At 33.8% G+C, this 72,089-nt stretch overlaps 1 pseudogene; it reads right to left on the minus strand.

The window, feature by feature from the left end:
• Positions 1-21,640: 21,640 nt before the first annotated feature.
• Positions 21,641-52,224, minus strand: LOC114086860 (dynein regulatory complex protein 8 pseudogene; annotated as a pseudogene).
• Between the last annotated feature and the right edge of the window lie 19,865 nt (positions 52,225-72,089).

The following is a 72,089-nucleotide window of genomic DNA, read 5'->3' on the forward strand; positions in this document are numbered from 1 at the left end:
AATAACCATAATGGCATCAATAATGGTAGTAAAATTCTCTACCATATGTCTTTTGTATGCTGTTTACTAAGAAAGCCCGAAGTATAGCAAAATGTGAAAATAATCAAAATAGTTTTTTTTTTTTTTTTTTCCCAACAGATACCAGAAACGTGGTGGACCCACTGGAGAAGGTCAGCGAGGACAGAAGGATCCTTATGAAATGTTCAATTTGTGATTACAAATATGTGTAAACATGATTATGGTTTGAATGTGAGGTGTCCCCAAAAACTCATGTGTGAAACAGTACAAGAATGTTCAGAGGAGAAATGATTGGATTGTGAGAATCTAAACCCAATCAGTGGATTATCTATGATGGGATTAATTGAAGTGGTAGGGTGTGGCTAGAGGAAGTGGGAATTGGGGTGGGGCTATGGGGTATATATTTGTATCTGGTGAGTGGAGTCACTCTCCCTGCTTCCTGATCACCTTTATGTGAGCTGCTTCCATGTGCCACACTCTACCACCATGATGTTCAGCTTCACCTCAAGCCCTGAGGATAGAGCTATCTATGAACTACGACTTCTGAAACTGTGAGCCCTCAAATAAACTTTTCCTCCTCTGTAATTGTTTTGGTCAGTTTTTTAGCCATATCAGAAAAAAGAAAAACTTACTAAACACATGACATGAATATTGTAGGCAAAAATGCAACTTCAATAATGATCTGTGCAAATATGTCCTGAAATCTTCCTGTTTTTCAACTTCTAAACAAAGATTCAGAAAAGATTTCATGTACTAAAGGTAATCAGGGAGGACAGTAATAGTAACTCAGAAAGTTAAATGGAGGTTTTTTGTTTGTTTGTTTGTTTTTGTTTTTTAACTTACCCCATATTCACTGATTCAGTGTCTCTACGGAAGGGTATCATAAGGAGCAAAATCATCACATTCATAATTTTTGTCACTCAAGAAAAATTAATGCTACAAAAACTAATGGAAAAAAGTTTAATGAAATTAAATGTTTATATAGTGTTCTTACAAACTATATATTTGATTACACACCAAGAAAAAAAGAAAGAAACAGTAACTGCACAGTGCAGAGTCATCAGAGGCCTCTTTAGTGAAGTGATCAATGTTAACATCACCAGTCATGGGGAGAATTAAATTGTGCATCACCTAATGTATGCAATGAGAAGAAATACATCATTACTCTATGATATTTTTGCCAAAAATACATTACCAGAGGTGAATCATGAAGAAACATTAAACAAATTTAAATGGAAGCCCATTCTTCAAAATAACTGCTGGTAATTTCAAATTTCAAGGTCATGAATATCAGTACAAAACTGTGGCATTGGTCCAGATTGAAGCAAATTAGACAAATAACTGAAAAGTAAAGATCATTTTGGAGATAGTCATCTTCCTAAGAAGGATATTATTGAAATAACTGATGGATCAAGAACTTTGACTATTCATTAAAAGCTCATGCTTTGTATTGATATTTTGATTACATAAAACAATATTTTTTTCTTTGTAGAATATATTCACTAAATATTGCAGAATGATGAGATTTCATATCAGCAATTTAATGTCAACTGTCTTAAACAGAATGGGCTCTATATTCTTGCTACTTTAATTTTGTAATACATTTGCTTTTGGCTTTGATTTCTACTTCAATCTCTTCAATTCCATATATTCTTTTTTAGAAATATTTTTCTTTTTAAAAATTTTTCTTATTAGTTATACATGACAGTAGAATGTGCATTGCTATAGGATACACATAAAAGTGTGACTTCCCATTCTTCTGGTTGTACCTGATGTGGAATTACATTGGTCATGTATTCATATATGCATATAGAAAAGTAAAGTCAAATTTATTCTGTCTTTGTTATTTTCATTTCGTGAATTGAGCTGCTATAAACATTGATGTGACTGTGTCACTGTTGTATGCTGATTTTAAGTCCTTTGTTTATAGATCTAGGAGTGGGAAGAATGGATGAAATGATGGTTCCAGTCCAAATTTTCTTAGGAATTTGCACAGTGCTTTTCCTAGTAGTTGCACCAATTTGCAGTCCCACCAACAATGTATAAGTGTACTTTTCCCCCCCACATCCCTGCCAACATTTATTGTTACTTGTATTTTTTTAAAAAGAGAGAAAGAGAGAGAGAGAGAGAGAGAGAGAGAGAGAGAGAGAGAGAGAGAATTTTTTAATATTTCCTTTTTAGTTTTTGGTGGGCACAACACCTTTATTTTATTTTTATGTGGTGCTAAGGATGGAACCCAGAGCCCCGCGCATGCCAGGTGAGTGTGCTATCGCTTGAGCATATCCCCAGCCCGTTACTTGTATTCTTGATAATTGCCATTCTTTCTGGAGTGAAATGGAATCTCACGGTAGTTTTAATCTTTATTTCTCTAACTGTTAGAGATGTTGAACACTGTATTATATATTTGTTGATTGATCATATTTCTTTTTCTGTGGAGTACCTGTTGAGTTCATCTGCCCATTTATTGATTAGGTTATTTGGGGGATTTTTTTTTTTTTGGTGTTAAATTTGTTTGAGTTCTTTATATATCCTGAAGATTAATGCTTTATCTAAGATACAGGTGGCAAAGGTTTTCTCCCATTCTGTAGGCTCTTTGTTCACATTCTTAATCGTTTCATTTGTGAAGAAGATTTTTAGTTTGAGTCCATCCTATTTGTTCATTCTTGTTTTCCTTCTTGTAGTTTAAGAGTCTTGTTAATGATGTTCCCAAGCCAAAGTCATGGAGAGCTGAACCTACTTTTTCTTCCAGTAGGTGCAGTGTGTCTGGTCTAATGCCATTTATGTATATGTGTGTATATATATATATATATATATATATATATATATATATATATATATATATATTTTTTTTTTTTTTTTCCCCATATCTATTTACAAATTGTCTCTTTTCTGTTTTCTAGAAGTGTTATGTAAAATTTATGCAATGACATCACATTAGTAAAAAACAAAGTTTTCTAGATTGCTCACACACACAAATTATAATTTTAATTTTAGTACAAATATCATGTTTCCTTATATTCATTATGGACTCTCTATTTTATTAATTAATGCTTATTTAGTAATTATTATTTTTATGAATTAACATGTTAACAATCTCAGATTTTGCTATACACAAATAATCACCGGTATGATTTAAAATATAGTTTCCACTGTGTTTCAGGTTATGTGTGGCTGCTGATCAATGAAATAAGATTTAAGAAATTAAATTATTGATAAGCCTGTGTAATTTTTTTAAAAAAATTAGAGTTAGAATAGTTCACCACAAAGTTGATTCCCCATTAGATTCACCTGGACAGATTTATAAATATTCACATACCCCCAATGCACTTAAGAGTGTAATTTAATTATCCTGGTGATACATGATTCTACCATTTTTCAAGCATTCAAGGAGATGAATACCATCAGAGTTGAGAAGTGTTAGGACAGATGATAATGACTGTCATGCAATTTATTACTTTCTGTTCTAGTATCTAATTGTAACCATACTCAATTAAGAAGTTAGCAATGGATCCCCTATTCTTGATGAATCAATAGCATATATTATATAAGGTAATTAACATTAATATAAAAAATAAATATAATATGTTATATGAAACATTGCAAAAGAAATTGTTGATATTTTGTATTTTAGGCATGCAAATCGTACCTACCAATTTCTGAATAAAATTTATAAAACATGGAAACAATCATTCTGTTATATATATAATTATTTATTTTCATCATAACCCACAAACCAAAAGGGTAGATAATATTCCACAGAATTTAGGAATTATTACTTACTGACATAGTTGTTCAATAAATTTCTCCTTGATTTATTTTTAAAAAAGTGATCATTTTTGTCTCATCACATTTAAGTTTCTGCTTTCACAAATATTATTTCACCTTCCCATATCTGTCTGTACCTCACTTTGTAGTCCCTTTGATTCACTGAAATATATCCTTAAGCCCAGAGCCTGGGTTACATTCCTATCTATACCTTCTATCTTACATCAAGTGCCTGTTAAGTCAAAGTGAATGAGTGAATGGAAAACTAAAATTATTGTCAGTGTTTTTGCCATGCTCATATAGTTATTTAAATTATAGTATGGAGTTTCCACACATGATATTATTTCAGCTGATCTATATAGCATTTTACATTTTTTTCAAAGTCTGTTAAAATAAACTTTCAGGATATTCATCTAGAAAGATAGAAAAACAAAGTTATTGAGACTATTACCAATAAATTGTAGTAGGATGTTGTCTTTATACTGAAAACTATCAACATATGACCTTTTTTGTAATAAGGGAATCTATATGCTTGCAATAATGCTTACATGATTTTTTTTACATCAAGTTGCACTATATTTATTAGGTGAAAAACATCATTCTACTAAATAGGTATCATTTGTATCTCTATAAATACAAATTGGCAAATATGAGTTATTTGTGCAATCTCTTTCTAACATACACTTTGCATCCTTATGTTATTTCTTTGGCTTCCTTCTGATGTTAGTGTCTTGCTCATCTTTCTTTTTCCTACAGGTGGCTGACTTGGTCAATTACCCTGCATTACGGGCTTTGGTTTTATGTCTTTCCTTGTCCTTGGCATTCTCTGTGCCTCTTAATGATAGTGAGGATAATCCTCTCTTCAGTGGGCTCCTATGGGACCTCAGCATCAAGACTCTCAATAAAAATCTGAACAGTTCAACAATTTTTATTGAGTCTTGATTGAACAGCCCTTAGGGAGGTAAGCACAGAAAACGAAGAGATGGAGAAAAGTTGAGAAGGGCTGAAATAACCCTTAAGGACATCCAGCACCAGTCCAACAGAACTGGCAATGCCTACAATTTAATGGCTTGGCATTGTGCTCATCCCCTAGTGCCAAATAGTGAGGCACAGAGAACAGAAATAAAAGTGGCATTGAAATTACATTTCTCTTTTCTTTTCATTTGGAAACTCCTGAAATTACAGCACCATTGTAAATGATGAATGGCAATATAATTTTTAAGTGGAATCTTAACATTTAAATTTTTTAAAGAAACATGGTACATAGTAGAGACTGAAAAATCTATTGACACTGTTAGAGTTCCTTCACCACCACTGGACCTTTCTTAGACTTTCTGGCTCTTTTCTTACAGCATTCGTAGTCCCTGTATCAAACTGAGTCAAAAAAAGAGAGTGGGAATCCCATAGAGGGGTTTCACTTGTAGGACATGAAAGTATAAATACATCTTCAAAAGAAAGATTATGTCAGTGACTAAGTTTCCTGCATTTTGAAATTGTAGCATGTAGAAAAAGAACTTTATAAATCTGTTTGTAGATCTGTGATCTACTCAGTCATTGTAGCTCAATTTGTGTATTTAACATATATAAACTGTTACAAAAGACAAGAAACCCCAGTCAAATTATGCCTTTTTATCATCATATTTGAGTCTGTGCTCACTCTTTTATATAAGGGAAATTAGAAGACACATATATAAACTAAATTGGGAAGTACAGGATGATCCAGTGGATGCCCTTCAGAAAACACCATTGCATTAGTAGTGTAACAGAAATAACCCTTTGATGTGTCAGATACAAGTTAACCATGTTGTTTTCAATCAATTTTGTATCCAGCAGAGGATAATGACTATTTATTTAAAGACACACTTGGGAGACTTGGTACTTTCTCCTGCCTCCCAGGAAGAAGCAGTTGCCAACTGATTTGAAGCAATAAAGCATAACTATTGTCTTGCTGTGATTCCCTGGTTTTGGGGTGTCAGAAGGTACTACAACAAATATCGAGCTGATTTTGACTGAATTGTGAGGTCACTCACACAGCTTTTGTGCAAAGAGTGCAACAGAATGCACGAGGTCCTAAATGTAGGGACCTAAGTCTTTCCAATGTGTGCAGAGGATGTATCAGTTGCCTGTCCTAGATGATGTGTGTATACATAGATAAGAAAACCAGTGCAATATTTTTGGATAATAAAAGGCAAATTGATAAATCAAAGGTCCAAAAGTTGGTTTCTTCGTTTACTTATATTTACATAGCATTTTAAAATTACCAATTGAAAGAAAAATTCACTTATCATCTGCTTATTTCTTAATATACACAATAAAAGATACAGGTTTACATATAAAGAAATTAATGAACAATAAGAAGATATTTTATTTCTTTCACTTTTTCAAATTTTTATTCATTTAGAGACAGAAAAAAGTTGAATTTTCTTGTCTAAGTTCTTAAACAACACTTAGATGTTTTTTCTCAAATCTTTACTGAATTAATCAAAGGGCATTCCAAGTCTGGGACAGATAACTGAGCAGAAAATTAAGAACCTAAAACACCAGATATGTATTGTGCTATAGGGTAACATCTTGGGCTCCTCATTATCCAGATTTTCAATGGTGTCAAATATCCATTTATCTTTATTTCTAACCCATGCCACAATGACACAAAGTCTGACATTTTCTCTATTTTTTTCCCTTCCTATATTACTTTTCTTGGATTTCTAAAGGATATAATCAAGATTATAAATTTAAAGTGCAGTTAACTATGCATGTGATTAAACAGAATAAGTTATTGCATTTCTACTTAAATTGGAAAATATTATTACAAAGAATTCATCTAATTCAAGTAGTTTTCCATGGGAAACATATTGGACTATATTGACTTAAGAAACTTTGTAACTAAATTCACATGGGTTCAAAATTATGGAGATTTATATGAGATCAAAATCCAATTCATTTTATGGATGGAAGGCCAAGCAAACTGAAATAAATGAAAATATGTTACAAGCAGTTCACACTTTACATACCTTTTTCCATTTCATCTTATTTTACAGATATCTAACTTTCATCTTCTCATCTTCTAACAAATTACAATCATGAATCTTATCTAAGATACAAATTATAGTTTCTATGTTAGTATCCCCCAAAGTTATATACAAAGATGTGACACTTTCGAAATAATATTCTATTTCTGAATTCAGTTTTCAAGAAAAATAAAATTATTATAGATAAGCATTAGTATCATTTTATATGTATATCATGCCTATAAGTTGATTAATTTTATCACACAGTAGTAGAATTCACATTATTATTAAAGTTTACTCTAATGATTTATGTTATTTGAAAGGAGATTTATTTTATTTCAAAAATGACACAATAACAGAAATTAAATTTTATCCATTTTTTATCATTTAATTTTTCAGCTAATTATTTTCAAGGGAGAGTTACACAGTCTTTTTGCTAAGATATAGAAATGTAAAACAGTAAAAAAGCAGTCAAATTTTTGTCATATGGAATTTTCCTTTTTTAAAAAAAAAAGAAAACATAAAAATGAAAAGATAAATTTTGATGTTACTGATGCAATATTAGAAATAATTACAAGAAAATGATAGATATGGAGAGCAACTGGAAAAACCTATGATTGAAAATGCACTTGATTTATTTAGGCTATTTGAGGACTATTGAAATATAAAAAAATAGAAACAAAGAGCCCAGTGAGAAAGGAGATGATGTAATTCAGAGATGGTTCTCAATGCAACTGCAGAAAGAAAGTGAGGCCTAATAAAACAACTCAAGTTTTTATTATGCACCATAAAATTCTTGGTACTAGTCATGTATCACTAAACACACACCAAAAATTCCATTTTATGATTATGATTAGTGGGAAAGAGCTTATGATTAGTGGGAAAGATGGAAAACAATAATTAAATATAAACATAAATAAATAAGCAAACTAAAATACATGTTTGGTTGATTCTATAGTTTGGATCTGGAGTGTCCACCAAAGGCCAGTGTATTAAAGACTTAGTCCTCAGCCTGTTGTTATTGGGAAGTGATAGAAATTCTAGTCAGGTGGTCCTGTGGGTCACAGAGGCTTGTTAAAAGAGATGAAGACCTCAGCTCTTATTATTTTTTTCTTTCTCTTTTGCTCCCTGACCATGAAGTGAAAAATCTTGTTGCACCATGACTTTCTGCCACAATGTGCTGCCTTGTGAAAGGTCCAGAGCAATGAGTCCAATTGGTCATTGAGTGAAACTTTCACATTAAGTGAGCAAAACTCAACCTTTTAACTTTATAAGTTCATTATCTCAGTTACTTTTTGTAGTAACAGAAATCTCACAAATGCAAATGATAAAAGTCAGAAAGACATTAGAAAAGGAGATTAAAATTAGAATACCATGGTCAAGAGAGGTGTTGTATTTGAGTACAGACAAAAATGTGAGGGAGTAAGTCATGCAGACTTGTAAAGGGAAAGCATTCTGGACTGATGAAATAAGAGTTTAAAGACATAGAGATAGTGTTATATACAATCGGTTTGAGGAAAAGTGGATATCGAGCAAGCAGGACAAGTCTGATTAAATCAAGAGGGATTAAATCAGAGATGTCACAAAGAGAGATTAGTTGAAGTGCTTAAGTTTTGTTCCTTATGATAGACTAAGTAGAGGGGTTTAAGTAAAGGATTCAGTTATGTGTGTTTTAAGAGGATCATTCTAGCTACTGAATTAAAAATAAGTTATAAAGGAAAAGAGTGAAAAATAGAAGCTATTATTATAATCTTGCCACAAAAATTGTTGTGTTTTGTACTACATTTATGTCTGTGGAGATAGTGGTAATTTTAGTGGAATTAAAATTAAATAAATAAATAAAGTTGACCTTACTTCCTGAATAATTACATATAGGCCTTAAGATGAAATTCCTTTTAACATATATAAAATGAAAAATAATGCATGGATGTATGTATAGACATACATTTTTAAAGTCTTTTTATATATTTAGTATAGAGTTATATTCAGTAAAATAAAAGGACAGTATAAATATCAAACTATGATATGCACATTATACATGATTAAAAGAAATGAACATGCCCCAGATTTCATACATTGTAGCAGTGAAGTGGGATAAAATGGGATTTTATTTGGATTGAGACTTAGCATTTCCCAGACAGGCTAATAATTGGGTGTTGACAAAAAACATTATTTAAAAAAAATTAATGATAATAATAACTTTTTATATATCTTGTTTTATTTTCTACTCGTTTATTTCTTCTGTTTTCTCAAATATCAGTATTTTAGGCTGCATATTAGTGTTTGTAGTTTATAGAAAACACTCATTCTTTTTAAACACTAGTTCATTAAATATTCATTATCAGAATTATGATTGACTCGGTAATCAAAGCGCTCAAGACTAGTGAAATTTTTCCAATTACACCAAGTAGTTTGTTGGGCTTTTGTTGCTGTTATTGTTTTTCTTTTGGTTTTGCTTTATTTTGTTTTTAATTGACACAATGTATGTGTACAATGTGTACATATCCATGGGGTGTAGAGTGTGATGTTTCCATATATGGATGCATTGTGTAATAACAAAATGAAAGTATTGAGTATGCAAATGACCTCAAACATTTATCATTTCTTTATTGTTACAACACTCAAGACACTCTGTTCTTGTTATTGTTTTTTAAATTTTTTAAATACATAATACAATATTTTTAACTATAGGCACCCTACTCCCTACTATGCAAAAGTACAATAGCACTTTTTCCTCCTATTGAAGTAAAATTTTGTACCCACTGACCATTCTCTATCCATTCTCCCCTTTCCACTATTCTTTTTCTTCTCCCAAGAATTATTTATTTATTTATATATGACAATGGAATGCATTACAATTCTTATTACACATATAGAGCACACTTTTTCATATCTCTGGTTATGTATACATAGTATATTCATACCAATTCTTCATACCTCTACTTTGGATAATAATGATCATCACATTACACCATCATTAATAACCCTATGCTCCTCTCTTCCCCTTCAACCCCTCTGCCCTATCTAGACCTCATCTATTCCTCTCATGCTCCCCCTCTTTAACCCACTATGAAGCAGCCTCCTTATATCAAAGAAAACATTGGGCATTTGGTTTTTGGGGAATGGCTAACTTCACTCAGCATTATCTTCCCCAACTCCATGCCATGATTTTATTCTCTTTTATTGCTGAGTAATATTTCATTGTGTATATATGCCACATTTTTTTTATCCATTCATCCACTGAACGGCATCTTGTTGGCTCCATAGTTTAGCTATTGTGAATTGTGCTGCTATAAACATTGATGTGGCTTTGTCCCTGTAGTATACTGTTTTTAAGTCCTTTGGGTATAGACTGAGGAGAGGGATAACGGGGTAAAATGGTGGTTCCATTTCCAATTTTCCAAGAAATCTCCATACTGCTTTTCATATTGTCTGCACCTATTTGCAGTCCCACCAGCAGTATATGAGTGTACCTTTTCCCTGACATCTTCACCAATACTTCTTGTTTGTCTTTAAAATAGCTGCCATTCTGACTAGAGTGAGATGAAGTCTTAGAGTGGTTTTGATTTTCATTTCTCTAATTACTAGTGATGATGAACATTTTTTTCACATGGAATTATTTACATCAGTGAAATCAGACTTGGTCCTGGTCAAATCAGGAGCTGCATACTGTAGCTCCAAAGTACTGTACACTTTTTTTCCCTTCCACCATTATTGATCATAGCCTGTCATCTCAACAACTCAAGTGTCAACATTACCTGGCTTATTCAAAATGAAATGAGTTAATAAACCAATTTAAGACAATAAATAGCAGACTGCAACAAGACTGATGCAATGCTGCCTAAAGAAATAGAGATGAATGTATGGAAATTAGATAAAATTGCTGGAGAAGAAACAGTGTAAGTTTTTTTTTTAGAGAAACAGAGAGAGAGAATTTTTTTTTAATATTTATTTTTTAGTTTTCAGCAGACACAATATCTTTGTTTGTATGTGGTGCTGAGGATGGAACCCAGGCCACACACGTGCCAGGAGAGCGCACTACTGCTTTAGCCACATCCCCAGCCCAAGGGTGTAAGTTTTTGACAGAGAGAGAGACAGAGATAGATTGAGAGAGGATATCAAAATAACATCTGACATATCTAGGTGTTCTGTGACTCTTTGATTTATTGTTATGTTTTGTATGTTAAAAGTTCTTTGAATGCCCATGTTTTAAAGTCTTAATCTTCAGCCTGTGGTGCTATTAGAAGGTGGTGGAACTTTTAGGGGTATGGCCAACAAGGAAGTTAGGTCATTAAGGAAGTGACTGAAAGGTATTAGAACATGGTCACTTCCTGTTTCTGTGTTTTGTTTCCTGGTTTAAAGTGAAAAAAACTTCCTCTGTCAGGTACTTCTATGATACCTTGGCACCAAAAGCCAAATTACCGTATATTAAAACCTTTAGACAACAAGAGTAAATGAATCTTTCATCCTTTTAAGTTGTTTATGTCAGTATTTTGTCAAAGTGGTGGAAAGTTTATTAACATATTTATATACTAGAATGTATCTCAGAAATAGAATATATATAGCAGGACTTGAGATTGTAAGACTTTCAAATATTTTAAAGGAAATTCAATATAGATAAATATTTATTTTTAAAAATTTGAATAATATATTTTATTATAAATAAAATCTTTTATTTATAAAATTTCAGGAAGTGAAAAATTAAGCATTCACATTCTGAGATAATCATTTGGTCTTTTGTGACTTTTTGCATATCTTTCAATATCTATCTTTCTATCTACTTATTTATTTCCACAAATTCAGATAAAGATATTTGAATTTTTTTCTTTTCTTTTTTCCTTTATATCAGGTGTGTGTGTGTGTGTGTGTGTTTTTTGCACTCTACTACTGAGTTACACAAACTCTCTCCCAGTTAGTTTCTCATTATGGAAATATAACTATTTCTATATCAGTAATTTTCTAGTATATTCAGTGTATTTTATTTTATAACACACTCTGATTTTTTCATTTTGATGGAAAGTTATTTTTCTCAGTGTTTATCTAGTACAAATAATTCTTTAATACATGTATGAAAATAGATTTTTATATTTTTGACTTCACTTAATTTTTAAAAGAATTAATGTTTTGAGTCCTTGTATATATATTCCAAGACTGAGGAGGAAAATGTCCTGCCCTCAATCACCACTCCCCTTTTTTAATGTTTCAAGAGTCAAATCTCTACCAGAGCAACATATTCAACAAATATTACCTTCCCCCATGAACAGGATATTCAGAAACAAAGTAGCCATCATCATTGTTTTTAATTAAAATAGGATTAAAAATATTTCTATGATATGTTGAAATATTTATTAGAAATTATCTAATTTTTCACTTATTACTCAATTGGCCTTTTTTAATAATATTATTTTTTATATTTAAGGAATATCTAATTATATCTTAATCAATTATTATTTATTTCAGATTACAAATATCTGATTAGAGTAAGTTAAATAATTTTGACATACACATTCTCTCATGCACTTAAAAGTACAGAATCATGCTTAATTCTTATGAGTTTGGGGATCAAGATAAAAAATAATGAAAACAAGAACAGATTTTTTCTAAGGTTGTATGTTTTGTTTCTCTTTGTTGTGCTACTGTTTCTTTATGAAAAGAGCTTTTACATTTTTTGAAGTGCAGAGAACTACCAAGAAATATTGATAATCATTCTGTTGTGATTTCAACAACAAACTCTGAGATTACCTTAGTTTGAGTCCACTGCTAGTTCTTCTGTGAGTATCTTGGGTTTCCCGGATAAATTGTCCTGATGATCCTTCAGTATAGATCAATGTTAATAAGACTTTATTTTGGAAAAAAAATGTTTTTATATGGTCTGTTTTGCAAATTGCAAGTATTTTTCTCAATTTTTATTTATTTCTTGGATTTTCATGTTGTGTTTTTACTTTCATTTTGAATTCACAATTGCTTCCTATTGCCAATTCAAATTCTACTCTCTAGTAGAATCTATTAACTTTTTTATTTTTTAGCTTCAGACCTATATTCTTTGCTTAAAAACTTATTTACACCAAAATATATTTCAAAATCATTTAATTTTTTCCCATAAATTTAAAAATATCCCATCGTCATCATCTTTTCTTTTAATCTAATGAAACTATTTAAACTATGAAGTAACAGAAACTTCATTGCCAATCCTGGGGTACAGATATATCCAAGATTGAGGGTAAAATTCAACAAAAATCTTGCCCAAAGAAAATATCAAGTTAATGACTTTTGGAAGAAGTGACTTTCATTTTCAAATTTTCAGTTTAGCTATTGTTAAAACTATTTGTAGAAATAGTGAAAAGAGAGGACATGGACTAACAACATTATGGATTATTTGCCCCCTAACTCTATTTTTGTCAAATATTTTTATCTTTTTCCTTTTGTTTTGACCTGTAGAATTTAAATTATAGAAGTTTCATATAAATAAGAAGGTTCTACTTTTGTTCCTCTCTCTTGAATTACAAGGATGAACCAATGGAGATTTTGTAAGCCTCTGGGAGAAAACTTATCCACTGAAAAGGAAGAAATGAAGACCAACAAATTTTCAGTAAGGTGAAAAAAAAGCAGAATCATCTGAAGGGAGAGCCAGTTGTGAATACAGCATTGATCCCTGTTTGTCCTATCACAGCATGCCCTTCCTCTTGGATTCCCTAACACTTACTGAGTATTATGTGTTATTATGCATGCAACTGTCACATGGGTCAAAGTTGTGCTTCAAGAAGGTGTACCTAAGGTCAGTATGTAAAATGAATTGAAGGAAATGATTGAGATAGAAACTGCATAATGCGGTCAATCCATTGTGGTAATTTCAATGTGAGGTAAAAATATGGATATAGAAAAATTATTCATAAATTCAGTTTGTAAAATATTAAAACAATTAAAATATTATTATCAATACAATCAGACCTTAGTCAAAAAGTATATTTTTTAGTCTAAGGCCCTATATCCAGAAGAGCATATCAGAAAAAATACCTTTAAATATGTTATATGGAATTGACCTATAGCAACAGTTCACCCAAAACCCCATCAATCTTAAAAAACTGAGAGAAATTTATTTGTAAATCCTAAGTATGTGGAGGTTAAACAATAGTTGTGTTGGCTGTGGTCTTCTCCAGAAAAAGGTATAACAAACCTCATTCTTCAATCTATGCACAGATAATTGAAAATAAGTGGATATGGTATCCTTGAAGAACCCTTGGCTATTTCTTAGAAGATAAATGGAGCAGGAGCACTGAAGTCACCTCATCTTTCATTGTATGTGTAGGCATCATTATTGTTTAATTCTGTATTGTGAGAGCTACTCCCAAGTAATATGCCACAAATCTCTTTCTCCTTCAGGAGGATTAATCTCCTTGAAATAAAACTTGCAGTGAACCATGGCAAAAGATGTTTTCTGTAGTAAATTAACACAAAGCCATTTTTCCTTTACACAGTTATAATTATTCAAGAAATGGTTAATGCTCTCTGCTCCTTCCATCAAAGGAAAAATAAAGACGTTGAAATTACTTGTGTCAAAAATATGTGCGTTTAATGTAGTGCTTGCGATATGTGGCTGGGCATTGTCTCAATGGTTCTATGCTAAAAGTGTTTTCCAAGTGTGAGGCTCTGAATAGGTTGTGCAGCAGGAAATCAGATGAAGTGCGGAAGGAACAGTCATCTTTGTTACTGTGTAGATTCCTTGTGCCAGGTAGTTTAAGTGGAAGAACTTGATCTGAGAGCCAAATAGTTTGTGACACTCTGCCATTTACTTGCTGTATCTACCTCCCTTCCAAGTTTCTCTTTAGTACAATCCCAGTTCTCTCCCTTTTTATTTCTTACTCCATACTTTCTATTTGACATCATTGTTGAGAAAATAGACTCTGGCTAGATGACCTAGGATAGAATCTTAGCTTCTACTTCAATAAGGGGTTTCCTAAGGTAATTAGATAAGTTCACTAACTGTCCTTTCTTCTTTAAATCGGTATTATTTCAGAGTATAAATTGGTATCATTTGGGAGTATTGATTGATATTATTTAAGAGCTTAGAGTTTTGGAAGTTCTACTAAAATATTGTCGTTTTTGTTAAGCTCCATTTCTCACTGGTAACAAATTTTTCTTTCCTTGTTATATTATAATAATATTACTGCAACAAAATTCAACCTCTGTATATTAAGCAAGTAGCATTAGGATTGTCTGGTGATAACTTGTGTTTATTTAGTTGCATTTTTGTGCACACTAAATAATATGTTCTACCACTGAGTCCCACCCCAGTCCCACTCAAGTCCTGTGCAGGTTGTGGGAATGGGGTTCCTCTCAGTGGGATGGGTTGGCTGAGAGAGAAAAGCTAAGAGAAATAAAATGGCAGAAAATAAAAACACAGAACACAGGATGGGCAAGCATATCAGATGGATTGAGTTTCCAGACTTTGGCCAAAATGGAGTTCATACCTGTTTTATTTATGTTGGGAAACATCAAAGGCCTTCCATAGAATGTTCCTCACCAAAAATGGTTGAAGGTGCGCTGTCAAGTTCCCAGTGGGTTATGCCTATCCCCTCAGCTACTATGAGGGATCTTCCTAGCAGAATAAAGATAAAGGTCAGGTGCATTGGGAAATCTATTGCCTTGGGAGTGCCATGGAGAGTTCCCAAGGCCAAACCTAAATCTCCCTGGCTTCCATGCCGAGAAAAGATCCTCATGTAAATCACGGATGGCTTCCTGAACCCCAGTTCCCTAGAATCAGGATTATGATTACTTATAGAGGAGTAAAATTGTCAAGGTAAAGATATCATCAATGATGATTTTAATGGAATGGTAGTTCTATTCTTAGATGATTTGAATTCTGGAAATGATTTTTAAAGTTCTTTTTATTCTATAGAATTTAGGAAAGTACTTTTCATTACTATAAAACTGCTTTAGAAGCTGTGTGGAAGCCAAGCCATTTTTTTCTCTACAAAATTTGATGTGAGAATTTCCAAATATTTATTTTGTTTCTGGGTAATCATCTTTATTCACATAGTACAAAAGTGAGAAAGTCTATAGAGGAGACACACTGAAAAGAAAGGGCAGATAAGCAAGGTTATGTTCTAAAATTCAGTCACAAGTGATTGTATATAATTACTTTCTTTTCATTCTCTAGTTCAGTGCTTTATATAAAACATCTGTGTTCTTCTTCTCTACTTACAATTGTTTTTTTCTTAAGCAATATTGTTTTCCTTATATGTTTTGCCTTTCATTCAACAATATAGTATGACTGATGTATTGTAAAAATTATTTTAATAAAAAGAAGTATGGTTGATAAAAAATAAGTTCATAAAAGTAGATTCACCATTATAAATCCTGTCATGTATATATGAGATAGAAACAAATTTGGGTCATTATCATCAAAAATTTCACTGCTGTTGTTACTCTTGTCAAATAATCCAATCAATAAATGAGAAAAGAACAAAACATACACTTCCAAAAGAAAGTACAGATGTCTAACAAATATATAAAAAATGTTGAACTTTTTTTTTTGATGTGTGTATATGTGTATGGTGCTGGGGATTGAACACAGGGCCTTGAACATTCTTAACAATCAGTGAAATGAAAATCAAAACTACACTAACACTGCAGTCCATTACAGTCAGCATGGTAATGTCAAAAGCACAAACGAAAATAAATGCTGGCTAGAATGTGGGGGGAAAGTGAAACCACTGTATAACCCACCTATCCCACACCTTGGTATTTATCCTAAAGAACTAATATCACTATATATATTTTATGTTCATGATATATATATATATATATATATATATATATATATATATGTATATACATTATGTATATATGTACATAATACATATTATGTACATATATTATATTATGTATATATCCATTTATATATTATGTATATATATTATATATCATATACAATATATATCCATTTATAAAATATATATATCCATATATATATATATATATATATATATATATCCATTTATAAAACTATTAAAAAAATAGAAGACTTGTGGATTAGAGAAAGGGGAACAGGGGAAAGAAGAAGAGGAGGGACAAAGGAAGTTCTAGGGCATAAGGTTAAGCAAATTATACTCCATACATATGTGATTACATCAAAATGAACCCCAACATTATGTATGACTATAATGTAGTAATTTATACATTATAAAAATTATAAAAACATATAATTATAAGTGTTATAAAATTATAAAAGTAATGAATTATCAAATGAATTTGGATATCTTTTATGAATAATATACAGAAACAAATTTTGAGGTCATCTGACATATATGGTTTCTTGCAAATAGAAACAGCATATTAATCACACACTAATATTTCATATGTGTTGTGTGTGCTTCATACACTGCACTTTCACAGTGAGGACTAGTATGAGCATTTCTGAGTTTACTTAGTACATAATTAGGGTAGGTGAAAGAAATTACAGGGACAGTATATGGAAGCACATAATGAGCTAACATCTTTATGTTCTTTCTTTAATGCTTCCTCAAAAATGTACCAGATTCTTCAGCTGAAAGCATTGAAGAATCTTGAAAATTAAAAAAAAAATAAACAAAATGAAGAAAAGTATAATCAAATAATGCAGTATTTATCAACATTCATTTCACAATATAAGCATTTTGCTTTGTATTTCAGAGACAGAATATATTTGACCAGAGATAAAATTGTGACAATGCCTACTGAAGCATTAACTAAAGGTGTTTTTTTTTTCTTGTTTTCATTTGAATGGTTTGTCCTTTCACTAAAAAAAAAAAGTGACATTTCCATCAAAGTACATAGTCTATTCAGAATACTGAAAATAGTTTCAGTTTCTTTACATTTTGTTTTGGTTTGTTTCTGTTGATAAAGGGAAACATTTTTATTTCATAGAAGTTCAGAATATTAACATTTTCCCAGGGGAAAATGACTATATCCATCTGAAACTGACATCATAGTGCTCTACCACTAAATTATATTCCTGTTCATTTTATTTTATTTGAGACAGGATATCATTAAGTGTCCCAGACTAGTCTTCAATTTGTGATCCTCCTACTATAGCCTCCTGAGTCATTAGGGTTACAAAAATATGCCATCATTCTGTGGGAGGTCATTATTTTCTTGTGTAATTTTATTATGTGGACTTCAAACATATATTGAGTTATCTCATTTATTAAAGCAAAGAAGAATAAAATATAGGCCTAGAATTCCAAGGAAACAAGAGTTGCCAAAAATTTCTAAATTGCTTTTATTAACCTGTCACCTATATTATGTGTTCTTAACTGCTTGTCATTATCCAAGAAGTTCCTACTAAATCAACTCATCCTTAATTTTCAAAAACTGTTTTTCCTAAGAATGAAAATATAATTACTACCAATGAAAAGATCCATAGTGTAACTTTGACATATGTGTTTAAGGTGGAGTGGAAGAAAAGATCTTCAATTTTTGATCATTATAAAGACATAAGATAAAGTATTGGGACTATGTTTTTGCAATTAGTATTTTCAAATTAAAGTAAATGAGAAAAATAAAAGTTGAAAGGATATATAATAGATCAACAAGTTTTAAAATATTAAAATGATTATATGTTGAAAACGTTTAATAAACAAGTAGAGAAGAAAATGGATTTCTGGGGCATGCAAATGAGTGGTATTTATAGAATAAGCAAAGTATTGGAGAAAGTGAGAATGAAAGATATCTACAGCCCCAGGGGAGAGATTCAAGTTCTCTAAGATCACCATAGGCATAGTGAAGGAAAGAGAAGATGATGAACAGACATGAGCACTCTGTAAGTTTGTTTTGAAGATGAGGAAAAGAGGAGGATCCTGCTGGATCAAATAATTATAAATGCTGTATTATCCTTTGAAAATAAAAAAGTGAAGCTATGAAGTATTGTGAAAGAATTGTTGAGCAATGTGGAGCTCTCATTTGTACATTGTAATCATTAATGTGTAGTAAAAACTCTCTTTTGTCTCATTACTTTACTGTCTGTTTGCTGTAGACACCTAGAAGGAAAAGGTTGAGATCCTTTCAGTGTTTAAGTAAGGGCAGATGAAAGGAAAAAAAGGCAATACAATGGGTTTGTGAATAAGAAACATTAAAAATTGTATTAAATTATAAGGTAGATTAAATCTTAGTAAAGTGTAATTATAAAGTGTTAAAGTCAGTAGGTTAGTTGTCATAGTGAGTTTGATATTGTACCCCCAAAATTCATGTCTACTTAGACACTTAGAACATAATCTTATATAGAAATGTGTCCTAGTTGATGAAACGAGTTGAAAGGAGGTCATACAGCAGGTGAATTATGTCCTGTCTTATTGGTACTAGGAAGGCCATAGAGTTATGGAAGAACATGTGAAGATGAATGTACAAATTGCAATTATGCTACCATGGGCAGAGAAATTCAAAGTACCAATATATTTTGGAAAAGGCAATTAAGGTTGTTTCCTAGACCATTTTGTGACATTATGACTTTTCTAGCACCTTGATTTCAGACTTCTGGTCTCCAGAATATTGAGAAAATAAATTTCTGTTGTTTTAAGCCACGTACTACATGGTAATTTGTTATAGGACCCCTAGGTAACTAATACAGTTGTTTTGATGAGGTTGATGATTTTGGCATTTGCATTAATTACTTAAGTCAGTAAATGAGTCATAAGCTTTTAAAATTACTTTATAATGTGTATTATAAATGTGATTTTGGAGCAATACAGTTTCTTAAAATGCCAACGTCCACTGTGTGATGTTGAATATGTGGCCAAGGAACAGGTCAGAGAATGGCAGGTATGTGAAAAAGTGGGTGATGAATAAACATGAGTTACTCTGGAGAATTTGACTATCAGACAGAGGATAAACTATTTCAATATTGAAGAGGTATAATTTTAAGTTCAATAAAAGGAAGCCAGCAAAGGGAACCATTTTATTCTTGGAAGAAGAAGAAAATATTTTAAAATGGCATTTCTCTCTTTCTTTTTTATGGAAAAGGAAACTGGTAGAACAGAATCTCATATATTTATGTCATTGTGCCGCTCTGCTGCAGTCCAGCTACAACAAACTAACCGACGGGTGACGAACAACTTGTGTACATTGATACGGCAGGAGTGGGAGCCGTTTATTGTAGGACTGGAGGGGTATATATACATTCCACGCAGCTTATCTTAATTAACATAAACTGGATACAGCAATCAACCAATAAGGAATCTCCACACTTAATGGCTCGCTGGTGTTACTTCACAAACCACTCCCTCTGGCAAAATGCCAGGCGCCATCCTGACTTGTTTACAGACCCTAACATCATTAGATTCATTTTTTTTTCCTTTCATTTAATCTACTGTTAAATAACAACTAATGCACTACTCCAAACATAAGGTTCTGTAGGAATTTTTACAATTATTTTTTTCTTTACTGTGGTTCTTGTTCTCATGTCTATTAATGTGGTAGATTTACATTTATCAATTGGCATATGTTGAACCAACCTTGCATCTTTGGAATTAAACCAAATTGATCATGGTGCAATATCTTTTTAATATGTTTTGCATGCAGTTTGACAATATTTTATTCAAAAATTTTGCATCTGTGTTCATTAAGGATATCAACCTGAAGTTTTCTTTCCTTGGTGGGTCTCTGTCTGGTTTTGTCATCAAGGTGATGTTGGTTTCATAGACTGACTATCTCAATAGATGCAGAAAAAGCATTTAACAACGTGAAACACCCACTTATGTTTCAAACAGAGGAGAAAATAGAGATAGAAGGAACTTACTTACAGCTATATATGACAAACCAATGCCAAAATCACACTGAATGGAGAAAAACTGAAAGCATTTCCCTCTAAGATATGAACAAGTCAAGAATGCATACTCTCATCACTCTTATTCAACACAGTCCTCAAAACTCTAGCCAGAGAATTCAGGCCAGAGAAGAAAGTCAAGAAAATACAAAAAAAAAAAAAAAAAAAAAAAAAAAAAGAGCTTAAATTATCTCCATTTGCTGATACATGCATAATCCTATATTTATTTAAGTTTTTATTTGTTCTTTTCAGTTATAGAAAATGGTAGAATGTATTTTGACATATCATACGTACATAGAGTATAACTTCCTGTTTTTTTGGTTGTACATGATGTGGAGTTACAGTGGTCATGTATTCATATAAGAACATAGGAAAGTTATGTTCAGTTCATTCTACTGTCTTTCTTATTCCCATCTATTCTCCCTTGCTTTCATTCTTCTTTGTCTAATCCAATAAACTTCTTGTTTTTTTTTTTTTTCAGATTACTGAAGTGTTTATTGTTCTTTAAAAAGAAGCCTTCATCACACTGACACTCATTTTCAATTTGTGGTCATTCTGCCCTCTCTCAAGATCTTTACGTGCCAAATCTTGGCTCATTATAGTTATTATTAATTTTCTCAGTTTAGTTAATTAAAAGGTAACATGTTTATTGTAGAAAATAAACAATAATCTATTTTAATGTTAAATTGTTTTAAGATTAGTATTTAAGTAATTAGTTGTATGTCATCCCATAAGTCTGTTTAAAATTGTTACAATCATCCAGGTGAGCAGGGCACACCTATGATCCCAGCTACTCAGGAGTCTGAGGCAGGACAATTTCAAGTTTGAGACCAGCCTGTTGGTGAAAAATATAAAAAGAGTTAGGGATGAAGCTCAGTGGATTCCATTCCCAGTACTAAAAAAGAATTTTTGTTATGATCATCTTTAGAAAACAAAATATGTTGAAATAATCATGTCACAGGCATTGATATCAGATAAATGAATTACAAAATAAAATGCAAAATTAACAAGGACAAGACATTTTCAATTAGAAATTAAGAGTTTAAAACATTTAATTTTCATCTATCACCATCATTGTTATATACTCCCTGTAATTAATTGAATTTGAGTCTGGATCCATTGCAACAGGCAACATTTCTTCCATTTCTTCTTGGGAGAAAGGCTCACCTTCTTCAGTCATATATATGATGAGTTCTTCCTTAGTAAGAAACCCACATTTAGCAGAATCTAAAACCTCAAAAGCTCGAAGAAGGACATCTTCTGGAACTGGTCTATACCTTCTTTCCAGTGTACTTTGGTCATCACTGGAGGAAATTTTTCATATCTAATATATCCAGTGGGTTCTTCTTCTTCTACAAATCTCTTTGAAAGGAGAAGACTAACAGATATCCACCAAACTTCACATCCCTCCTCTGCAAGCAGATCATGTAGCTCTCCTTCACTAGGGCAGCATCCTAATGACCTGATAATTGTCCCAATTTCTTTCACATCCACTGTATTATTCCACTCATGGTCAAACACTTCAAATGCTTCTTTGATTTTTTTGTGAAATTCTGCTAGTGCTAACTCTGTAATCCCGGCATCTGGGAAGGCTGAGGCAGGAGGATCACGAGTTCAAAGCCAGCCTTAGCAATTTAGCAAGGCCCTAAGCAACTCAATGAGACCCTTCCTTGTCTTTATCTTCCACCATCTTGGTGCAGAGCTGGTCCCCTGGGAGATGCCTGTCATTAGCCTGGGTCGCCCCCAATGAACTTCTATTCCTCCCTTCCCCCACAGTCCACTTATTGTGAGTGAGCATTCACATATCAGAGAGAATATTTGGGCTTGGAATATTTGGGATTGTCTTATTTTGCTCAGCATGATAGTCTCCACTTCCAACCATTTACCAGCAAATGCCATAATCTCATTCTTCTTTATCACTGTGTAACATTGCCTTGTGTACATGTACCACATTTTCTTCATTCATTCATCTGTTGAAGGGCATATAGATCAGTTTCATAGCTTAGCTATTGTTAATTGAGCTTCTACATAGCTTACTATTGTGAATTTAGCTTCTATAAACACTAATTTGGCAGCATCAGTATAGTATGCTGATTTTAAGTCCTTGGGGCATATACTCAGAACTGGGTAGCTGGGTCAAACAGTGATTTCATTTCAAAATTTCAAGATTTCCGAGGAATCTCCATACTGCTTTCGAGAGTGATTGCATCAATTTGAAGTTCCACCAGCAATGTATGAGTGTGCGTAAGATTTGTTTTTTTGTATTCTTGATAATTGCCATTCTTACTGGAGTGAGATAGAATCTCTGTGTAGTTTTTATTTGCAGTTCTCTAAATACTAGAGATGTTGAACATTTTTTCATATATTTTTGTCCAGTAATATTTCTTTGTGAAGTGCCTGTGCAGTTCCTATGCCCATTTATTAATTGGGTTATTTGCTTCTTTGGTGTTACATTTTTTGAGTTCTTTATATATCCTGGATATTAAGGCTCTGAGGTGTAGGTAGCAAAGATTTTCTCCAATTCTGTAGGCTCTCTGTTCACATTCGTGTTTCCTTTGTTTTCTTTTCTGTGAAGTAGCTTTTTATTTTGATAGAATCACTTCAATTGATTCTTGATTTTGCATCTTGTGTTTTAGAAGTCTTGTTGAGGAATTTGGTTCCTAAGCTGACATGATATAGATTTGGGCCTATTTTTACTTCTAGTAAGTGCAGGCTCTCTGGTATAATAATGCCTAGGACCTTGATCCACTTTAAGTTGAGTTCTGTGCAGAATGAGATATAGAGTTTTAGTTTCATTTTGCTACATTCGAATTTTCAGTTTTCCTAGCATCATTTGTTGAAGAGGTATCTTTTCTCCAATGTGTGTTTCTGGCACCTTTGTCTAGTATGAAATAATTGTATTTATATGGGTTTATCTCTGTGCTTTCTATTTTATACCATTGGTCTTCACATCTGTTTTAGTGCCGATACCATGCTGCTTTTGTTACTCTATAGCTCTGTAGAATAATTTAAGTTCTGGTATTGTGATACCTCCTGCATCACTTTTCTCACTAAGGATTGCTTTGGTTATTTTCAGCTTCCTATTTTTCCAAATAGTTGTTATGATTGCTTTTTCTATTTCTATGAAAAATGTCATAGGAATTGCATTAAATCTGTATAGCAATTTTGGTACTATGACCATTTTGGCAATATTAATTCTGCCTATTCAAGAATATGAGAGATTATTTTATATTTAGAAGACAAAAACACCTTATCAGGAGACTTCTAGAGCTGATAAACAATTTTAGTAAAGTAGCAAGACACAAGATCCATACATATAAATTAATTGCTTTCCTATACTCTAGAAAAAACCTTCTGAAAAAAAATTAAGAAAAGTACTTCATTCACAATAACTTCAAAAAATACTTGGGAATTAATTTAATGAAACATATCAATGACTTCTACAAGAAAACTATAGAACACTGCAGAACAAAATTGAAAAAGACCTGAGAAAATGGAAAGACATCACGTATTTGTACATAGGCAGAATCAATATTATTGAAATGACCATACTACCAAAAGCATTATACAGATTCAATACAATTACCATGAAATTACCAAGACATTCATCACAGAACATTAAAAGGAAATTCTGAAATTTATTAAAAAATAAGAGACAGAATAGCTAAAGTAATCAGGAGCAAAAATAGAAACACTGGAGATGTCACAATACCAGACCTCAAAATACACCACAGATTTCTAGTAACAAACAGCATGTTACAGGCAACAAAACAGACACTAAGACCAATGGAATAGAATATAACACACAGAAATAAACCCACATTAATACAATTATCTGATTCTAGACAAAGATGCCAAAAACATTGGTTGGAGAAAAAATATAGACTTTTTTAGTAAATGATGCTGAGAAAACTGGGAAAATACATGTAGAAGAATAAAACTTGACCTCTAGTTCTCACCTTCCACAAAATTCTACGGCAAATATGTTAAATACCTATGAATTAGGACGAAAGTCTGCCACTACTAGAAAAATATATTGTCCGACACACTAGTGGGTTGGCCTAGGAACTGATTTCTTTAGAAGACTCCAAAAGTGTAAGAAATAAAACCAAAAATTAGTAAGTAGGATTGCATCATATTAACAAGCTTCTTCACAGAAAAAGAAAAAAAATAATTACAGAAAGAGAGAACCTACAGAACCACAGAAGTTCTTTGCCACCTGTTCCTCAGATAGGGAATATTTAGAATATATTCATAATTCAAATAACTTGACACCCAAATAACAAATAACCCAATTAATAAATGGGCAAAAAAAAAAACCTAAACAGATACTGCTCAAAAAAAGAAATACGATTGGTCAATGATTACTCAAAAACATGCTCAACATCTCTAGCAATTGAGCAAATGCAAATCAAAAGTACTTAGAGATGTCATCTCACACTACTCAGAAGAGCTATTATCAAAGACTCAAATACTAATAAGTGTTGGTGAGGATATGGGGGAAAATGTACACTTACACATTGTTGGTAAAACTGCAGATTAGTGTAATTATTCTGGAAATTAGTATGGAGATTACTCAAAAAAAAGGGGGGTAGCAATGGGACCACCATGAGATTCAGCTATCCTATTACTCAGTGTGTATCCAAAAGATGTAAAATCATCACACTAGAGTGACACAGACACATAGTTATGTATAGGGTCAAAATTCACAATAGCCAAGCTATGGAACCAAACTAGGTACCCTTTCAACAGCTGAATGGATAAAGAAAATGTGGTATTTATACACAGTTGACTATCACACGGACACAAAAAGAAAAAAAATCATGACATTTGTAGGTATCTGCATTGAACTGGAGACTATCATGATAAATGAAATAAGCCAGACTCGGAAAAGTAAAGGTTGAATGTTGTCTCTGATATATGGAAGTAAGTCCAATATAAGGAGGGAAAAGAGAGAGAGAGAAACAGAGAGAAAGAGACAGAGAGAGAGAGAGAAGAGAGAGAGAGAGAGAAGAGACAGAATGGGAAAAGGGTAAGAAGATGGCATCAAAAAAGAAGGAAGTCTGGTGGCCTAAATGAAGGGGAATGAGGGAGAGGGAAAATGGACAAGAGAAGGGAAGACCAGAGGAATGAACCTAACCTATCTTTCTTATATACATACATTATTATACCACAGCAAATCTCAACATCATGCATATCCACAAGAAACTAACTAAAATGAAAAAAAAAAGGGAAAGTAAGTAACAGAAAGAATAGTAGAGTAGCGGGAAGGAAACAGGGATAGGGAACAAGGGAGAGAAAGGAAAAATACTGGAAACCAAGTTTGAGCAAATTATATTCCATGCTTTTTAAATTATGTCAAAATGAATCTGCATGCTATGTATAAACAAATACGTATAATAATAAAAAGATTGGAGAATGAACACGAAAAAAGAAGCACTGGGAACAGAAGTGGAATGAATTATATCCCATGCATGTATGTATGATTATGTCAAAATAAACCTCAGTATAATGTGGAAATATATTAATAAAAACACTTTTAAAAAGAAAAAAATCTCTTTTTAGAAGCATTATATTCTTTCTTAAAAATTTTAAATTTGTTTTAATTAGTTATACATGACAGTAGAATACATTTATGCACTTTGATATAATTTGTCTTTCTTGTGAGTGTACAGATTGTAGAATCACATTGGTCATGCAGTCACATATATACATAAAGTAATAATGTAGGTTTTATATTACTATTTTTCCTATCCTCACATCTCTTCCTCTAGCCCCTCCCTTTCTTCTACCTAATCTAAGGTAACACTATTCTTTTCTAGTTGCCACCACACCTTATTGTGAATTAGCATCCCCGTTTTAGAGAAAACATCAGGTCTTTGTTTTGGGGGGATTGGCTTATTTTGCTTAGCGTTATATTCTCTAGTTCCATCCATTTACTGGCAAATGCCATAATTTCATTCTTCTTTAAAGCTGAGTAATATTCCATTGGAAAAAAAAAAAAAATATATATATATATATATATATATATATATATATATATATATATATATATCTATCTCACATTTTCTTTATCTGTTCATCTATTGAAGGACACTTAGGTTGGCTCCATAGTTTAGCTATTGTGAATTGATCTGCTATCTGCTATGAACATTGACATGGCTGCATTGCTGTAGTATGTTGATTTTAAGTCCTTTGAGTATAAACCAAGGTGTGGGATAGCTGTGCCATTCTCAGTTTTCTGAGGAATCTCCAAACTGCTTTCCATAGTAATTGCACCAAGTTTCAGTCCCACCAGCAATGGGTGAGTGTACCTTTTTCCCCACATTCTCACCAACATTTATTGTTTCCTGTGGGATTGCCATTCTGACAGGAGTGAGAAGAAATCTTAGTTTAGGTTTGATTTGAATTTCTCTAATTGCTAGAGATACTGAACATTTTTTCATGTTTATTGAACGATTGTATTTCTTCTTCTGTTAAGTGTCTGTTCAGTACTTTAGCCAATTTATTGATTGGGTTATTTGTTATCTTATTGTTTCTCAACCCTTTCTAACCCAGGTTTTAGTTAGGTAAATTACGTCAGGTAGCTTGCTTTTCATTATTGGATAAAAACATTGTTGCAGCTGGGTGTCCTGGCACACGCCTCTAATCCCAGCAGCTCAGGAGGCTGAGACAGGAGGATCCTGATTTTAAAGTCAGCCTCAGCAACACTGAGGTGCTAAGCAACTCAGTGAGACCCTGTATCTAAATAAAATACAAAATAGTGCTGGGGATGTGACTCAGTGGCTGAGTGCCCTGAGTTCAATCCCCAGTATACCTTCCACTGCCAAAAAAAAAAAAAAAAAAAAAAAACATTGCTGCATTAAATTTTAAATTTCAAATATAATGATGTCCCCTATATATGTTCAAATAGTATCATTCCTCTGTATCAAACATTTAATTTTTTGGAAAATATCTGCACACCAAAACTGTACAGTTACTCAGTACTTTAAAAGACTCTGTGTTCATTATCAAATTATTTATTCTTCTTCCTTCATTGGGAATCCTTATGTTATTTTTGTTATGTGATGTAATTTGACCAAAGATTTATCAATTATAATTAAATTATAAATGAAAATTTAGCTAGGAGTTGGGTGCGGTGGTGCAGGCCTGTAATTCTAGCAGTTCAAGAGGCTGAGGTGGCCTCAGCAATTTAGCAAGGACCTAAGCAATTTAGCGAGACCCTGTCTCAAATAAAATATAAAAAGAGCTGAGGATGTGGCTCAGTGATTAAGCATTCCTGGATTCAATCTCTGGTATCAAAATAAGAAAAGAAGAAAAACAAAAATAGGTAATAATAATCCCTGTCATAACAATATACCCACAGAGATTGAACGATACATAGATATAATAATTATAAACAAATGTTAGCTTTATAATAATGTGTGCTTTGAGAGATGTAGAATCAAAGGAAAGGTGTGATTCAAGTCCTCCCCATGCTCATGAGAGCAAATCCTGAAAAAGGAGGAGCCCCTCAAGGTTTATTTTTTCCCATATACCAGAGGGATATACACTCAAAAACATAAATTAAATTGAATTGAAGGGGGGAAATAACTAATATTTCTTGATTATTAATAACAAAAGTTATTATTAATTCATGAATTAATATTTATTAGCTGTTAGCATAAATTATACATAAAAACTTTTAGAACATATCTTTATTTTCTTTTATCATCTCTTTTTGAAAATTCAAATTAAATTTTTAATTAGTGTATAAAATCATAAAATTGTACATATTAACTGGGTACTATGTAATGTTTCAATACATATATGCATCACTTAATATTTAAGTCAATTAGGCAAATGTTTCTCCTCAAACCTTTATTATTTCTTCATGGAGAAAACATCCAGTATACTTTCTTTTAGGAATTGGAAAATATTCATTTTGTTATTTTTTGTCACTTTACTGTGTAGTAGCACCCCAGAACTTCCTGCTGCTATCAGATCATTACTTAGCACCAACCTCTCTCCATCCTTCCCCCTCTTCCTTTAAGCCTTTGATTATCACCAATGTGCTCTCAACTATTATGACATCAACTTTTCATACTTTCCCCATAAAACTATGATAATGTAGTACTTGTCTTTCTTTCCATAGCTTAATTCACTTACTCATAATTATACACTGAAACTCTTTTTCCCAGGTATATATTTCACTGTGTGCATTAAATAATATAAATAATATTCTATTAATTTAGCTCTGTATTTTTTCAGATAGTTAATCATATTCATTGATTTAAAAAAAAAAACTTTTACTATTTCTTGTTAAGGGCTAGATAAAGAGAAAGGTCTAAATGGAACATTTATTTTTACCTGTTTTGAAAATCAATTTGTGTAACTGATGTGATTCTGCAATCTGTATACGGGGTAAAAATAGGAGTTCATAACCCACTTGAATCAAAGTGTGAAATATGATATATCAAGAACTATGTAATGTTTTGAACAACCAACAATAAAAATTTTTAAAAAAAGAAAATCAATTTGTACCTTAATGGACTTGGAAATATCTATAATCTCCTATTGGATATCACCCTAGTTATTGACATCATACCCTTATGACATACAAGAGTGTAAAACCAGACTACAAGCAAGAACTACCTTATTTAAGCATTGGGGACTTATGAGAAATAGAGTTACCCTTTTTCTGAATAGATTAAAAAATGAAGCTTCAGCTTTTCCTGAGAAAAGCCATATGTATCTTAAGTTTCAGAATGTATAATAATCAAATTACAGTAAAAAGAATAAGAAAACCTATAAATAATGATGAAAATTCTGCAATTAAAACTGCTTGTTTAAGCTAGATAACTTCTCAGGCAGTGTTTTGAAAAGTATGTTATAATTGCTATAAATGTTGTAAGAATATCTTCTTAGATGAAATATGTTTTAAAATATTGAGTTGGAAAGAGTTAAACAAATTTATCCTTTTACTAATTATAATGTTAGAACCAGAATACACATTATTTAATGCTCAACGACAATACAAGAATTTCTTCCATAATGTTGGTTTATTTTATAAAATTTTTGTTTTAAGATAATTATAAATGAACATTCAAATATGAAAATAGTATAGACAGAATTCCACATACACTTTATTCAGTCTTCTTCAAGGGGGTAACATCCTAGAGAGGCATAGCATGGTATCACAAACAGAAATTGTCACAATAGATTTATTTTTAAAGCTGTCTCTGAGACTTTTACACTCCATTGACTCTTGGAGAGAAACCCAGTGTTGCTCTGGGAAAGAGGCAGTATTATGAAACATGCTCCTATCCATTTGCCTGTACAACATTTTATTATTAATATTTTTCTCTAATAATCAAAGTCACAAGCTATCCACTATAAAGAATATGTTCTAGAAAAAATGTCCCTACATATACAGTAATGAGTTGTATCTCTAAGTTCAAATTTCAGAGTTGATCAAATACTGGTGACAGTTTTAGCTTTCCAGATGAAATTGGAAGACATTGTAGAAATGCAAAAATTCTATCTACACACACATGAAATTCAGAAAATGTAATAATAACTTATGAATAAGTTTAAAAAGAAATATGTGATTATATTGAGTAAATAATACACAATCATATATATAGATATTTATGTGCAAATTAATATTAATGTGCATATATTCATTAAAAATCAGTGTATCTGCTGATTATATGTATTATAATGTTCTCTAAGGCAAAAAACTGATACTTTTCCATTCTATAACAACTTCAATATATTATTCTTTGATTACTGGAATTCAAATTGATATGTTTATTTATATTTGATTACATATTTAACAAATATATTTTGAGTACTATGATGTATTAGCATCTTTGTAAGAAGCTAATAAAGAAACAATGCATAAACTTAATCTTTGCTCTCAAATTCTCACAGGCTAAATAAAGTGTCAATTAAAACATGTTTTTGACAATTTCAGAGATACAAGTCAAATGATTATCCTTTCCATAAATAATTGTGTCTTGTTATCTGGAATTATTATTTAACTATTTGCCAGAAGAGATTGTTTTTAGTAATATCAATGATATCAGGTATTATCTACTTATTTTATAGAAAGAAACTGACTGAAGTAAGCAAATATTCAGAACTAACGAAATATATAATATTTCCATATTTTTCCATAGAGAAATTGAGTGACAAATTTATTGATATGCTGCTGGATATATCAACAACCAAATAGTCCTCATGTTCTCCATAGTACCCTGAAGATTATGCAGAGACATCAGCCATCATAGATAAGTGTAAGTGAATTTTTTTCCTAATGTGAGGATATCCCTTTTCATCATACTCTTGTTGGTATTTCATTCACACAGTACAAAATGCACCATATTGAAATGCATAATATAGGGATTATTTTCCAATACTATCCCTTATCTAATTTTGAAATATTTTGTCACCTCCAAAAGAAAATTAAAACTACAATTCACCAGCTTGCACCTGTCTGTAAACTGCTTTCTACCTATATGTGTTTGTTTTTCTGGATGTTTAATATAAATAGAGTAGGGACTTATTGTATGTTTATGCTCAGCATCAATAACAATAACATACTATATATTTCAGATAACTAGAGGAAAAAATTGTGTATGCTTTCAACCAAAAAGTAATAATAAATATTTGAAAAGATAAATACGCTTAACCTGAGTTACACATCACACATCATATACATGCAATCAAATAATACTTCATAAGTGTGTACAATTTTTAAGTTTTGGCATTACTTAAGATTCATTTAAATTATAAATATTCAATGATAAATAAATAAATAGAATATTATTATATATTGAATTATTGTGTAACCAGCATCTTCTATTTAGCTTATCATTTTCAAATTTCATCCATGTAGTAGCATATGCCACCACTTTCTTTCTGTTTGTTTTAGTCAGTTTTTTCTCTGATATGACTGAAAGACTTTTGTAATATTTAAGTTCAATTGTCAGCTTGATTGAAGTAAGAGATGTTGATGATTAAGAGGCTTCTGGGTGTGTCAATGAGGGTGTGTTTAGGAATGACCATCATGTGAGATGGCCAGCTGAAGTGGAAACCCTCCTCAAGCATGGGCAGCACTGTCCAATAGGATGGTGGCTTGGATGTAATAAAAGCTGGAAGAACAAAGAAACAGCAGCAGATGCAAGCTCAAATTTTCTTGAACAGGTCTTTGATAGCTGCCAGGATCATTTGATGACATTTGACTCTTGCTTTCTCAATCTTGCAAATAGATTTTGCTAGTGATTCGCCAGAAGCATTCAGTTTTGGACTAAGGTAGCATTCTAGATCCATCTTGTTCTGGGGTTTCAGCCTATTGGATTACATAACTACTGGTTTTTCCAGCTCTCCAGTATTCAGATGGCCACTGTGTACTATCCAACTTCTGGTCATGTAAGCCAACCTGATAAATCCACTTTTTATAATTATACTTTCTGTTGATTCTTTTCCTCCAGAGAACCCTAATACAACCTGAGAAGAATAATTTTAGACGAGGAAATATTTTTGGTGGGGAATATGGTTTTAGGTGTCTCAGTCCATAGACAGCTATTTCCATTTTTCTGTCTCTGCTTCTTTCATTTCACTTAACATACTATCTTTCAGATTCACACATACTTCCACAAATGATAGAATATAATTATTTTTATGACTGAATAACATTCTATTCTGTATAGTACCACTTTTTTTTCATTCATTCGTAAGCTAATGTGCACACATGTTGATTCCACATCTTAGCTAGTATAAATGCTGCTCCAAGAAACATAGGAATACAAATGTCTTTTTCACATACAAATTTCATTTCCTTTGAATATATACCCCATGGTGGGATTTCTGGTTTAGATGAAAGTTCTATTTCTAATATTTTGAGGAGCCCCATATTGGTTTTTATAATGACTAACTGGGATGAGGTGATGTATCCTGGAATCTTCCATTTTCATTTCCCTGCTTATTTGAGCACTTTTTCATTTATCTGTTGACCATTTGTATGTCATCCTTTGAGAGCTGTCTACTCCAAACTTTTGTTCATTTTGTTATCTGATTGTTTTTTTTTTTTTTTTTGCAGTATAATTCTATGAGTTCTTTATACATTCTGGTTATTGATCCTTATGGCTACTGGGAGTCTTTTGTGGTTCCATATAAAATTCAGGAGTTTGTTTTTTCTTTTCCTTTTCTATGAAGAGTGTTATTGGTATTTTGACAGGAATTATATTAAATCCATAAATTACTTTGGGTCATATAGCCATTTTAGGAATACACATCCAACCTTTTCAGATATTATCTTCAACAACTTTCATCAATATTTCATAATTTTCATTGTAGAGATTTTTCAGCTCCTTGGTTAAATGTATTCCTAGTTATTTTAGCTTTGCAGGTATTATAAATAGAAGTTCTCTTCTAATTTATTTTTCAGATATTTCTCTATTATCCAAATTTTTTTATGTTCATTTTGTATCCAGAATCGTTTTAAATAGTTCCAACAGTTGCGTGTATGTGCATGTGCATGTATTGTGTAGTCTTTAGGATTTTTATGTCATCTGCAATCAGGGCCAAAATGCCTTTCTTTTAATTTTCATAACACTTTGTGCTTCAGACAAGCTTGTTTATTTAATGACAAGCACATCTCTAGAGACTAGTAAGTAATTAACAACAATGCAATGTAAACCACACTAAAGAAGAAAATGTCAACTGGAATATGGAAGTGATTTCCTATTGTTATACAATATAAATGCCACAATTTAGGAAGTATGATTTTATTTATTTATTTATTTTTAATTTTTTATTGTTGGTTGTTCAAAACATTACATAGTTCTTGATATATCATATTTCACATTTTGATTCAAGTGGGTTATGAACTCCCATTTTTACCCCATTTACAGATTGCAGAATCACATCAGTTACACATCCATTGATTTACATATTACCATACTAGTGTCTGTTGTATTCTACTGCCTTTCCTATCCTCTACTATCCCCTCTCCCCTCCCCTTCCCTCTCCTCTTCTCTCTCTACCCCCTCTACTGTCATTCATTTCTCCCCCTTGTATTATTTTTCCCTTTCCCCTCACTTCCTCTTGTATGTAATTTTGTATAACCCTGAGGATCTCCTTCCATTTCCATGCAATTTACCTTCTCTCTCCCTTTCCCTCCCACCTCTCATCCCTGTTTAATGTTAATCTTCTTCTCATGCTCTTTGTCCCTACTCTGTTCTTGGTTACTCTCCTTATATCAAAGAAGATATTTGGCATTTGGTTTTTAGGGATTGGCTAGCTTCACTTAGCATAATCTGCTCTAATGCCATCCATTTCCCTGCAAATTCTATGATTTTGTCATTTTTTAATGCGGAGTAATACTCCATTGTGTATAAATGCCACATTTTTTTATCCATTCGTCTATTGAAGGGCATCTAGGTTGGTTCCACAGTCTTGCTATTGTGAATTGTGCTGCTATGAACATCCATGTAGCAGTGTCCCTGTAGCATGCTCTTTTTAGGTCTTTAGGGAATAGACCGAGAAGGGGAATAGCTGGGTCAAATGGTGGTTCCATTCCAAGCTTTCCAAGAAATCTCCATACTGCTTTCCAAATTGGCTTCACCAATTTGCAGTCCCACCAGCAATGTACAAGTGTACCCTTTCCCCACATCCTCGCCAGCACTTGTTGTTGTTTGACTTCATAATGGCTGCCAATCTTACTGGAGTGAGATGGTATCTTAGGGTGGTTTTGATTTGCATTTCTCTGACTGCTAGAGATGGTGAGCATTTTTTCATGTACTTGTTGATTGATTATATGTCCTCCTCTAAGAAGTGTCTGTTCAGGTCCTTGGCCCATTTGTGGATTGGGTTGTTTGTTATCTTATTGTCTAATTTTTTGAGTTCTTTGTATACTCTGGATATTAGGGCTCTATCTGAAGTGTGAGGAGTAAAGATTTGTTCCCAGGATGTAGGCTCCCTATTTACCTCTCTTATTGTTTCTTTTGCTGAGAAAAAAACTTTTTAGTTTGAGTAAGTCCCATTTGTTGATTCTAGTTATTAACTTTTGTGCTATGGGTGTCCTATTGAGGAATTTGGAGCATGACCCCACAGTATGTAGATCATAGCCAACTTTTTCTTCTATCAGACGGCATGTCTCTGATTTGATATCAAGCTCCTTGATCCATTTTGAATTAACTTTTGTGCATGGCGAGAGAAAGGGATTCAGTTTCATTTTGTTGCATATGGATTTCCAGTTTTCCCAGATGCTATCCTTCCTCCATTGCATGCCTTTAGCCCCTTTATCAAATATAAGGTAGTTGTAGTTTTGTGGATTGGTTTCTGTGTCCTCTATTCTGTACCATTGGTCCACCGCCTGTTTTGGTACCAGTACCATGCTGTTTTTGTTACTATTGCTCTGTACTATAGTTTGAAGTCTGGTATCGCTATACCGCCTGATTCACGTTTCCTGCTTAGCATTGTTTTTGCTATTCTGGGTCTTTTATTTTTCCATATGAATTTCATGATTGCTTTCTCTATTTCTACAAGAAATGCCATTGGGATTTTGATTGGCATTGCATTAAACCTATAGAGAACTTTTGGTAATATCGCCATTTTGATGATGTTAGTTCTGCCTATCCATGAACAGGGTATATTTTTCCATCTTCTAAGATCTTCTTCTGTTTCTCTCTTTAGGGTTCTGTAGTTTTCATTGTATAAGTCTTTCACCTCTTTTGTTAGGTTGATTCCCAAGTATTTTATTTTTTTTTTGAGGATATTGTGAATGGAGTGGTTGTCCTCATTTCCATTTCAGAGGATTTGTCGCTGATATACAGGAATGCCTTTGATTTATGCATGCTGATTTTATATCATGCCACTTTGCTGAATTCATTTATTAGCTCTAATAGTTTCTTTGTAGACCCTTTTGGGTCTGCTAGGTATAGACTCATGTCACCTGCAAATAGTGATAATTTAAGTTCTTTTCCTATTTTTATGCCTTTAATTTCTTTCATCTGTCTAATTGCTCTGGCCAGTGTTTCGAGAACTATGTTGAACAGAAGTGGTGAGAGAGGGAATCCCTGTCTTGTTCCAGATTTTAGAGGGAATGCCTTCAATTTTTCTCCGTTCAGAATGATGCTAGCCTGAGGCTTAGAATAGATAGCTTTTACAATATTAAGGTATGTTCCTGTTATCCCTAGTTTTTCTAGAGTTTTGAACATAAAGGGATGCTGTACTTTGTGGAATGCTTTTTCTGCATCTATCGAGATGATCATATGGTTCTTATCTTTAAGTCTATTGATGTGGTGAATAACATTTATTGATTTCCGTATATTGAACCAGCCTTGCATCCCAGGGATGAATCCTACTTCGTCATGGTACAAATTTTTTTGATATGTTTTTGTATCCGATTTGCCAGAATTTTATTGAGGATCTTTGCATCTAGGTTCATTAGAGATATTGGTCTGTACTTTTCTTTCTTTGAAGTGTCTTTGTCTGGTTTAGGTATCAGGGTGATGTTGGCCTTGTAGAATGAATTTGGAAGTTCTCCCTCTTTTTCTATTTCCTGAAGTAGCTTGAAAAGTATTGGTATTAGTTCCTCTTTAAAGGATTTGTAAAACTCCGCTGTATACCCATCCGGTCCTGGGCTTTTCTTAGTTGATAGTCTTTTGATGGTTTCCTCTATTTCCTCAATTGATATTGGTCTGTTTAGGTTGTCTATATCCTCCTGACTCAATCTGGGCAGATCATATAACTTAAGAAATTTATCGATGCCTTCACTATCTTCTAATTTATTGGAGTATAAGGATTCAAAATAATTTTTGATTATCTTCTGTATTTCTGAAGTGTCTGTTGTGATATTGCCTTTTTCATCCCGTATGCTAGTAATTTGAGTTCTCTCTCTTCTTCTCTTCGCTAGCATGGCTAAGGGTCTGTCGGTTTTATTTATTTTTTCAAAGAACCAATTTTAGTTTTGTCAATTTTTTCAATTGTTTCTTTTGTTTCGATTTCATTAATTTCAGCTCTGATTTTAATTATTTCTTGCCTTCTACTTCTTTTGCTATTGTTTTGCTCTTCTTTTTCTATGATTTTGAGATGAAGTATGAGATCATTTATTTGTTGTTTTTTTTTCTTTTTTAAAGGAATGAACTCCAAGCAATGAATTTTCCTCTTAGAACTGCTTTCAATGTGTCCCATAGATTCCGATATGTTGTGTCTGTGTTTTCATTTATCTCTAAGAATTTTTTAATTTCCTTCTTGATGTCTTCTATAACCCATTGATCATTCAGTAACCTATTGTTCATTCTCCAAGTGATGCAGGCTTTTTCCTTCCTTCTTTTATCATTGATTTTCAGTTTCATTCCATTATGATCAGATAAGATACATGGTATTATCTCTACTCCTTTATATTGTCTAAGAGTTGCCCTGTGACATAATATATAAGAAGGATCCATGTTCTGCTGAGAAAAAAGTGTAACTGCTTGATGTTGGGTGGTATATTCTATATATGTCAATTAAGTCTAGGTTATTAATTGTGTTATTGAGTTCTGTAGTTTCCTTATTCAACTTTTGTTTGGAAGATCTGTCCAGTGGTGAGAGAGGTGTGTTGAAGTCTCCCATGATTATTGTATGGTGGTCTATTAGACTCTTGAACTTGAGAAGAGTTTGTTTGATGAACATAGCTGCACTATTGTTTGGGGCATATATATTTATGATTGTTATGTCTTGTTGGTGTATGGTTCCCTTAAGCAGTATGTAGTGTCCCTCTTTATGCCTTTTGATTAACTTTGGCTTGAAATCTATTTTATTTGATATGAGTATGGACACTCCTGCTTGTTTCCGAAGTCCATATGAGTGATATGATTTTTCCCAACCTTTCACCTTCATTCTATGTATGTCTTTTCCTATCAAATGTGTCTCCTGTAGGCAGCATATTGTTGGGTCTTGTTTTGTGATCCATTCTACTAGCCTGTGTCTCTTAATTGGTGAGTTTAAGCCATTAACATTTAGGGTTATTATTGAGATATGGGTTGTTCTTCCAGCCATATTTGTTTATTTCTGTTACTAAACATGGTTTGTTTTCCTCTTTGATTATTTTCCCCCCTTTAGTGTCCTACCTCCCACTGTTGGTTTTCATTGTTATTTTCCATTTCCTCTTCCTGTAATGTTTTGCCAAGGATGTTTTGAAGAGATGGTTTTCTAGCTGCAAATTCTTTTAACTTTTGTTTATCGTGGAAGGTTTTAATTTCATCTTCCATCCTGAAGCTTAATTTCTCTGGAAACACAATTCTTGGTTGGAACCCATTTTCTTTCAGTGTTTGAAATATGTTATTCCAGGATCTTCTAGCTTTCAGAGTCTGTGTTGAAAGATCAGCTGTTATCCTGATTGGCTTACCCCTAAATGTTATCTGCTTCCTTTCTCTTGTAGCTTTTAAAAATTCTCTCCTTATTCTGTATGTTGGGCATCTTCATTATAATGTGTCTAGGTGTGGATCTCTTATGATTTTGCACATTCTGTGTCCTGTAGGCTTCTAGGATTTGGGATTCTGTCTCATTCTTCAAGTCTGGGTGTTTTCTCGTATTATTTCATTGAATAGATTGCTCATTCCTTTGGTTTGGACCTCTATACCTTCCTGTATCCCAATGACTCTTAAGTTTGGTCTCTTTATGTTATCCCATATTTCTTGGATGTTCTGTTCATGGTTTCTTAGCAGTCTCGCTGAGCTGTCTATGTTCTTTTTAGTTGAAATACTTTGTTTTCATTGTCTGATGTTCTATCTTCTAAGTGTTCTACTCTGCTGGTAGTATTCTCAATTGAGTTTTTAAGTTGGTTTATTGCTTCCTGCATTTCTAGATTCCTGTTTATTTGTTTTTTATAACCTCTATCTCCCTGTATAGTTGATCTTTTGCTTCCTCTATTTGTTTGTGTAATTCATTGTTGAAGTGATCTTTCATTGTCTGATTTTGCTGTCTAATGTCTTCCTTGATACTCCAGATCATCTGAAGCATGTATATCCTGAATTCTTTATCTGACATTCCATCTGCTGCAGCTGTTACCTCTTCTAAAGTTGAGTTGACCTGCATTGCTTGTGGTCCTTTCTTTCCTTGTCTTTTCATACTGCTTGCGTTTCTTTCTGCTTGGTGAAACTGTTGTGTTTTTGAAAATTTTTCCACCTATATATTTATATTGCTCTTGTATAGTTGAAAAGTCTCCCTTGCAGTGTCGGGCGGCGGTCTGCCTACCTTGCAGGCGCGGGCGGCGGCTCTGCTCTCCCCCTCCTCCAATTGGTGTGCGGTGTCTACCACGCCTGCGGATCCCTGGGCCTGTTCTGCCAGTCGGTCGCAGGTCTGCCTACCTTGCAGGCGAGGAAGTATGATTTTATAGATTTCTTTTTTATATAATTTCGGGAGCTCATAATACTAAAGGAGTACCATTACCTTTAAGTGGAAATTCCACTTTTTGTTTGCCCAAGTTAGATTAAGGTTAACCATATTTATAAGACAGAAAGAATGAACTGAGATACTCTTCCAATTACTTCTAGTAAAATTTTCATAAAGTATGCACTTGAGAGATTTTTTTGTAAAAATTGATCATAAAATTCATGTTATTCAATCTTATCTGATAATAAGAATTGCCCTATTATTTCTCTTACAATATACAGATTTAGTGATTTACTCTTTTACTCCTTTTCACTAAGCAAATATAAAATTTCCTAATATAATCAATAACACAAAAAATGATTCTTGCCTTCATCAAATGTACATGTATAGAGAGAAAATTCAGAAAATAAGCAAATACTACTTTAGAGAGATACTTTTAAGAGATAGTGACAGCATAAATAACAAAGTTTCTTGTAGGAAGATATATTTAAACTGATCACGTAAAGATGATAAAGGACCAACAATGAAAAGAGCCAGGGGAAAACTCTCCCTGGCAGAAGGGAATTCCAATGACACCATATGAGAATGAGATTAGCGTGTTGTTAATACAAAAATGTTTCCTGTGGTTCAAGAGTGGTAAAAAAGTGCAGCACAGCACAGAATGGAGATGAAGAAGCAGGAGGGAGCCATGCAGGTATTATATGAAGCATGGGTTTCCTTATAAGTACACATGGAAGCACTGAAGTATTTCAAACAAGAGGCACAATAATCCAACAATTTTGTAGAAGGTCATTCTTCCTGCCATCTGATGCATACTTCATATAATGGGAAGTGCTAAGTGACTTTTAGAGTTTTCCAAGTAGAAGGTGCATAACAGGGATATGAACGTAGCATTTGGGCTAAAGAATGATAAATGTTCACCTCTATTTAAAACTCTTAGAGACAATTCCTCCAAAGTTTTTCTGTTCATTTAAGAGAAAATGGATTGCTAAAAGGCTTTCCTGGAGAATTAGGTTTTTTGTTTCAAAAAATTCTCAAAATCCTAGTAACAAACAATAATAAACTTTTCTTATTTTCTTACTGATATGCAGATAAACTATGGCTTTATTGGATTTCAAAGGTCATGGCTTCAGAATTTGTGTGTTAGTCAGACTTGCTCAATCTTTTCCCAGTATCTTTGAAAGAATCAACTACACAAGAATTTCTTCTCATAGCTGATAAGAGAAATCTCAGAAGATAAACCAAACAATATTTGTTTAAATCTTTCTTTGGAATTTCCACCTTGATCCTTTAAATCACATATTTTTCCAAAGGAAGTCAAATGGACCAGTGCACACCAAATGTGTCCACTTACTTTAAGTGGAAAGAGTACAAAGACACAGCTAAGAATATGTATTCATAACCAAAAGATTTGACGAGAACAACTAGAGGAGGAAAAGTTTTATTTGGCTCATAGTTTCAGATGTCTCAGTCCAGAGACAGCTGACTCTATAGCTCTTCATAAGTCCAACTTGAAGCATCATGGCAGAATGGTGTGAAAGAGAAAAACAATATAGAATATGGTAATCTGGAAGCAGGAGAGCAGCTTTGCTCACCAGAGACAAAATATAAACCCCAAAGGTAGAACCTCAGTGACCTATGTCCTCAAGCCACACACTACAATTATCACACAGTTAATCTATCAGTGGATTAATACACTGATTAAGTTAAGCTTTTTATAACCCAATTATTTCATCTCTAATCATTTGTGTGTTATTTTACACATGAACTTTCAGGGGACACTTCATATCTAACCATAACATATCCCAAATACAGAGAAAAAACAAAGAAGTTAGAAAAATATCTTAAATTATCACAATTGGTATTCTTAAATTTTACCTACTATTTCTATATTTATGTCCATAGCTATAAAAATACTTATTCTTTAATTTTATAGATGCTTTAATACTTAAGGAATTATAAATAGCGACATATTTTCTGTGAAAAAAAAAGGAAAAAAGGATTATCTTATTTAATCCCTTCTTTGGTGCTTCATTAGTAACATTAAATTACTTTGCATTCTGGCTCAGAATGAAGATCAAGAAATAGAAGGGGGCTATGCACTTGTCCCTTTCAGTCTTGTCCCCACAATGTCCAAATGTTTATCTAGTTCTCATTAACACAAGCAAATTTGTGTTTCTCAAAATACATCATGAACTTTCAACCTGCCATGCATTTATTCTCCTCTTTTATTTTAGCTAAAATATTCCACTTTCACGTGTCATTCTGATATCTTTTTTTTTCTTTTTCAGTTTCATATTCAAATGTCTCGCTTACTATAATGCCTTCTGTGATCTTGCAGGCAGATCTAACAGTTCCTTCATCTGTGTATCACTATATCCTCTTAGGGTCATTTGTGATATAGTCACTGGGAATGGTTATTTCTTTTCTTCCATCAGACTTGACTGCCCAAAAGAGAGAATTTGGTGGCATTAAGCAAGATGTATCCAGAAATTTTTCCTTTCTCACTTTCTAAATAAAACAAAAACTACTATTTTAGAAGCAAAATTCTTAAATAGATAAAATGAGATGTGTAAAAATTGTTGAAGTGCTGAGGAAGACTATATCTCTGGAATTAATTTTCAGAATAGAACAGATCTATCTGGCTAGAGTATCTACTCCTTCTATTCTATAAGGAAAGGAGGGACATTTAGGAAGTTGCCACAGGAACCATTAGTTTAAACTCTGTGTGCTTAATGGCCCTTGAATCATGGGCCCAAAGCTGAAGGAAGAGATTATTGATTGTCCCCTGAATATCTACATGCTGGAGCTCAGATTAGGTATGGTGGAACAGAAAAGCCCACATTTTTGCAACTTTGCTTGATAGAAAAAAATGATAAAAATCAGCAGAAATGTTGTTTTCATCTAAGTTTTATTTTCAAACCTATATCAGCACATTTAGTTATAAAATTCAATTGACATTCACATAACTAATCTAAAAGGAGTCAGAAAGATGAAGTTGTTAACTGTGAGAATTGAGGCTGGATGCCAAATACACTATGCATCTGGAACTTTAGTCCACTTCTTAATCTCTCCTCATTGTAAGAACAGTTAATAATCTAAAGAATGGACTAGCTCAAACCCTACAAACATTGTTCATGTTTAAAGGCTCCTGTAGAGTGTAGACACTAAAGTGGTGAGGACATAAAACATCACACTCCTGGTTTCTTGAGTCCTCTTCCTTTGGCAGAGTGTGAAGCAGCAGCTGAAAAGCTGAACATTTGCTCGAAGTACGTGCCTCTTGAGCTAATTTCAAATTCTGTGCTATAAGTAAAGCATCCCAGAAGCCTGTACATAATGTGTCTTACATATAAGCAGCACATCTGAACCTGGCTTTATGAGTGTGTGAGAGTAAAATCCAAAATGAAGCAAAACAAAGCATGTATAAACAAACACAGCAATTTACTCAAAGGGGAATTGAGTACCGGTAAGTTATTACTTCTTTAATTTTAGGATTTACATACTTTGAGGTCAGGAACCAAAGTGAGATTACGAGTCTTCAAAGTAGAGATTATCCACAATGATAGGCACCTGATAAGCCTTCAATTTTTTATTAAATTTTTGCAAATATGATGCTCAAGAAAATTAATTTAACAAAGGAAATGTGCAGCAGCATCATAGTGTCAAAGTCATAATCATTGACAATCAGGTTCATGTAGGTTCAAAGTTAGGTTTTGCCCTTACCAAGTCTGTAACCTTGGACAGTTGCTTAAATATTTTTTATTTCAAATATATTACCTATTTTATAGGATATTTGTAAAGTGTAAATGGAAGAAAGTTTCTAAGAAAATATATTCATAACCAAAAAATCAATAATTTTTTTTTCTTTTCTTGTCTTCCTTCTCTTTGATATTCACACCACCTAGCTTAGGACAAGTTCAGTGCAAGTTCCATTATGTTGTTATGTTCAGAACTGAACACGAGGTTCCAGGTGTTATCTGACCAACACATCTATAAAGAAGGCCATTGCAATAATTTTAATTAGAACTATCAAACTAATCATTATGTTGTTTGATAATCAATTTATGTTCTTATTTTTTTTTCCATTTAATAAATCCCTGAGGTTTGTTTGTATTTGATGTTTTAGAAACATGTCTATACTGTACTGGAAATAAAGACTGTTCATTCAGCTATATTATATGTCATCTATGCAGTTTGGACGATTGCCTCAGCCTGTCAAAATTTTCTTTTATGCTGATTCTCTATTTCTATATACTTATTATATTTTTAACCTACATGTCACTCATAAATCATTTTATATATTATGATTATCTTCAGCAAGTTCTATCTAAAAATTGCTGGTTAAGAAGACACTGAGGCAGGAACTTGGACTGTCCACTAGAGTTCATTTTCCTGATTGACGACAACCTTATCCGTAATGATTACCCTTTTCATCCTCTTTTCAATTCCCTTATTTATGTTCATTCACTTCAAATCCTTCAAACTATTTCACAAGGATGTCATAGTATATTTTGCTGTATAATTTGGAGACATACAGATTCACTTAACATTATAAAATCTAACCAATTTTACACTTGAGGGAAGAAAAAAAAAACTAACAACTTAGCACAGTATTCAGAATACTGATTTGATTTTGTTATTCAGAGTTGTGTTCTCTTAATCGAGTAGAATATAGAACTATGTTCTCACTCTAAGGGTGTAAAAATTAAATTTTCCATTTTTTCACCTGTTGCTCTTCCTTATACTGTTGAATTATTTAACTGTTATCTTTTAAGTAAAGTATAATTCTGGGAATTATTGATGTGACATTCATTTTTTATCTCCTTGAGACCTAGCACCATATTTTATTCATTTTTGTTTCTATCTTCATCATAATGTGGAATATAGTATGTGTTCAATACAACTTTTAGAATTATAAATATTGAATTTAGTATAAATCAATTAAATATAATCATGTAGCACCACTTTTATTGTTACTTATAATTTTTGAAGATGATTCAGCTACACTGAACTTTGAATGCCTTAAATTCTGCTTGTGTGTTTAAATTTAAGCAAAGTAAAATACTTGATAATAGTAGCTTGCTATCAATAGTTAATCACATATAATATAATAAAATATCAGTACCAATACAAAGCAAACTATAACCTCCCTAAACAATTTCATTTACTCATTCATTTATTTATTTGAAACAGTATTTCACTATTTTGCTCAGTCTAATAAATTTGTAGACTCAAGTGATCCTCCCCCGTCCACCTTACAAATACCTAGGATTACAGTCATGCCATGGCACCTGTCTCTAATCATTTTTAGACTAAATTAACTATGTAGTATAAACTCAGATCACAAAACAAATCCACACATACATGACATATATGATGAACATTTCAGTAAAGTAATCATAAGAGTTTAAAGGTCTGAATGCAGGAAAAGGTAAAGAGAAAAGATGGATTGTTCCCTTCTCATACATGCCAAGTCTGGCCCTAAGGCTCATAACAAAACCTAAAGGAGAAAGAGTTAGAAGTAGAACATGAAGTGGCTTTTATCACAGTGCACCCTTTTGATTGTTGTACTTCATTGCCATATGTTGGTGTATAATCTTTGGTCTACTTTTCAGCAAACCCTGCAGAGCACTGACATATTGAACATGCCAAAAAAGTGCAGCAACAATCTGGTACTTTTAGAAGTATTAGAGTTATGTGTGTGGAGAAGCACCAAGTTTATACAGCCATTAGCATTTAAAAAATCAACAGAATTTGTAGTGAAAGGGTCAGACTTCCTGGACAACAGAATGAAATGAAGAATCAGAGCAAGAGATTAAAACAATGTTTTGCACCATTCTGCAACTGGAACAGGACATTTTATTTGTGTGTACATAAGACAACTTTTAAGAATGTTCAAGAATAATTAGGTAAAGTTCAAGAGTGCATTCTGGAAGTAACACGAAAGCAGCCACAACCAGGAACCAGCAGCATTTTTAATATTGGTATTAATATGGTGTACTATTTATTCAGAGGTAATCAAAAGCAGGGGGAACAAGGGTCCAGAAATGTTTATAAGCTATTATTTAAACTAAGATACATGTGGTCTTTCGTTCTTTGTCCTTTTAGGTTATGTTATCTCCACCAGCTTCTATTGTAAATAAAATATTTAATGAATTTTGAATAAAGAGAATGCAAAGTGACACTAATTTTTTTACCTCCTTGAGATCAGGGATCATATTTTACTCACCCTTGCTTGAGTATTTGCCATACAGTACAATAAACTATGTATTAAATAAGATGTTTTACAATATAAATATTGAATTTTGAGAAAAATAGTTTTAAATAACTAAGTCATATGCCTTGCTTAAATTTGAACAATAATTATGTTCACAATTAACAAGTTCATCCTTTTTAAACATTTTTAATCTTTATTTTTTTCTGAGTCACTTTCCATAGAAAATCAGACAGAATACTTATCCTGAAGGAAATGAAAGAATAGAAATTTAAGCTTTTATATCTTGACTCAATACATTTGGAAATAATAAACTTATATAGTCAAAATTCAATTAGAAACAAATTAATGGAAACTGAGTTGCCAATAATATACCCCTCAAATATAAGCTTTAACATTTATAACTCATAAATTAGTTCTTCATCCTATCAAAGTAAATGTCAGTCAATTCTACTGAATTAAAAATATGTACAAAATTATTACAGATGATTAAAAGCAAAAGGTCCAGCTATTCTTACTGATTATATCCTATGTTTAATATTGATATTTAATAGTGAAAACCAGATTGTATTCTATTAGTGAATTTTTTTATGAACTTAATAATATCATTCCAGGTGACAGAAAATAAGTAATTCCTCATGTGTCCATACATTTTTTATTTCCCTACTTAGGTCTACATTGCCTTTTTGTTTTGTTTTTCTGTAGCAAAAACAGAACAAAATATAGTTTTAATTTTGACTTTTAAATTTTTCTTCAATTTCTTATAAAAGTCACACAGGATGAAATTTGCTAATCAGTGTTTCTCTAATTTGGAAAAAAAATATAATGAGTTTTAAATAACATTTCAAAATATTCACTAATATTCCTTGATGAAAAAAATAAATAAATAATCTACAAAATTCTAAAAGCTACTCTCAAGCCAGAAAGAACTTAGAAGATCTGATAATGAGTTTGGTTAATCAGATGTTGAACTTGATGAGGCCACAATGAAAGGAAATAGAAAAGAAGAAAGTATTGTTTAAAATTCAGCTTCTTAAAATGTACAAAATCATACAAGGGAAAATCATATAAACATCAGAATCTGATAAAAGGTTTCTGAGTGATATTTGGGAAAAGTCACAAAAATGTTTGAATCAGGTATGGCCTTGAGACAAAAGGTCTTCTTTTGTCTCATTATACTTTACCAGTATTGTCCCACATATACTATACAGTATATACATGTAGTATATACTATACTTCAATATGACACAAATCTATTTTTTTTAATTTTTTATTGTTGGTTGTTCAAAACATTACATAGTTCTTGACAAATCATATTTCATACTTTGATTCAAGTGGGTTATGAACTCCCATTTTTACCCCGTATACAGATTGCAGAATCACATCAGTTACACATCCATTGATTTACATATTGCCATACTAGTGTCTGTTGTATTCTGCTGCGTTTCCTATCTTCCACTATCCCCCATCCCCTCCCCTCCCATCTTCTCTCTCTACCCCATCTACTGTAATTCATTTCTCCCCCTTGATTTTTTTCCCCTTTCCCCTCACTTCCTCTTGTATGTAATTTTGTATAACCATGAGGGTCTCCTTTCATTTCCATGCAATTTCCCTTCTCTTTCCTTTTCCCTCCCACCTCTCACCCCTGTTTAATGTTAATCTTCTTCTCATGCTCTTCCTCCCAACTCTGTTCTTAGTTACTCTCCTTATATCAAAGAAAACATTTGGCATTTGTTTTTTTAGGGATTGGCTAGCTTCACTTAGCATAATCTGTTCTAATGCCATCCATTTCCCTGCAAATTCTATGATTTTGTCATTTTTTAATGCAGAGTAATACTCCAATGTGTATAACTGCCACTTTTTTTTTTATCCATTCATCTATTGAAGGGCATCTAGGTTGGTTCCACAGTCTTGCTATTGTGAATTGTGCTGCTATGAACATCGATGTAGCAGTGTCCCTGTAGCATGCTCTTTTTAGGTCTTTAGGGAATAGAACGAGAAGGGGAAGAGCTGGGTTAAATGGTGGTTCCATTCCCAGCTTTCCAAGAAATCTCCATACTGCTTTCCAAATTGGCTGCACCACTTTGCAGTCCCACCAGCAATGTACAAGTGTACCCTTTTCCCCACATCCTCGCCAGCACTTGTTGTTGTTTGACTTCCTAATGGCTGCCAATCTTACTGGAGTGAGATGGTATCTCAGGGTGTTTGATTTGCATTTCTCTGACTGCTAGAGATGGTGAGCATTTTTTCATGTACTTATTGATTGATTGTATGTCCTCCTCTAAGAAGTGTCTGTTCAGGTCCTTGGCCCATTTGTTGATTGGGTTGTTCGTTTTCTTATTGTTTAATTTTTTGAGTTCTTTGTATACTCTGGATATTAGGGCTCTATCTGAAGTGGGAGGAGTAAAGATTTGTTCCCAGGATGTAGGCTCTCTATTTACCTCTCTTATTGTTTCTTTTGCTGAGAAAAAACTTTTTAGTTTGAGTAAGTCCCATTTGTTGATTCTAGTTATTAACTCTAGTGCTATGGGTGTCCTATTGAGGAATTTGGAGCCCGACCTCACAGTATGTAGATCGTAGCCAACTTTTTCTTCTATTAGACGGCGCGTCTCTGATTTGATATCAAGCTCCTTGATCCATTTTGAATTAACTTTTGTGCATGGTGAGAGAAAGGGATTCAGTTTCATTTTGTTGCATATGGATTTCCAGTTTTCCCAGCACCATTTGTTGAAGATGCTATCCTTCTTCCATTTCATGCTTTTAGCCCCTTTATCAAATATAAGATAGTTGTAGTTTTGTGGATTGGTTTCTGTGTCCTCTATTCTGTACCATTGGTCCACCCGCCTGTTTTGGTACCAGTACCATGCTGTTTTATTTACTATTGCTCTGTAGTAGAGTTTGAGGTCTGGTATCACTATACTGCCTGATTAACACTTCCTGCTTAGAGTTGTTTTTGCTATTCTGGGTCTTTTATTTTTTCATATGAATTTCATGATTGCTTTCTCTATTTCTACAAGAAATGCCGTTGGGATTTTGATTGGCATTGCATTAAACCTATAGAGAACTTTTGGTAATATCGCCATTTTGATGATGTTAGTTCTGCCTATCCATGAACAGGGTATATTTTTCCATCTTCTAAGATCTTCTTCTGTTTCTCTCTTTAGGGTTCTGTAGTTTTCATTGTATAAGTCTTTCACCTCTTTTGTTAGGTTGATTCCCCATTATTTTATTTTTTTTTTGAGGATATTGTGAATGGAGTGGTTGTCCTCATTTCCATTTCAGAGGATTTGTCGCTGATATACAGGAATGCCTTTGATTTATGCATGTTGATTTTATATCCTGCCACTTTGTTGAATTCATTTATTAGCTCTAATAGTTTTTTTGTAGACCCTTTTGGGTCTGCTAGGTATAGAATCATGTCACCTGCAAATAGTGATAATTTAAGTTCTTCTTTTCCTATTTTTATGCCTTTAATTTCTTTCATCTGTCTAATTGCTCTGTCCAGTGTTTCGAGAACTATGTTGAACAGAAGTGGTGAGAGAGGGCATCCCTGTCTTGTTCTAGATTTTAGAGGGAATGCCTTCAATTTTTCTCCATTCAGAATGATGCTAGCCTGAGGCTTAGCATAGATTGCTTTTACAATATTGAGGTATGATCCTGTTATCCCTATTTTTTCAAGAGTTTTGAACATAAAGGGATGCTGTACTTTGTCGAATGCTTTTTCTGCATTTATCGAGATGATCATTTGGTTCTCATTTTTAAGTCTATTGATGTGGTGAATAACATTTATTGATTTCCGTATATTGAACCAGCCTTGCATCCCAGGGATGAATCCTACTTGGTCATGGTGCAAATTTTTTTGATATGTTTTTGTATCCGATTCGCCAGAATTTTATTGAGGATTTTTGCATCTAGGTTCATTAGAGATATTGGTTTGTACTTTTCTTTCTTTGAAGTGTCTTTTTCTGGTTTAGGATTCAGGGTGATGTTGGCCTCGTAGAATGAATTTGGAAGTTCTCCCTCTTTTTCTATTTCCTGAAATAGCTTGAAAAGTATTGGTATTAGTTCCTCCTTAAAAGTTTTGTAAAACTCTGCTGTATACCCATCCGGTCCTGGGTTTTTCTTAGTTGGTAGTCTTTTGATGGTTTCTTCTATTTCCTCAATTGATATTTATCTGTTTAGGTTGTCTACATCCTCCTGACTCAATCTGGGCAGATCATATGACTTAAGAAATTTATCGATGCCTTCACTATCTTCTAATTTATTGGAGTATAAGGATTCAAAATAATTTCTAATTATCTTCTGTATTTCTGAAGTGTCTGTTGTGATATTGCCTTTTTCATCTCGTATGCTAGTAATTTGAGTTGTCTCTCTTCTTCTCTTCGCTAGCATGGCTAAGGGTCTGTCTATTTTATTTATTTTTTCAAAGAACCAACTTTTAGTTTTATCAATTTTTTCAATTGTTTCTTTTGTTTCGATTTCATTAATTTCAGCTCTGATTTTAATTATTTCTTGCCTTCTACTTCTTTTGCTGTTGTTTTGCTCTTCTTTTTTCTAGGATTTTGAGATGAAGTATGAGATCATTTATTTGTTGTTTTTTTCTTTTTTTAAGGAATGAACTCCAAGCAATGAATTTTCCTCTTAGAACTGCTTTCAATGTGTCCCATAGATTCCGATATGTTGTGTCTGTGTTTTCATTTATCTCTAAGAATTTTTTAATTTCCTCCTTGATGTCTTCTATAACCCATTGATCATTCAGTAACCTATTGTTCATTCTCCAAGTGATGCATGCTTTTTCCTTCCTTCTTTTATCGTTGATTTTCAGTTTCATTCCATTATGATCAGATAAGATGCATGGTATTATCTCTACTCCTTTATATTGTCTAAGAGTTGCCCTGTGACATAATATATGATCTATTTTTGAGAAGGATCCATGTGCTGCTGAGAAAAAAAGTGTAACTGCTTGATGTTGGGTGGTATATTCTATATATGTCAATTAAGTCTAGGTTATTAATTGTGTTATTGAGTTCTATAGTTTCCTTATTCAACTTTTGTTTAGAAGATCTGTCCAGTGGTGAGAGAGGTGTGTTGAAGTCTCCCATGATTATTGTATGGTGGTTTATTAGACTCTTGAACTTGAGAAGAGTTTGTTTGATGAACATAGCTGCACCATTGTTTGGGGCATATATATTTATGATTGTTATGTCTTGTTGTGTATGGTTCCCTTGAGCAGTATGTAGTGTCCCTCTTTATTCCTTTTTATTAACTTTGGCTTGAAATCTATTTTATTTGATATGAGTATGGACACTCCTGCTTGTTTCCGAAGTCCATATGAGTGATATTATTTTTCCCAACCTTTCACCTTCATTCTATGTATGTCTTTTCCTATTAAATGCGTCTCCTGTAGGCAGCATATTGTTGGGTCTTGTTTTGTGATCCATTCTACTAGCCTGTGTCTCTTAATTGGTGAGTTTAAGCCATTAACATTTAGGGTTATTATTGAGATATGGGTTGTCTTCCAGCCATATTTGTTTATTTATGTTACTAAACATGGTTTGTTTTCCTCTTTGATTATTTCCCCCCTTTACTGTCCTACCTCCCATTGTTGGTTTTCATTGTTATTTTCCATTTCCTCTTCCTGTAATGTTTTGCCAAGGATTTTTTGGAGAGATGGTTTTCTAGCTGCAAATTCTTTTAACTTTTGTTTATCGTGGAAAGTTTTAATTTCATCTTCCATCCTGAAGCTTAATTTTGCTGGATACACAATTCTTGGTTGGAACCCCTTTTCTTTCAATGTGTGAAATATGTTATTCCAGGATCTTCTAGCTTTCAGAGTCTATGTTGAACGATCAGCTGTTATCCTGATTGGTTTACCCATAAATGTAATCTGCTTCCTTTCTCTTGTACCTTTTAAAATTCTCTCCTTATGCTGTTTGTTGGGCATCTTCATTATAATGTGTCTAGGTGTGGATCTCTTATGATTTTGCACATTCAGCGTCCTGTAGGCTTCTAGGATTTGGGATTCTGTCTCATTCTTCAAGTCTGGGTGTTTTCTCATATTATTTCATTGAATAGATTGCTCATTCCTTTGGTTTGAAACTCTGTTCCTTCCTGTATCCCAATGACTCTTAAATTTGGTCTCTTGATGTTATCCCATATTTCTTGGATGTTCTGCTCATGGTTTCTTAACAGTCTTGCTGAGCTGTCTATGTTCTTTTCAAGTTGAAATACTTTATCTTCATTGTCTGATGTTTTTTATAATCTCTATCACCCTGTATAGTTGATCTTTTGCTTCCTGGATTTGTTTGTGTAATTCATTGTCGAAGTGATCTTTCATTGTCTGATTTTGCTGTCTAATGTCTTCCTTGATACTCCAGATCATCTGAAGCATGTATATCCTGAATTCTTTATCTGACATTCCATCTGCTGCAGCTGTTACCTCTTCTAAAGTTGAGTTGACCTGCATTGCTTGTGGTTCTTTCTTTCCTTGTCTCTTCATACTGTTCACGTTTCTTTCTGCTTGGTGAAACTGTTGTGTTATTGAATTTTCCCCCTATATATTTATATTGCTCCTGTATAGTTGCAAAGTCTCCCTCGCAGGCACGGGCGGGAGCTCTGCCCCTCCTCCAATTGGGGCAATGTGCCTACCACGCCGGCAGGCCGCTGGGCCTGTGCTGCTGGAAGGTAGCAGGTCTGCCTACCTTGCAGGTGTGGGCGGCGTCTCTGTCCCTCTGCAGGCCTCTGGGCCTGTTCTGCTGGTGGGTCGCATGTCCGCCTACCTTGCAGGCGCGGGGAGCGGGGGGCGGCTCTACCCTTCCGCAGGACGCTGGGCCTGTTCTGTCTGTCTGTTGCAGGTCTCGCCTGTTCTGTTGGTGGTTGCAGGTCGGCCTACCTTGCAGGCGCGTGGGGCAGCTCTGCTCCTCCACGGGTTCCTGGGCCTGTTCTCCCGGTGGGTCACAGGTCCGCCTATCTTGCAGGCGCTGTTGGCGGCTCTGCCCCTCTGCGGTCCGCTGGGCCTCTTCTACTGGTGGGTCGCAGGTCAGCCTAACTTGCATGCATGATTGGCAGCTCTGCCCCTCCGCGGGCCACTGGGCCTGTTCTTTCGGTGGTCACAGTTCCGCCTAACTTGCAGGCTCGGAGGGAGGAGGCCATGACACAAATCTAGAGGAGAATTTGATGAAAGGTAAAAAGGATTTCTCTGCATGGAAATCCAGTAAGTCAAATATTCCTCTCCCTTGTTGTAACTGTCAGTAATTCATTTCTTACACAATTTGATCAGTGAAAAATTAATAGTGAAGTTTTTTCAGAAATATTGTTTGCAAAATCAAAAGAAGAGGTGTGAATTTAGCAATTTCCACCTCACTTTGTTTCATTTTAACAGTGTTTCAGAACAAGTAAGGCTCTCATAAAGCCTTCCCAGTTTCAGTGGGCCACAATTTCTCCTTAGTGCTATTGATGACCTTCCAGGAAGATCACCTGGAACCAATAACATTCCTGTAGGCTGTGGTAGAGCTGGCATCATACACGTGTTACCTACACAGTTGTACAGGGCTTTATTACTCTTGAAGGGCCCCTGACATGGTTTTTTCTCTGCTGAGAAACTTTTAATATCTTTTTCCTGAGGACCCACATTTTCATTTTTCATAGGTCACAACAATAAATGTATTTAGAAAAAAAAAGGTGAAATAAATCTTTCTGAAAAAGAAAACAAAATATCCACTTGGGTCAATATAAGGAAGTAAAAGTAAATTTTAAATATAAACTAAAATATGATATAAATACTTATATTGTCATTGTCTTCATTCTCTTGGTATTCAAGGTGACATGTGCCAATCTAAAAGAAATATTTTACAAATGATTCCCTTATGGTAACAGTATACAGGCAAAATTAATAAGCAAAATCAAGTGAGTAAAATTATGTGATGAACAAGTTCTACCGTGCCTCCAGCTGTATCATTTAAGAAACATTTATTAAAAGTTAAATGCTTTTGCATTTTTAGGTCCATTATTATCCTCTTACTCAATCTTTCTTTCTATATCAGGTTCAATTTCTAAATGCATCATTGATCTTTGATTCTATATAAGGACTTAGTTATGAGAAATAAAGAATAACAGTCTTCACAAAGGTGATCCTTAGGAGAATCTTTAAAAACCAGAAGACTGTTATCTTTTGCATTGTTGAGCCTATACAAAATGTTCCCTGTACAATAGGTTGATAAATGTCCTTTCTGTCTACCTCACTTAAAGCACACACATCTTTTTTTTCTAGTGCCAAAAATACTGGTACATTATTCATTAAAGATTAATGATTTTTTTTGTTGTTTATTTTATCACGAAGTAAGTTGTAACTTTGAAAGGAGGCTGTACTAGAAATCATGAATAATAGATTCTAGTGCCAGTCAACACAAAGTAAATTTCCACTTGGATAAACCCCTTAATTTTTATGGGTTTTGATTTTAACTTAAGCTAGGAAAATCTTTCTATTCTAATATGTTTTTGTGATTTCTATGATCAGAATTCCTGGTAATGTTTTCTTCAATAAACACAAAACAGAAACAGAATGAATATTAAAGAAAATAGAAACTAACAAAATGTAGGTTTTATTTGGAGTCACTCTCACATTTATTCTTTATATGGTTGGAAACTTCTATTTAGAGAAAGAGTGACAGAGATACTTCTTCAGGTAACATCCAGGATAAATTTTGCCAAACCCTGGTTATTTACATAATGCATAAGGATGAGAAGTGCAGGCATCACAGAACTTGCCTCCCATGTCCCAAAGCTGATCCTCAAGAGAATGTTTAAAAACCAGAAGCAAAACTCCAGCTCTACACACATAGGCTTCCAATTGAAGAAATCCAGCTAGAAACCTGATAGGAAGTGGATTCTAGTGTTAATGTCTGTAAACAAGTCTGGATGGCGCCTGGCATTTTGCCAGAGGGAGTGGTTTGTGAAGTAATGCCAGCTAGCCATTAAGTGTGGAGATTTATTATTGGTTGACTGCTGTATGTAGTCTATGCTAATTAAGATAAGCTGTGTGGAATGTATAAATACCTCTGTTGTCCTACAATAAACGGCTCCCATTCCTGCTGTATCAATCTACACAAGTTGCTTGTCACCACCACCCCCCGCCCCGTTTATTTTGCTGCAGCCAGACTGCGGCATTCTAGAAAAACTAATTTTCAGTCTCCAGCTTCTGAGATGCAGGACAGAATTTAGCAGGGGGGGAGGATATTCAACACAACTCATAGCTTTGGATATTCACAGTTCTTGCCTTCCTTTTTGTTCATATTTCTCTTTCCAGCTGCCATAAAAAAAGCACCATTGTGCCTCTGCCTAAATTATACATTTATCCTTCTTCTAAATAAAGACTTTCTGATCCTCCAAAAAATAGAAGACCTGAAATTCTCACATCTGAGTGATATTTATTCTTTTTCTTACCAATTTCATTTTTTAATTTGATATTCTGTAATTTAAGTTCTGAAAAGGAAGGTATAATCATCACCATTGTAACATTGATGCAAAGAACATAGAAAAAGTAAAATTATCATGAAATATATACGTAACAAAGAAAGGATAATCCAGTCACTATAGTTCTTGTTTCTGCAAGTGGATATGAGTCAGTTTTTGGTACAAGAAATGTTCTTCCACTGTCAATTTTATATTTCCTTCAGTTTCAATTAACACCTCAATTGGACATGGTTCTTCAGCCTATGTGATAACAAAAATTTGTTCCTGAAACTTTGGAACCATAAATAGTCTTGTTGGTATTGTGTTGCTGTGACATTCCATTAACATGTGCCTAAGTACTGAGAGCCATAGCCAAGTCGGAATGATGCATGGCATTTTTGCCAGAGGAGTGGTTGAGAGGTGACAACAGCAAGCCATTGAGATGATAATCGTTATGTTAAGCTGTGTATTCAATTGCATATTAGACCCCTTGCTGTCCGCCTCAGCTTGCTACTTTGGAGGCCTGCTACTTTGGAGTTCTCATGGGGATTCCCAGAGAGTTCCCATTGGTTGGGGAAGTGCCGGAGGAGGGATTTCCGGAGGAGGGATTTCCGGTTGGTGTGTGCTGTGTCCCGGGAGAAGGCCGCATGGGTGGCATTTGAAGAAAAACGCACGTGCAGTGCCGGTAAGTGATGAAATAAAGTAGCTGCTGTTTGAACCTACAAGGCTTTGTGGCGGCTCAGTTATTCATGCCCAGCCAGACTGAGGCACCTAAGGACATAGAAGTAATGGTTGCTTGACAAGTGAGTCCTCCAGATTTCACAAATACTCCACCTTAGACTTATGTTGTTTCACTGAAGGTGGGGAACCATATTCATATTATGAATTGGTGCTTACTCTCTGATGAGAATACTTCATTGTAAACAACATACCATGAAGGGATGGTTGGATCATGAGAGAATACTACCATAGCAGGACAATGTTTATCTTTTATGTTCAAAAGTTGGGAATATAGCACTGGAAGAAGTCTTATTAGATATGCTAAAGGGAAACTCATGTTTGTTGAGCCTATACAAAACATTAATATCTTAATTCTTTATTAATTAGCTAATTAATGGATTCATGAGCCCATTGGTCAATCACTAGCATAGCAGGAACATAAGGCAGACTGACATCTGCAATACTGGTCATTTTTTTACCTGACTGTTGTAAACTTCATTTATTAGAGAAGGACTTAATTAATATTCAGTTGTATGACAGTTTCTGACATGTTGTGTCCCATCTTTCCAAAATTCTTTGTCACTAATCCCATAATTCAGCTTTTCCTGTCCCACACTATAGCCATAAATTCCCATTAAAACATAATGATAACTTGTCACCTGCTATAGACACTTTATCTCAGGAAAATGCTAAAGATGATTTACATAAATATTTTGCCATTGCATACAATGGGCTTCCAGTGTTCCATTTTCCATTAGCAGGGTTATCAGAGCATTATTCAAATCTAACCATTTTTAACTACTTTCAGTATTCAACACTGCACTAGTTGATTAACAAAACAGAAGAAATTATCTTAGTTTGTTTTCTGTAACAAAATACTTTAGATTGGGTACTTTATAAAGAGTAGACATTTATTTCTTATGGTTTCAAAGGCTGGAGACAAGATCACAGTGCCAAAAGATTGGTGTCTGCTAAGCAATGCTCACTTAGAAATAATCATAAAATGAATAAACAAATTAAGAAAAATGTAAATATATCAAAATCACAAGGTAGCATATATACTTAGAATCAAATTACTAACTGAACTTGTAGATTTAAGATAATATGAAAAATAGAGGTAAGCAAAGCATTAATTCTATTGTTTAGTCTTTAGAAAAATAAAGAACTCTAATAAACAGAGTTAATTATCATAATGTAATTGTAGAATAATGAAAATAAAAGCAAAATTAAAGGACTTGAATACTATCTGCACATTCATTTTTCAGATGAATAAAGTAAGGAAAATAACTTAATTAAATTTTCCTTGCTTTATGTAACTTTGTCAAAATAACATAGATAATAAATTTCATATAAACAGGATTTTAGTTCAGAGAGATTGTTTATTTTAGCTATAAATCACTACTATAAATGGCTGCATTACTATTTGCTTCATAACCAATTCAAAATATATATTCAATTCATTATATTATGTTTATCATTATGTTTTTTCCAATTATACTGAGGAATAATTATAAATAAAATGAACATATATTTAAAATATACACTGTGAGTTTTCAATATACACATATGTTCTGAAATAATTTCTGCAATCAAACTGATGAACATTTCTATCACCTCATATAGTTACACTTTTTTGGTTGAATGCAAGAATACCTAACATATTCTCCTTTAGAAAATTTCAAATACTGTACAATACTGTTTTAGTCAGCTTTTTTGCTGCTATGACTAAAAGAACAAGGACAATTTTAGAGGAAAAAAATTATGTTGGGGCTCCTGGTTTCAGAGGTTTCAGTCTGCATATAGCTAGATCCATTCCTTATGGGTCTAGGTGAGGCAGAATATCATGGCAGAAAAGTATGGTGAAGGAAAGTGGCTCAAAACTTGATCAGAAAGCACAGAGAAAGAGAGAGAAATTGAAACTCATCTCACCACAGACAAAATATATAACCTAAAGGCATTCCCCCAATGCCTTTCTCTCCAGCCACATACTACCTGCCTTCAGGTGCCACTTAGGTTATATTCACTAAGGGATTAGTTCACTGATTAGATTAGGAATTTTTATAATTCAATAAATTCACCTCTGAATGTTCTTGTATTGTCTTACACATGAGCTTTGGGGGACATCTAATATATAAAACATACCATTCTGTCACTGGTCCCCTAAGCTCAAGATAATCTCACAATATCCATTTACAAGAGTACCCATAGTCTCAAAAGGTCAAGCATTACCCAAAACTTCAACTCCAAAGTCTTCTTGGAGACTCATGACAAACTTGTATCATGAGCTCCTGTCAAAATCAAAAGTAATTTGCAAGTAGCCAACATATAAAGATACAGAGTAAACATTTCCCTTCAGAAAAATAGGGGCATAGAAATAAGGGATGGGACCAAAACAAGACTGAAGTTCAAGTGGGCAAAAAAGTCCTGTGGTTCTGTGTCCAGCATCTGGAATATAGGGAATTTTGATGGACTCTCAAAAATCTTTTATAGTTCCACCCAATGGCTTTGCTGGTTGCAGCCCACATGTCCTCTCTGTTAGCTTGTGTCTGCTCAATTCCTGTAGCTTTCCCTGGGCAAATGTTACATGGTTTCAACATTTCTTAATCTTGGGGGTCTCCACTGCAGCTTAGGCTTCATCCTTCTTATGATCGAATTCAGGACCCCAAAAGACCACCAGAGACCAAGATCCATGTAAGCAGCAAAGAGGTATTTATTGTGAGCTAGCTCAGTCCTCCCCCACACAGCAACTGGTGCTGAGAGGTCCGGAGCCCAGGGTTTGCAGCAGTTTTATACAATCTTTGGGGAAGGCAGGGACTCCTCATGCATCATAGCATCTCTTAGCAAATCATCACACACCACAGGAAAATCATAGAACAACTCGAAAACATGATTAGCACATTCCCTGGCAGGAACAAGTTGGGTAAGGGTGATTGGTTAGTATAAGAGCAGGATTCATTTGAACTGATTGGTTTAAGCCACGAGGGGAGTACCTGCTGAACTACATGGCTTCCCAACATGTTATCAGCCACCATAAACTACTGGGAGGGTCATCTGGCATCCTGGGTATTTTCCCTGTCTTATGCTGATTGGTGGTTGCTAGGGGGTTGCTATGGGTCCTCACCAGCCTAACTGAGTCAGGGACACCTGGTGCCATAGGTGGGTATGTGCCTAGGGTGGGTATGTGCCTAGGAGCTCTCTGTGGGTTTTTCCAAGGACAAGGGTCACTCTCCCTTCCTTGGACAGGCTTTAAGGTAGAAGCGTTTTTCAAAAATGGAGTCCTATCAGTTTCTCAATCCTCACATCTTTAGGGAGTGCCCTCTCAGAGACTGTCCACAGGGACATCAAACCTGTTGCACTTTTCCTGGCCTCCCAGGCCTTCCTTTGAAATCCTGGTGGAACTCTCTATGACCTCCTAATTTATCACCCTGCAATCCTACAGAATCAGCACCATGTGGTTGCTGCCAAGGTCTACCAACATCTCAAACAGTAGCCAAGTATCCAGGAAAAAACAGTACAGGCAGAGTGTCCTACTGATCTCTTATTAAAAAAAAAAAAAAAAAAAAAAAAAGTTTTTTTTTTTTTTTTTTCTTAATCCCTTGTGCCTGAGATGGGTGTGATCTTGCCAATTCCTGAGATGCTTTCAAACCATCTTTTATATTGTCTCTGGGCAAAGTCCACAGCATTTCTTCAGTGGCTGTAATGTCTTTAACAATTGCACCTTCCTTACCGGAGTTTTTACTCACACCTTTCAAGTCCCCCCCCACCCAAATCTATCTGCTCTGTTTTCTGCTTCTTATAATCACAATAAACTTGGCTAAAAGCTGCCACTGATATCTATGACACTGCTGACTACTATGCTGTACTATGCTGTCTGAAAATATTTTCCACCCAATTAAGAAGTCCATCACATTTCAATTCAGCCTCACAGAAAGACTCAGAACACAGGCAGAAATGCACACAACCCCTTAGCCCAAATGTGACATGAAAGGCCTATAGTGAAAGTTCCAATAGAATCTTCCTCCTCTGAAACCTCATGACAGCCTTAACTTTTTGCCCAGTCCTGTCAGAATTCAGGTTTTCTTAGCTTCCACAAAAATTGCCATTTAAGCTCTGCTCACAACAATCTAAAACATTTCCGGTTTTCACGATTAACCATCCCAAAAGTTCTCCCACAAATTCCAAAACTATTCTGAACCTTATGGTCAGGTTCCTCATATCAATGACCCCACTCCTTGTTCCAATTTCTCTTTTGGATAGCTTTTCACTGCTGCGACTAAAAGATCCAATAAGAACAATTTTAGAGGAAAAAGGAGTTTATTGGGGGCTCATGGTTTGAGTGGCCTCAGTCCATAGACAGCCAGCTCTACTCCTTGGGGCTATAGTTGAGGCAGAACATCATGGAAGAAAAGTATGGTGGAGGAAAGTGGCTCAGGACTTGATCAGGAAGAAGACAGAGATTCTCCTCATCACAGACAAAATATGTACCTCAAATACATGTTCCAATGCCCATCTTTTCCAGCCATACCCCACTTGCATATAGTTATCACCCATTTAATCCCTATCAGAGGATTAGTTCTCTAATTAAGTTAAGGCCCTCATAACCCTTGAGTTTTCTCATATTGTCTCACATATAAGTTTTATGGGAACATCTTATAATTGAACATAATAACCACTGTATTACTTTCCACTTTTATAAAACATCAGATTCCACATATAGGAGAACACATAGTACTTTGTAATTTTGTACCTGAATAATTTCACTTAACTTTATAATCTTTGGTTCTATCAATGCTATTGCAGATGTCAGGATTTCATTTATTTTATGGCTATATAATATTCCATTTCATATATATTATGATATATTTTATATACATATGCATGGATGTATATATATATATATATATATATATATATATATATATATATACACACACACACACACACACACATATATATGTCACAATTTACTTATTCATTAGATGATGGACACTTAAATTTATTATGATTCTTTGATATTGTGGAACAGGGCTTCAATAAATATGAGAATATTGATACATGTTTGACATTCTGATTTCTTCTCTTTTGGCTATTGTCATGATTTGGGTATGTGCTGGGAGCCATTAGCCAAGTAGGTATGACAATTTCCTTGCCAGCGTACCCCATGTTGCTGACATTTTGCAGTGACATTGAATGTAGGTGACCTTGCTCAAGGACCAGGGCGGATTAGGGTGTTCCCGGTTTAACATAATCGGGTTTAGGGCGTTCCCAGTTTAGGTTCCAGGTTTAAGGTTTAAGATTATTCCTGCTGGGAATAGGGCGTATCCTGCTGCCTGAGTTCCCCTTGAGTTCTCACGGGATTCAGACAGTATATTTTGGAGATAGAAGCCCAGTGGAGGTGGATTTGGGCAGAGAACGTGGATTTCCCCAGAACGTGATTGTAGACGGCTGGTGTGAGTTCGGGAATAAAGAGTTGCTGTTTGAATCTACAAGCTGTGTGGTGGCTCGTGATTGTGTGCCCAGCCAGACTGTGGCAGGTATGAGATGTCCCCCCAAAACTCATGTTAATGTTGAAATATTCAGAGGTGAAAAGATTAGATTGTGAGAGTTGTAACCTAAACAGTCCATCCTAGTTTGAAAGGACTGACTGGGTGGTATCTGTAGGAAAATGGAGCTTACCTGGAGGAGGTGAGTCACTAAGAATATTTTCTGGAAGGGTACATCTTCCCCCCTGCCCTTCCTTCCTCCCTTCTTCCTGACCCAGCCATGAGCTAAGCAGCTTTCGTTACCTGGGCTTTCCCCCAAGATGCACTGCCTTACCTGAGCACAGAGCAACGAAGTCAACTGACTAAGGACTGAGACCTCTGAAACTGTGAGTGATAAATAATTTTTTCCTCCTCTAAGTTGTTCATGTCCAATATTTTGGTTAGAGTGACAAAAAAGCTGACTAAGACTGAAAGAAGCCAATGGCATGATTTCTGGATAATGTCTTTCTCTTTCATTTTGAAGAACTCTCTTTTTTGAGTTTTTGTTTATCTGAAAATGTCTTTATCTCATCTTCATTTCTGAAAAAAATAGCTTTGCTGGATACAATATATTCAGTTGACATTTTTATTGCCCTAATTATTGTGAGACTCTCAAGCTACCCTCTCTTAGCCTACAAATTTTTGCTGAGAATCTACAGCCAGGCAAACTGGACATTCTTGTACTATTTGTTCTTTTCTTTTGTTGCCTTGAAAATCTTTTCTTTATCTTTTATATTTGAGAAATGATTATAACAGTTCTTAGAATATAATTGGTTAAGTACAAATGGTAATCATCAAACTTCCTGCCTTAGATATTTGATTCTTTCTCCAGATTTTGAAAGTTTACTACTATTATTTTTATGAAAAACTTTCTAATCCTTGGTGTCCTGAAGATTCTCTTAATCCCCAATAACCTGAATATTTACTTTTATATACTGTCCAAAAATCTCATAAATTGCCAAAAATTCTCTTTATACTTTTTTCTTCAACTATGTACTTTCAAATACTTGTCTTTGTGCTTACAGATTCTATCTTCAGTTTGACTTACCCTTCTATTGATGCCTACTATTTTATTTTACATTTTTCTTAGTATATTTTGCAGCTTAATGATTTCTGTCAGTTTGATATTTTATTCCCTTTTTTCTTTTGTAGTCCTGGGGATTGACCCCATGTTCTCATGCATGCTAGGCAAATGCTGCACCACTAAACTTTTTCCAAAGCCCAGTTCATTTTACTACTAATTTGATTTATTTAGTAAGTTTCTTTGTTAGAGTATTGAGTTATTTCTTTCTGTTTTCTACAATCTTGTTAAATTTTCCTAAAACATTGTTTTAATTTCTCCATCTATTACCTCTTACTGATTATTTCTTGGTCATTTTCTGGTACCTTATTCTGACTATTATATGAGGTCATGGTTTCCTGAAAACTCTGGATGATTGTTGGCATGCAGTATTATCTGGAATTGAAGAGTTATATATTTATTCCAGTTTCCATAGAATTAGATATTTATTCCAGTTTCCTTATTATGGTTTAATCTGTGCCTATTAATCCACAAACTGTAAGTAGGCTGATAATTTTATCTCCACCTATAATCATGTTCAAGCACTGAATGTGCCCATTTCAGGTTTGTGTGAAGTCAGTGTTAGCGTATTTTTGTATTTCATCACTAGAAGGTGATCTAAGCCTCTAGCTTGTCTCAAAACCACAGCTGGTTTCTTGTCCAGAATGAACAGAGGAAGTACTTTGAGCGTCTCTTTGGGATGGGAGAAGCACATGTGTATTATTCACAATCACTGGCCTATGGTGTCAGCTCTGGGAAGAATCATAATGAATGAACTTCTATCCCATGCCTGTGGCTACCAACACTACCAAGCTATGTCATAGCCTAAGCCCAGCACAACTCATCAATACCAGTACAGCATTTGGGTAGGATCAAGGTCCACACAGCTATATGCTTCTTACTGTTGATGGGTAATTATGTCCTAATACTACTTCACTCACTCACAGATGATGCTAGCCAGGAGAGAAGTCTGATAACATAGAACCATACATCTTCCACTTATACTAAGGATGTTCCAGATTCTCTGTCTGGAGGGAGACCTGAAGATGGGAATTGGGATTAATCAAATGTTAAATTTCACCATCTCAATAATAAATTATAGGTCAAAGTCCTGTGCTTATTACCCTGTCCTTATGGAGTTTTACTGCACATTGTGCTAACTGTGGTTTAAATATTGTTGTTGTAGACAGGTGCTAGGCCACCTAAACTTATGCAAAGGTGTATATACCCACACAATATCAGTGGCACCCCAAGGATAGTACTATAGCTAATAGTGATGCATGTAGAAACACGGATTTTTCCCACCAATCCTGGTAGAAAGATGATATGCCTGATGGTAAAGCAGGTCCAGAGCTTCATCTGTGAGCACAGGCCTGGCAACAGCTGTGTTGCCCAACATCTGAAAATGGTTCCTGAAGATGCTACTCATTTGTCAGTAAAGATGCTAGACTATCTTACTCCTGAGTCTCACAGCCACAAGGATCTGCACATTCTCAAGAATGCTCCAGGCCCTCTTTGGGGTTACATCTAAAGAAGGTCATAACTTGAGTTTGTACACTGTGCAAAGAGATCTCTGTCTGATGTCAAAATAGGTGGAGAATCACCTCTGTGATTATGGCCTGAGCATAGCAATGTTTATCTCTGCCTAGTTTTTACTCTCATCTTGGTGGGCCTGGTGATATTCTTCATAGAAAGACATACTAGTTTTTGTTCTAAGCTCTCCAGTGGTTAGAACCTTGCTTCCATGTTTGGGAGTGGCGTGATGGAGGCCTTCTCTTTACCTCTTCACCAACCCAGTTCCAGAGGCTCAATCCATGCATATTGACTTGGGGATGGATTCTGAGTGTCTGTTAGCACTGAGCTTCATCCTAGTATTCATGGTACTTGGTTCAGGATTGTGGCCTAGATTTAATTCCTGCTCCTTCACCCAAAAATGATTTTCTCCATACTGTGTTATTTGCAGTTTGGGGAGTTGTGGTTTGAGTGATGCTTTTCTGATTCCTTTCTTTAATACGTCTTTTTTTTGTGTGTTGTTATAAGAATCAGGCACTATGGGCATCCTGTGATCTCCTTATTTCTTGAGCAGGTAGTTTGGTTAGAAGAGGTTGTGCTTAGCTCTTGTGTTCCTGCTAGAGAAGATTTCATGCAAGACATGAAGTGTAGTCAAAAGATAGCAAAATGTATTAGAAGACAAAAAAAGGTCAAAAACAGAATCTACTAAGGAGAAAGTAGGTTTTCTCAGCAACTACTCCCTTTTTGTACCCCAGCCTTTATTGGGGTGAAGAGGCAGTTTTCATCAGGATGGAAATTTATAATTACAATAAGATTAAATATTATGTCAAGGACCTAAAGGAAACTTTTGATCATCCTGGCATGCACCAATAAATTTTTTCTGAAACTTTTCATTGATTTTGGGACTGTTGAGTTTCCAGTCTCTGGTCAGAGCCATCTATCTGCTTCTCTTACAAAGCAAGCTCTCAGTTATAATGCTAGATATGTTATTAATCATTTTGTCCATTAAATAATAAATATTTGTCAAAGTTGTAGAGAAGACTCAAAATCTGAGAAACAATACTTGCTGAAAAAAGAAATTTTATAAATATCTGACAAAGTTTCCTATGTACATATATAAATACACCACAATGAATCTCTATATGATGTATAATCAGAAGACTGGAATCCTAATTTGAAAAAAGATATACTCTGTGTTTTTAATAAATATGTCAAAATATACTCTACTATCATGTATATCTAAAAAGAACAAATAAAAATTTTAAAAACGCCTTCACGATATAAACAAAGGAACATAAAACTCAAATATTTCTTTATAAACCATGATAATAATTAATTATTTAATCACAATCTTTTCTTTCTGTTTATGAGTTTACTTAATAGAAACCACATCTGGGAGCAACTCTTATCTATTTGTGTTTACAGTAATACATGGTTAACTTTGATCTGTGAACCAGGAACTCTCAACTAATAAAGGAGATGAAGACAAAGTTTTTTCCCTAGAACAGAACTCAAATCTCTACCTGAGACAATTGTGTAATGATCTTCCCTTTGTAAACCATGAAATAGGCTAGCATGACAGGACAGGTTTCTTATTTGTTCTCTCTAAGGAATCATAAAAAATTAACCTCAAATCCATTCCACAGGTGTTTTAAGGAAAATTTTCATGTATTTTGCTATGAATAAATATTACTATGAATAAATATTACAAATAAATATTCACAATATATTTTAGCACTGTGAACATCAAAGACTCAATGAAGATAGATCCATTAAAAGCGTATAGAACACACACTAATAGACTTAAAACCTCCCAAAACTTTAAAGAGAAAAAATATATTTTTAGAAGGTATGAAATGAATACATAAAATTTCAAGAAGTAAAATATGGACTTTTCTCCAAAGTAAATAGTTGGCCTAAATCCGTAGATTGGATACAGCCAAAGAATGAATATCAAACTGTATGAAAAGGTTTTGAAAAAAATCTTCCAACCATGGGAGATAAAAAGGTAAAACTTTTGGAAATTAATGAAATGAATCATAGATTGAGAATCTCTGACATATTTGTAATCAGTTGCCTGAGTGAAGGAAATAGAGAATGTGGCTATAACAACTGAGATGATAGGGGGAAAATAGAGGGTAAGTAGCACCAGTGTATACTGTATGCTTCCCAAGATTGAATTAAATCTACTGCTGGGTAGCTTCATGATGAAAAAGGGGAGGAGAGGAGAAGTCCTGGATTCCAACTCAGAGAAATAGCAATCAGCTGAAGTATAGCAATAGTGGATTTTTTGAATAATAAAAGAGGTAGGAAAAGAAGACAGAAATAAATTGCATCATCATTAGGCACATGGCTACTACCATGGGGGAGGGAATACCTCCCTCCAGACAGCTGACCAAAAAAAAAAAAAATTCATAAAGATTTCAAAAATACAGTCTTCATTATTGGACAGTTTGCACAGAAAGGAGATTTAACTATAACCTAAGGAACTGCCCTGACTCAAGAGCAGCACTGTACCTTACACTAGATTCAATGAGGACTAGGAAAAGGGAACCACTTTAAAAGAAAGGGATACCATTCTCCAGCCTGTCAGTCCAGAGAATAAGAATGAAATTAATGATTGTGTATTTTTCTTGTTTTAAAACTGAACAAAAACTTCTCTTTTTTTATAGTCTCCAGTACATCCTTGTTACTTCACTTGCTACTAAAATAATTAATTCTAAACTTTGATTCAGTCCATGCCCTCAAGTTTTTAAGACATTTTTCTTGAATTTCTTGAATATGTATTATAAAAATACTTACTATTTTGAGATATTGGAAAATACTCTTAATTTTTATAATAGCCAGTAGTCAGCATCCTTTACATATGTGCTAAAGAATAAACCAATAGTCTTTCTAGAAAACTTACAGGTCCCCTCCTGCCTTTGTCAGTGACTCTCCCTAACTGCCATTTGAACCCAAAACCCTTGTTCTCTGTGCACCAGCATTACAAGACCTGTGTCCCACTGCTAAATCTGTTCTAATTGCTTACTCTCTGTGGCCAGATAGGTAATAATGCAGTGTATTCAGACATCAAGCATTTTCTCCAAAGGGTGTGGACAGAGTACATAATACCTGAAATGGCTGTAATTGCTGTTTCAGTGGTTGTTCATTTGTTTGTTTGCTGTTTCCGTGATTGTTTGCTTATCTTGTTTTGAGGAAACTGCGATGTTCTAGAAGTAAAGTCTTCACCATGTAAATAAGGCTTTATGAATTCCTGGGAGGAATTGGAAGATTTAGCAAGAAGCATGTGGTTGGCCCATTTTGATATCTCTTGTTTTCTATTATAAGTCTTACTTACTTGATACCCTGTTTCTTGGTTTGTCATTTTTATACAGTTCTTATTATTAATTAAATAGAAGGATTGAATAGACAAAATTTCAAGCCACAGTATTGGTTCATTTAGCACAGATGTATAGTAAATAATATTTCCATGAATTGGAGTGAAAAACAGAATTGAGTTTCAATCTATTCATGATATTTTTCCAAATATTGAGTCAGGTAATAAATCTTCCAGATGACCCCACATGCTAAATCTATTGTCTATAAATATGAAATTTTATGTGGTCTGTCTTTGGAGAATTAAAACAGAACATGTGATGAAAAGGAACATTTTAAAATAACAAAATTCTTAAAAAATGTGTCAAATTCTTGACAGTCTTGGAAAAAAATCACATGAAGAAGATTGCTTAGGTCAATGAGAAATACCCTTGACAGGTTAAAAATGTACCAATAAATTAACTGTATACTTTCAAATAAAACAATAGTTCATAAACCTTACTACAGTGTATACCAAATTGTTATCTATTAATTTTATTTAGATTTTCAGTTATTTATTTGCTGAAAGCAGTAGAACATGCTTAAATATATTTAAGATATATAAGTTACGTTGGAAACAGCATTACTTTTCAATTAGAACCACATCAAAATTTACCACATAGGACCACAAATTTTCTCATTCTTATTCTTTTGTAGTATATCAATCAAGATATGAGTGAAGTTTGTACTCCTGGAATAGCAGTCTCATGAACAAGGGTAAAAGGGTTCAAATAGCAGTCTCATATACAAAATGATATTATTTTCCCCTTCCTATTCACAAAACTGCTACTAAAGTTTTCCAGTTTGAGGAAATATGACCTGGTCTAAATTTCTTTGACTGTTAGTTGTCAAATAAAACTTTACATTTATAAGATATATCTAATAAACACACGCAAAACTTGGAAGCACATTAAAATGTTAATTGAATGCTTTTATAGGTTTTATTGTCTAATTATACAGTCAGAAAGCTCATGGCTCATTTTTAGTCTTAGAGGGAAAAGAAGCAGCAAACTAAGAAGCATATAAAGTTGTAATAATAAATGATGATAATGCTTTCAAGAAAGTACTTCTGAGGTCAACCTTTCACATAAGAAGAAACTTTGATCCAATAATTGGTTCATTTTTTAAAGCATATATAGTTTCTGAGAATAAAATGTTTGATCAAATTTCATTAAAAAGATGCATGTTAATGCATCTAAAATGAGAAACAATGAATATTATACTTGTCAAAGTTCATAATTAATAAAAACATCCATTTCCTCACTGGTAATTTTGTTGACACTTTTTAGTTTTTACTGACATTGGAAGAATTTTCAGCATCGATGATTTTTGAAAAACAAGGAAAAAAATCTAACCCAGAAAAGAAAATAGCAACTAAAACTCAGAATATATTTCTCAACTTACACTGTAGAAGGAAAACAGATGGTTGAAAATTAAGGCCTTATTCATATCTGTTCACTGGAAATGCTTAAAGCAAATTCTGAGTAAATGTACTAACATTCACGTCCTTCAATGTAATAACAGCTTTAGGAAAGTGATTCTGAGCACCTGAGGGAGGAGAATCAAAGAGCCTCTTGATTTTCAGTTATTGCACAGTAGAGAATGACCACAGATGGAAAAAGAGAAGCATGTCTCTCCTACAGGGTAAAGAATGAAAGAGCCAGAGAATTTATTAATCTTTCACAAAACCAATAGGTAGCACTTAAATTTGGCCAGCATGAGTCACCTAAAAGTAGGAAATAAATTGTTTACTTAATAAAAAATGCCCATACTTGCAAAAGCATGTGTGCATGCGCAAGCACACATACACAGACACACACACACACATAAGCACACACATACACCCAAACCTAGCAAGATTGAAAGCTTAAAGTTTTAACATCGCATGTTTTGGTGAAATTTATTTTTGTTGAATTAAAAAAATATATTGAATAGAGGACAATATTTATACAAATAGAAAATAAAATATTTATGATACAAAATGTCATCCAGATTTCCTTTTAGAGATATTATGTTTTGCAATCTGTACCTCATTTCCCAAATACAAGGAGGCTGAAAAATTTTTGTTGAAATCAACATGTGTTGTATCCTGTGTTCCCATAGCACCACCATAATAGGAATGTTCAACAAAGACATTGTTGGACAATTTCAACCCAAGGCATGGCAAGATTTTGGTTTTTACAAAGCTGTGAAAATACTGAGAAAATTTATCTGTAATATTCCCACATCCCATCCCACTGGTACCTGAGATAGCCAAACTGTGTCCTTAGACATGCTTCTTGACATAGTGCCCTGTGTTGATTTTGAGTCTTTCCAAGGACATATAAGACTTTTTGACCCTGACATCAAATAACTAGTTATATTGGGTGGTGGTGCTAATTTCAGCAACTATCTTCTCAGAAGTTGGTGTCTTCGCAGATGCTGCACAGGCCTCCAAAGCCCTCATAGCTCAAGGTCTTCCCAGATCAAGAGTTCTCTATAGAAGGATGACAGTTTAGAAAGTCCTTTCAGTCAAGGGTCTTAGACTTTGGTGTCAATAGCTCTCTCTGACTCTCTAAGGTATCTGTAAATCCTTTCTCAGAATAACGTTAAAAAAATAATGGTATCTGTAAGGGGGCAGGGGATTAGCAAGGATGGTGGAATGTGATAGACATCATTTTCCAAAGTACATGTATGAAGACACGAATTGGTGTCAACATACTTTATATACAATCAGAGATATGAAAAATTGTGCTGTATGTGTGTAATAAGAATTGAAATGCATTCAGCTGTTACTTATTTTTTTAAAAATCAATAAAAAAGAAAATAAGAAAAAAATATAAAAAGAAAAAGAAAATAAATCATATTATACTGCATTATGCATTTATAATGATATATAATTCATGCATGAGAAATGTTGATAGAGAAGTGCATCCAATAACTATGCTTATTTGATAGAATTATAATCATAAAGATTGGGTTATTGGCAACAGGTTTAAATAATATAAAACATGTAATTTTCTCTCAGAAACAATGTCTCCAAACTTAATTCTCGTGAGCTTTATTTCTACATAAATAATTAAAATAAATCATAAAATGAAATTAGGGCTAAGTGATAAAAATAGTGTAATATTTTCCATTTAATTTCACAGAACCTCTAGATTCTCCTCTGTAGTCCTAAAGTTTAATAATATCCTCTTTAGGCCAGGTGTGGTGGTATAGACCTATAATCACAGCAACTCTGGAAGCTGAGGAAAGAGGATCACAAGTCTGAGGCTAGCCTCAGCAACTTTGGGAGACTTTGTTTCTAAGTAAATATATAAACAAGGAGAATTGAGGATGTAGCTCAGATTGAACAACCGGGATTATTCCCCAGTACCAAAACATAGATAAAAAAGGATCTCCTATTTATAAGATTCTTTTTGGATCTTTACGAAATGTGAGAATCTGAAACCTATTATTGTATTGCTTCATCTTATCACTTTGACAACACACACAAGGTATCACAAAACCAATCTTTCTGATTAATCAGTAAAAAAGAGAAAATTATAATGAAGACAAAAGCAATGCAATGCAACACACTATGATTTTGACATGTGCACACACATACACACATACAGATTCAAATACCCTACTCATCCTTCTCCCTTCAGAAAGCAATTCTTCTCTTGAATAGCATTAAGATTTGAAGTATGCCAGACCCAGGGAAACAAAATAACATCTTAGAAATGGACAAGGAAACAAGCAGTGTTAAATAAGTCTCATGCAACACAACACTACTGTTTTTTCTACACAAAGTAAACCAAGCACAATATCTTAGTCTTTAGTCACTTTCTTTTATTTTCTATAGAATAATTATTTTTTCACCTTCCAGAAATCATCAGAAGTCCCATGTCTTCCCAAATGTTAAAAGTAACTATTCCTCATTGTTATTCATAGTACCAAGAGGAATAATTGACTTGTGTCAGATTCCTCTGGGCATTTCTCCTGCATAGACTGCAGCTTACCTTGATCTTCTGGGAACTTTCCATCAATATCATCTTCCCATAGCTTTCACATACAGTGTTGTAAGCCATACTTTGACCTCTGCTACTAGAATCCTAGTTACCTATGCCAAAATTTTCTCTTTTAACACACATATCTGTCTGACCACAGAGGTTCCAAGAGTGGAGTACATTAACTGTCATTGAGAATTGGTCATTAAGAGGTCCCAGGCCTGGAATCAGGGAGGCCCTAATCAGATGGTAAGCTCCTCAATATAGATCAATTCCCTGAAGATTTAGTATCATCCAGTAATAGCATGGCCCATGCAAGTCAGTTTGTGGCCTGCATCATAAACATGGAGATAACATTGAACTTTCAGAACTATCATTACCAGCTTGGTGCCCTATTTCTTCCAACAAAATTCATCTTTGTTTCCCTTCAATAGAGGCAGTCCTATGGGTCATCAGTGCTTGATTTTAGATTTGCCCTTTCCAGGAGGAAGTCTCCACATTCATACTTCTAACCTAATGAAATTTGACTCTAATTTTCTGTTTAATTTAGTATGCCCTGAGAGCGTGTCTACTGTTCTCTGGATTGAGTTTGGGGTGAAGTGGACGTGGAAGTGGTGCTATGGGTTGTAGTTGGACAGAAATGAGGATGCAAGATTGTTCATGTTAAGGTTACTTGCCACCACCAAGAATAAATGTAAAAAAATTAAGAATTGAGGTTTACACCATATTATGTCTAATCACATATTGGCTCATCTCTTATTATATTCATTTTTCTGAGATCATCACACAACAAACAACAGGCAACTTTTTAAAAGAATGTTTTAAGTTTTTTTTTCAACAAGAAATGGAATTTTTGTCTAAAGATGAATGCAAAAACAAAATATGCATTATAATTAACTGCCACTGAATGAAAAAAATGGATTGAATATAAAAGTACTAAATGTATTTAAAAAGTAAAGTAAGTGGAGAATCAGGGTATTGATTGTTCTACAGAAAGTAAGCCAAACAGAATACCTTAGTCTTTAGCAGTTTTCTTTTATTTTCTCTATAGAACAAATCTTTTTTTCACCTTCTAGACTTTAATTACTTTTGATTTACTCAAATATAAGGAAATTCAACTCTGCATATGATTGTCATTAACTCTAGTGCAAACTAAGAAGAGGAGAGATTCAGGTCTATCAAAACTTGGTGTTCGATTGTAATAGAAAACCCAGGATATGTGTAAAATGCATATAATCTAACCTATTAAAGAGGCATAAAATACTCTGCTTTTTTGTTTGTTTGATAAAAGCAGAGCTGATGTATATGTAAAATCTTTTTTTTTT

Source organism: Marmota flaviventris, chromosome 6, assembly GCF_047511675.1.
Source record: "Marmota flaviventris isolate mMarFla1 chromosome 6, mMarFla1.hap1, whole genome shotgun sequence".
Taxonomy (NCBI): Eukaryota; Metazoa; Chordata; class Mammalia; order Rodentia; family Sciuridae; genus Marmota; species Marmota flaviventris.